We start from the raw sequence: 72,089 nt of genomic DNA, 5'->3' as shown, positions 1-72,089 counted from the left end.
ATCACAAGTAAAGGGAGTATTTGTGTGCATATGAGTGTACATGCATGCGTTAGTATCCAGATAACTTTATCACACTTAAGACATGAAATTCATTATAAAATAATCTTAATGCTAACATACAATTTTGACGTGCCTTGATTGTTCGATAATGTGTTCATTTAGAATTGAAAATCTGCTTCTTGCAATATTTTTATAAAACACATGATTTGTGTAGTTTCAAACAATTTTTAAAAAATTTATATGTGGTATTTGAATCTCAAAGTGGTTCATTGGCTAATACAATTGAACAATCTCTTCTTGTATTCTTTTTTTTTTCTCCTATTGTCAAAATTCTCTTTTTTTTTATTCAAAGTTGCTTTTATTCATGATGGTATGCAAATTCCACTTATTCATTTCTACCCTTCCAGCATAAGAAATATACAAAAAGAAAATATTGTAATCATATAAATAGTTGACTTTATATTTTGACGAATCACTTTCTTTCAGATCTCTCATGTCCAGAGCTCCCAAAACACATTTTTGGAATTATATCTGTCTGAAAACATGAAAATTCAAAAACTCTTTAAGCTAGACAGATGAAATTTGGTGTGGAAGAAAAAAACAAAATTGTCAAACATTTAAAACAAAATTGTATGTGTCTAAAATTGTGAATGAAATTCTTCCGCAAGAAATTTGTTTGCCTGTCTGTACGAATGTTTGCGAAAACATATAAATACAAAACCTGAAGAACCGTATGGATAAAATTTGATATGCATTGTAGATTCCTTTCAAATTTTGAACCAAATCTGCCAAAGGACTGAGCATCTTCGTCTCTACCTTTGCGTGCATGTAAACGCGATAGCTGAAAAAAGCATTACTTTGAAATGAAATTTGTTATACGATTTTTTTATCTAAAATCATAGTTTTGTATCAGTATTTTTTTAAATCAATCGACAAAAAAGGCATTCAAAATTCATATTCAGTTTCTTTCACTGTACTATGAAGCAAAAAGACACTCATAAACGGTATTCATATTTAAAAAAATCAGAAAACTCATGGCGTTCATAAACTTGCCCCCACTTCGCAATTTTGGAGGCAATGACACCTTTATTAGAGAGTATGAGGGTCCCTGTTGTACAAAAGGGCTGAAAGTGTGTAATAATATAATTAAGTATATACGAAAAAGTGCCTATTAAACTAGTTGACTGTTTATAACTTGGCGCCAATTTTCGTGAATTTGTCAACAACTATGACGGGTCCCGAATATTGGGAAATCTTGAAGATATCTTTATTAAGGCTCGAGTTCCAGCATTTACTTCAGAACATTCGATGCTCTGTTTCGGAAGCTATTAACAGCAAAAGTATACAGACAAGATGTAGTTGGGCCAGAAGAGAGAGAGAATAGTTGAACGAAGTCTGTCTTTGGTGTGTTGATCTCAAGCGAGTTTGTTGCGATTAGTAGAGATTGCTGCTTATTGGTTACCATTCACTTGCGGGTGTATTTTACTACTATGTATTATTGTATTCATGTTTCCTTGCAGAAAAAAAGTTTCATTTTCTCTTTCTGGACCTTTTGGCCTTTTAATCACACACTCATTTCATGAAATTATTGTATTTTTTTTATGTATTTCATCATACATGCAAACACAAAATATTCTATCAGTGCCTTATCATGTAGGTAAAAAATATTCTTTTTAGGTTATAGGTTCATTTCTTTTACTCTATCCATAAATAAATGCCCACTGGGATGCGAGTCGTCCCCTTAAATTTATTTAAATAAATAACTGAGTAGAAAAAAATAAATCATACTATTTCGAAATAAAGCCAGTTTTAAAAAACAATTTTGTTTATTTCATAATTTGAAGCACCAAAAAAACAAAAACAAAAAAAACTTACTCACACTGTGGACTAGCACTTTCTCACCTTGTTTTCTTTTCGCTACAGAATACTCCTGAAATGGGAATTTCTCTAATTTACCGGGTGCAGAATAAATTCGTGCAAACTTCAAAAAATCATAATAAAAAAAGTAATGCTCGAAAAAAATTGCGGTTTGCAGGAATATGTTCAGAGAGCCTTTGGATTTCATTATTCCCATTAAAAAACTGTATTTAAAAATGGCAGATAGATGGCGCTCACACGGTCATAACGAGACGGTTTATGCAAGTCAGGAAAACAGAGCACAGTATCATTATAGTACATTTTATTTGAAAGCAAAAGATGCTCAACAAAACCGCCATCACAAGGTATTAAGCAAGTGAGGCGCGTAACTACGCCTATTACAGCTGAGTGTAACATGTCGGCATCGATGCCACTAACAGCCAATTGAATGGCATCTTTCAGTTCCATCAAAGTAGTAGGAGAGCCCCGGTAGACACGAGACTTCAGGTATCCCCACAACCAAAAGTCCGCTGGAGAAAAATCTGGAGATCGTGAGGGCCACTCATTCTTACATCCTCTGCTTATCAATCTGTCCTCAGTGAATGTGTCTAGGAGAAGCGTCTTAACGGAACTAGCAACGTGGGGCGGGGCACCATCCTGCATTAAGGTGACGGAAAATAACGCACGTCTTTACTGCAAAATAGGCATAACGTGGTCTCGCAAAAGCCTAAGATAGCGTTCTGCAGTGACGGAACAGGTTTTCCAACCGGATACAGGACAACGCTCTTAAAAAAAGAAAGGGCCTAGAATGAGGGACGCAGTGAAACAGCACCAAACAGTCACATGAGGAGAATGTAATGGTTTGGTAGTGTACGCACGAGGATTTGATGCTGCCCAGATACGACGGTTTTGCGTATTGACGTCACCATGCAATGAAAAGTGGGCTTCATCTGTCCATTTGATGTTCAGTAACCATTGTGGATCATGTTCCATTTGTGCGAGCACCCATGTTGCAAAGGCTTGTCTTTTTTCGCAATCTGCTGGCAACAACTGGTCTCTATCTTGTAAGGATGCAGCTTCAAGATTTCGTGCAGAATGCGTCGGATCGACCTTTCCGGCATTCCTGTTATTTTACATCCTTCACGTGCACTGGAACCCTCCGTTGAAGTCTCGGCTGCCACATTTCTCATGACCCTTTGGACAACAGGGTCGCGGTCAGCGCTGACGGATGGTCTGCCACTTCTTGGACGATCCTCTAATCTTCCCGTTCCCTCAAAACGGCGAACTAAATTCAATATCCCATTCAATGAAATTGGGTTTTTCTTCGCCTTAATTCCTTTCACCGTCCGTAACTGTCGCAATGCTATAGTCGCGGATTCACCGTTCTTATAGAACAGTTTCACCACTAATGCTCGATCCGGTAGCGATAGCATGCTACTGGCGTCGAATGACAGATCCATTTCCAGCCTTGTGTTTTATAGCTATACTGATTTGCTTAAACAGTCTGGGTATAACGTGTGAGCGCCGTCTATCGGTCATTTTTAAATACATTTTTGTAATAGAAATAACAAAATACAAAAGCTCTCTGAACATATTCCCGCAAACCACAATTTTTTTCAAGCATTACTTTTTTTATTATGATATTTTGAAGTTTGCCCGAATTTATGCCGCATCCGGTAAATTATATACAGGGTGTCTCCAAAACCTTGATCGCGGCTTTTATTTCTTAAATATTGGTCATAGACATATACTATAAATTACAAAGTTGGGTAAAAAAAGGGGCAAAATTTTATAAAATCGATTAAAATTTTCAGGGAATTAAACTTTAAAACAATACAAAATTTAAATTTTTATACAGATCCCGTACAAAAAATTCCCAACGATTAAAATGTGCCCCATCCGCTAATAAGGTCATGTACAAGATTTCAGAATTTTATCATGAAAACTCACAAAGATATGTTAAAGTAAAGTTGATGAAGGGTCAATCACAAACTCACATCCAGGCATCGAAAAGTATTTTAAGTCAGCAATTATGTAGTTTTATATCTTTGAGATTTTTTGTGATAAATTGCAAAAATTTTGTACATAACCTGATTAGAGGATGAGGCACATTTTACTCACTGCGGAGTTTTTTATACGGGGTCCATATGAAAATTTTAATTTTGTATTTTTTGAAGTTTAATCTCTTGAAAACTTTAATCGATTTCATAATATTTACACCTTTATTTTACGGAACTTTGTAATTTATAGTATATGTCTATGATCAATATTTAAGGAATAAAAGCCGCTGCCAAAGTTTTTGAGACACCCTGTATAATATATTCCTAATTATGCTATAAATGTTAGGTTAAAACTTTAGGTCATTCTTTAATTAATTAGATTTTCAACTATCAGTTTAATAAAAGATTTTAAAACATGAAAATTATTACTGATGTTTGTATTTTTAGTCAGGAAAGTAATCTTGTAGTGCTGTATACTAAGTATAGGCAAATGTGCAGAAAAGCTATGTCTAATGCAAAGCTTTCCAAGTTACAAATTGCTTTTTGTGAAAGGAAATTAAATGAGCCAGCTGATTAAGAATTGCATAATCTGGTTTATGCTATCGCTACATACTACTGCTATTTTATAAATAATTCATATTATATAGCATTTTATTTATGCAGTTTTCAATTACTTTTCAAAAGATTTTTCTCCATTCTTTTTATTAGAATTATTCTAAACCTAAAAGGATGTTCACGATATAAATTGAAATAATTTAATTTAATAACCATATTATCTAATATTTTCCAGCGAATATCAAAATATTTAGATAAGTTTTAAAGAACACAACATGATGCAAGAAAATGTATTTAATTATTTATTACTTTTTTAAAATCTTAATTGCTTGTTATAATTAATATACCCCGTTATGAATATATATATGAAACGCTAAAATATGTTGCCAAAGAAATCGTTCTTATTACTTATTGCCATTCTGCAATAAGTAATAAGAAATACAAACAAATCATTATATGAACATTTTAGACTACTTTATTTTCAGACCATACAACTGCACGTATTTCATCAGAGGGATTCGGATCCGCAGTGATCGGCGTGGTTGAAATTTTCTTGTGCTCTTCAAAATATGGCTATAAAATGAAAAATGATGGATAATTTCTGTTGAATGTGATGATCAAGTGTAGCTGAAACCCTGGAGTAACAGGTTTTTGAATTTTATTCCAAAATTCTTTAGCATCTTAGAAGTTTTTGACTTTCTGAAGTGTAGTTGTGGCAGAAACGCCTACTTGTTTGGGTAGCCATTTTGTTGTTTGTTTACCATTTTAGAAACTGCTATCGATATCTGCGTTCATTGCATGAACTATTTGAAGGACTCGGATATTCTTCTTCTGTATCGAAAGATTTCTTTATTGTGCAGACTCTTATTTTGTGATTTTTACCCATTTTAAATTGAAATTTATGGAAAGTGTCCATAAATGTGTTGATTATTAGTTGACAACAAAAATTGTTTGGAAAATATCAGGTCTCTTTAGTGCATCTAATTAGAAGAAATTCTTGTTACACTTTTGATAGTTTTTTGGTGCAAAAAAAAAAATTATTGAGATTTTATTTGGACAATTTTTTTTTACTTTTTTTTTTTTTAACATTCTTTTCTAATAATTCAAATTTAAAATTGGGAAAGCTTTCCAAACATTTCGTTAAAAGCTTGCTTAAGCTTTACTCTCTGTTGCACTAGAAATTTAGACTTTGTGGGAAAAAAAAATGGAATCAGACATAAACAAGACGGATAGGGAACACTTTGCTGATGATAGCGATATTCAAACTGATGATGAGAATTTATTTTACTCGCCAAAAGGAGCGGGAATGATAATCCCCGATACACCAACTCCAATTAAAGGATTTAAAGGATTGACATATAAAGACTTTAAAAAATCATCGGATTCTGATTCAAATGAGATAATTGAACCGTCAAAGCAGACGGACAGCAAAATGCAAATGGCCACAAAACGGAAAAAGAAAAATGTAAAAATGAAAACAGGGGAAAATCTCCCTAAAGATAAAAGACCGTGCATTCCTCGTAAAGGTAAAGAGAAAGAAAGAAATGATGGTATTGCAAATGCTAAAAAGGCAAAGAATGTGGATGCAAGTGAAAACGAAATACCAGAGGAAAATAAGCAACCCTTTGGACCACTGGGAATATTGGAAACATTTGAAAATATTATCAGTAAATATAGGATTGAAGGTAACGCGGCTGAAGAATTGAGAGACTTATTTTTGAAAGTTTTGTCAAATTCTTCAGCAACCAAAATGAATTCAACAGATGATAATCATGGACCAACATTCGCAAATGTGGTGAAAAATCTTAACAGTGATAGTATAGCGGGAAAAAAATGTCATTAAAACCAGGTTTAACGTTTATTAAAAGGATCCAAGCCTCTAAAAAGCTGTTGGGGGAAGAAAGGAATCAAATTCAACAAAAAATAATTAACGCGAATGAAAACGATAATAAAACAACACCATTGCTAAGACCTAAAGCAAACCTGCCTACACTGGTGGTTAGACCAATTACAGAGTCAATAGACTCATCGATTAAAATGAGAAAGACATTAGAAGCGAATATCAGCCCAAAGGGGATGGAAATTAAAATTATGGGTTTGAAGCCAGCAATGGGAAATGGAGTTCTGATTCAAGTTGAAACACCGGAAATGGTAACAAAGTTAAAAGATGCTATTAACAGTCATACAAATTTGCAAAATGTATGCAAGGCTACTACTCCACAGATAAGAATGCCTCAAATCATTATATATGATGTGGAAAAGAGTGAGAGATCCAGGGAGGAGGAGGATTTGGATTTTCTCAATCAAATCAGGCTAAGCAATGACATAGTAGGGAATATGCGGGTTCTATTTAGGAAAAAAGGAAGAGGCAGCTTGTCTCACTGGGTTATAAGTTTGGACCCCAAAGCGTTCCGAATAATTAAAGATAAAGCAAGATTACAGTGTGGTTTCGGATCGTATAGATTTAGAGAATTTGTGGAACCCCTTAGATGTTTCAAATGTCTCAAATTTGGGCATGTTCGATCTAAATGTATGCAAAAAGAAGATAGCTGCTCCAAGTGCTTGGAAATGCATAACTATAAAAATTGCACAAAGCAAAATCCAGAATGCAGAAACTGTAAAGAATATCGCAAAAGAACAAAAATTATGATTCGAACGGATCATATTGCAACATCGGAGCATTGCCCTGTATTTATCAGGGAGAGAGATCAGTTGATTAAACAGACGAACTATGTATAATAAGCCTTTCAATGATTACTCTTGGCTTGTTATTCAACATAATATAGGTCGGGGTAAATATGCAACAAAGGAACTCCCAAATTTGTTTGGGGACAATATTCCAGATGTTTACTTGTTACAAGAACCATATACAATGAAAGGAAAAATAATAGGACTTCCCCTAGGATGGAGAATAATTTCTCACCCTTACGGGAAGGCGATTATAGCAGTAAGAAATCAAGATATTTCTGTTTTGACAAGATTTACTAGCGAAAACATAGTAGCAGCCAATTTATCAGTGGGAAATAGTGAAATTACTATGGTATCGGCATACTTCCCACCGACTCACAATAAAGTAGAAATCTGCAGAGAACTTGGAAATCTGTTTGAACAGTTGGGGACATCATCCATACTTATTGGAGGAGATTTCAATCTTCATAGTCGACTGTGGGGAAATGAAATTCCCGATCATAGACCACAAGATGAAGCCGGCTCGTTTATAGAATTCATTTTTAAGAAGAACCTTGTTATTTGGAATGATCCAAACTCATTGCCAACGTTTCAATCTTCACGTGGAAGAAGCTGGATTGATGTCACCTTATCAACTAAAGACCTGCATGACAAAGTAATGGGCTGGAAGGTAATCCAAAGTACTTTGAGTGACCATGGCTTTTTGGATTTTCAAATTAATATGGATGGCAAAGTTGTTTCAGCAGAAAGATTTAAATTAAGCAAGTGGAAAATTCGAAAAATTAGTTTTCAAGTGGCTGAAAAATATGCTGATATAAGAGAAACAATGCAACGGATAAAGACTAAGAAAGATTTAGAAGTATGGGTAGAAGAATTTACAGAATTCATTCAAGGAATTAGCCAAAGATCGAACAGTAAAGAGACAAATCATCTCAGGGTCCCCTGGTGGGACACTGAACTGGAGAAACAAAGAAAACTGACAAGAGCCTTGCGGCATAGATACCAACGATGTAAAAACACTGAAGAGAGAATGAAGAGAAGACAAATTTATAAAAAGAATGAATCAATATACAGAGGGATGTTAAGAAAGAAAAGTATTGAATGCTTTGAAAAGTTATGTAGCGAAATAACGAGAATGAACCCTTTTGAGCTACCTTATAAATTAGCGGCAGATAAAATGAAAAGGAAAACAGTTTTGCATGGTGTCAAAAAACAGGATGGTACAAAAACCAAAAATACAAAAGAAACTATAGAAACTATTGTGAGATGCCTTTTCAAAGAGGAACAATCCCAACAAGAAAGTAAAAAGCAGAAGAAAATGAGGAAAAGTATTGAGTTATATAAAACAAAAGAAAAAGATAAAATATTTACAATAAATGAAATAAGAACAACGATTAATAAAATGGCCAAAAAGAAAACACCTGGATTAGACAACATCCCAATGGAGATGCTTGCTGAAATTAACAGAAAGAATCCATTCATACTTTTAGAGTTATACAACAAGTGCCTAGAATTAGGTGCGTTCCCTAATCAGTGGAAGGTAGCAAAACTGATTTTAATTCCTAAAACTAATAGAGACTTAGAGGATCCTAAATCCTGTTGACCAATTTGTTTGCTAACAACAGCAAGTAAAATCTTGGATAAACTTATAACTCAAAGAGTACAGCACTTATTAACGGCACAAAATAGACTGCATCATGATCAACATGGTTTTAGATATAACCACTCTTGTGAAACAGCCCAAAATGCACTATGGAGTAAAATAAAAGGTGCGATGAATCAAAAACTAAAAACAACAGTTATATCTTTGGATGTAGCTGGAGCATTTGATTCCGTATGGAGGAAAAGCATTTTATATGCCCTTATAAAAATGAATTGCCCGAGCAATCTTTTTGAATTGATTAAAGATTACTTACATGAAAGGAAATGTATTTACCAAGATGGAGAGAATAATTGGGAATTTATAATGGATAGAGGAGTGCCACAGGGCTCGTGCAGCGGACCGTTATTCTGGAACTTGGTTATGAATTCTGCATTTAAAATCAATCTTCCAGTGAACTGCTTTATGCAGGCGTATGCCGATGATGTGCTACTAATAATCTCGGGAAGAACAAAAGATGAACTGGAAATTAAAGGAAAACAAATAATTCATAGGCTAGTAAAATGGGGCAAAATTCATAAACTTGAGTTTAATGAAAGGAAAACAATTCAAATGCCTATTACATTTGGAGAACGTTTAAAATTAACAGATCCGCCTAACATAAAAATGAGCAATAACAATATAAATGTGTCAAATCAAATTAAGTACTTGGGAGTTACATGGGACTGTAAATTAACATTTACGTCACATTTTAATAAGGTCAAGAAAAAAGTGGATGTATTAACATATAAACTAGTGACAGTTGCGGATAAATTTTATGGAAAAAGGAAATACCATCTAAGAAGAATCTACACTGGGGCCATTGAGCCATTTGTTCTTTTCGGGCACGGGGCATGGGGACATAGGCTAAATCTAAAGAAAATCAGAGAAACATTAAATTCAATCCAACGGCGCCCTCTCATCATTATGTCTGGGGCTTATAGAACCATTTCTACAGAAGCCCTTCAAGTGATAACGGGAATTTTGCCAATGGACCTCAGAGCAACGGAAATTTTCACTAAATTTTGAATAAGAACTTCTAGTAATAAAGTTAAAATAGGAAACAAATGCTTCAGCAAAAAAGATTATGAGATGTATTTTGACAAATTCGAACAACATCCTGCAGAATGGTTTATTCACGGTTTTCAAATTAAAATCCCAGATATGGATGAAATAGAAATTTTTACAGATGGTTCAAAAGATGAAAATAAAGTAGGAGCTGCAATAGTAGTATACTACTATGGGAAAGAGATCGATAAAAGTCTTGTGAAATTATCGAACCATGCCACAAGTTTCCAGGCAGAAGTGCAAGCTTTAAAGATGGCCATTGAATATTGTGAAAGGGTGGAGGACGGACAGAAGTGCTCAATTTTTTCAGATTCTCTCTCAGTCCTACAAGCCATACAATCTTCTCACAATTGTAATAAGGAAATATGGACGATAAAAGAAAAGATAAAAAGTGTAAAAACTAACAAGTGGATAGAGTTGAATTGGGTTAAGGCCCATATTGGGATATATGGTAATGAAAAGGCGGATCAATATGCAAAGTTGGCGGCACAGAAAGAGAGTGTTGATATGGTTGTCCCCAAATCAAATGGTGTCTTAAAATGGGAATTAAGAGAAGAAATAAAGCTGCAATGGTTTGACAGATGGTATATGTCCAAAAACGGAAGAGTAACTTTCGATTTTATTCCTAATCCAGAAATAAAAATAAGAAGATACCATCCACTGATAATTCAAATTATATCAGGACATGGGAGATTTCCTGCATATTTCCAAAGATTTGGAAGAATGCAGGACAATAAATGCATTTGTGGAGGAATCGGTACTGTTTACCACTATTTAAAGGAATGTATTGAAATCTCGGAGTTAAGAAAAAATCTGAAAATTATAAATAATGACTTAAGTACAGTACTGATGGTACCAGGTAATCTTAAAACTCTGATGGACATGATGTCAAAAATTGTCAGTTTTTTACCAACTATTTGAGAGTTTGTAGATAAGGAAGAAGGACAATAATTGACCACTTTGTGGCCAATTACCTCGAGGAGAATGTCAGTTTGACAAACCGGTCAATGCAAGGATGGACAATACTCAAGATAGCAGTCGGCCACAACAAATCCTGTCGATACTGCTACGTTCAGTGGTGGCGGGGTGGTCGGCTGTACGCAACAACAACAACGTATTTCATCATTTCCATAATTAAAAAGGCAACAAAATACTGTGGAAACGAAGCATTGAAAGTAATTTGAATTTCCTGTCTACAAGGAAATGCATTGTTGTAAAATATACTTAAAATATTTTTTACAATTTAATGATTTTTTTTAAAAAATTATAAGGGAAAAAATTTGTATCATTGAACAGATTTTTCTTCATTTCAAGATTATATAACATGATTTTGTGCTACAATTCTTTTATTTAACCCGAAATTAAATCCTCCTTTAATTTTGTTTGGTTTTGAATTAATTAAAATTTCAAAAAATATTTCTCTGAGATGAACATTTACACCATCCAAGTATATAAGTTTGGTATCGCTCGATCAAATAATCTGACCTTTAGAGCACCAACACCCACCCATGTATATTCATCTATATGTATAATAAAGCTCAATGTGTGTGTGTGTGTGGTGTGTGTGTGTGTGTGTGTGTGTGTGTGTGTGTGTGTGTGTATATGTATGTATGTGTGTGTGTTGGTGCTCCACAGGCCATACCATTCAACCTACAGCTACCAAATTTGGTACATGTATACCTTAGAGGTCGGGAATGTGCACCTGGGGTCCCTTTTTTTGAAATTTTAATTAAAATTTTAATTATTAATTAAAAACTAACTTTCCCGCCAAAATAATCTTCCATTTTCCCCACCGCCAAATGAGTAAGACCAGTTTTCTTTTCTCCCAACAGTAATGAGGCTAGGGTTAACATTTTTCGGCGGATTATTTCAAACGATTCTGTTTATTTTCTTAATTTTTTATGCATTTAAAATTAAACATTGTTAATTAATCCATGTTTCAGATTCATTCTGAAGTACTTTTGAATTAAAATAACACAGAATAAAGGAAATTAAAAATGTATAATCTGCATAGCGTTACCCCAACTGGCGTAGAAAAATTCACGCATTTGCGTTACCGGAGCTGGCGAAGAAAATTCACGCATGCGCATTATTCTGATTGTTGGCATAGCAACCATTATCAACGGACGATTTAAATTATTTTTAGGTTAGTTGCATGCTTTTGTAAGTAAATTGTATTTATGTTAGTTATATATTTTTTGTATATGCTTATAGTTTTAAGTACATCGTAGTTCTTTTTAACCTGTTTTCAATTATTTAAATTATTTTTAGGTTAGTTGCATGCTTTTGTAATTAAATTGTCTTTATGTTAGTTATATATATATATATATATTTTTGTATATGCTTATAGTTTTAAGTACATCGTTTTTTAAGTAGTTTTTTTAAACCTGTTTTAGACCGATTATTTTAAACGATTCATTTTATTTTCTTAGTGTTTGATGCATTTAAAATGAAACATTGTTAATGAATCGATATGTTCATGATGAATCTGAGAAAATTTTGTTGACAAATTCTTGAGATATTACATAAATTAAGAAAGATATTCTTTAGTGCCCATAAAGTTTAAACGCTCAGTGACTCTATCGGTAATCATATTATTAAAAAAAATGCTTTGTTTCAGTAAAAAATATTATTATATTAATTGCAGATTAATCATTTACACTTTAATTTAAAGCATAAATTCTACGAGGGGTAACAGAAAATGAGAGAGATACATATCACGTTATGACGGAAGGCCTTTATAATATTATGAGTGAATTATATGACTATCAAAATTTGAAGTTTTAAAATATTTTGCTGAAGAATCTATTAAAGTTGGAATTGCATAAAATATTTAATTATTAAAATTTTGACGAACATTAAGATTGGCGAACCGGCTGGTAGCCAAAGGCGGCTAGTCTACAATATTATTAGAGATTACATGCAATATTTAAAAACTCAATTCGATCACAAACTTCGAAACTGTAAAACTATCGAATTCTCAACCACACTTTGCACTTCTTCAAAAATCACAGTTTGTGTATAAAGTGCAATTCTAAAAGAACAAAGTAAGTGCGTTTTCACACAAAGATATTTACTGATGAGAATCTTAATCGAAAAGTAAAATAGAAAAGAATTAAACACATAAAGGTTTCATTTAAAGAAAAATAAATTTGATTTTATATGATAATCTAAAAATGAGTGTTCCTAGTTTAGTAAGAATTGAAGAAGGAAATAGGAACTAAATACCTAAAATATTTCTGAAAGCTCAAAAAAAAATTTTTCATGTATTTCCTGTTGCATGTTTCCAAATAAATTCCGGAATGTGCAATTTTTCGAGAACGAAACTATTCAACCAATCAGATATTTTCCTTCGCCATTTGCAAAATTCAGCCATCGTGTATTACTTAAAAAGACAGACTACATAAAAAATGATTGACAAAAAAAATGCACGTAACAAATGCTTTAATGCATACAATGGTCTTCTTAGAATTTCATGACATGATGAATTATCATTTGTTGGGAAAAAAATGGCGTCCTCCAGTAAACCGAAAATGTAGCTTCCGGTGGCAAATCTAGTTCTTCTGATGACGTATGTTCTATCCAATAGCCTCGGACACAAAAAGGTTCTGGAATAATATTATAGAAGTTTGTAGTTTGCGTTTCCTCCTTCCTTGGCCGAAAATGGATTATTCCATCAAGTATTTTGGAAGCTGGTGTAACAGGAAACGGAAGTGACGTTACTGCTTTCAGTTGCTAATGCTGAAAGAAGGGTGAAAAATTGCTTCTGAATTTGTGTTTGAAATAGAAATGTTCGAGAATATTGCGTGAGTGTTCTTTTATTCTATTGTTAGTCATTAAAATCAAGTTTTGAGCTTGAGAAAAAAAACCATAGACATGATGCAATTAATCAAACTTGAACTTAAAAAAGTGACATATAAGTGAAAAAAGGCCTATTTCAATCTTGATTTTTCTTTAAAATTTGAAATACGAAGTTATAGACATTCACACGATATTTTTATAATATATTTCGCTTTTATTCAGTATTCAGTAACAAGCATTAGACAAGGCTACTTATTATCATACAAAAAGCAATATTAAAATAGAAACCCATGTTGAAGTTTTTAATTTGTTATTTAATAATTTTTAGCTAGAAACGAGTTTTTGCAATACAAAAAAACATATTATTAAGATTCATAAAAATATTATTTTATACTTCCTGCGGCTGGGAAAAATAAGATATTTAATCTATCATCTAAATTTTCTCTTGTACTGGCTTTATGGCACTTATAAAGAGAAATTATTATAAAGAACAATTGTAAAACGGTTTTAAACAACCACTTTAGTTGCCAGTGTCACATTATGTTCAGGTTTTATACCCTTTAAATAAAACAGAGGTACCTTATATATTTTAGATTTTTTTTAATTAATTCTAGAATTCTATTCACCTTTGGCGACCAGCCTTTTCGGCCAGATTATTGACTTTTTAGGTTGTTAAACCATTAATATGGGATGATTTTTTTTAAAAAATTCACCTTATTATTTGATACGAACGAAAAACATAAATTTGATTGAATCATTCAACTGTAAATTAAAAAGTTTATTTATTGTGAAACAGAAATTAAAGGGAAAATCCTACTTTGTAGTTATGACCAACATTTCATATTGGCAAAAGCACATGGTTGAATGGTTTGATGGATGGGTTTGAATTTTACGATACATTAAAAACATTATAATGGAATGTGTATTAAATGAATGTCAAAAAGATTTATTAAAAAGTAAGAAAATGAAATCGATCTCATAAAAAAAAGTAATTTTTTGAGTTTTAAAATATGAACAAAAAACGTTTTTGTGAAATAAGAATTTTGAAAAATATAGTGATCAACTTCCGTACTTAGGTCATAGTAATTACTCATCCGTCGACAGTTAGGTATGCTTTTGTGCTCATTTAAACTTCTTGTTTGAAACGTATTTCTTATTGTTACGAACCTGTGATGCGGCTTCCCAGTATAGCTGGTTCCATAGGAGGTCCCAGAGCTTGGCAACAAACTTGGCGACCATTTGGCGACTTGGCGACGAATTTGGCGACTTTGACACCAAAATAGATTATACCCGAAACATCGAGAATTTTCCCGACCGACCAGTAGGAACGGAGATACGCCTCAAACGTTCCTGATTGGTTGAGACGCGTCTAGCCCCGCCTTCTGAGACCTATAAAAGGAAGCAGCCGCAGCTGCCGGGCAGTCGTGGACCTATGTATAAAGCACTTGATTACCCTCCACTTAAAAAGTTTATTAAAAAACTTGCTGAAAAATTCTTCAAAAATATTGACAATCATGATAACAAAGCAGTTCTTGATATTCCTAAATATGTTCCTAATCTCCGTTTTAAAAGACCTCGTAACATTTTGAATTAGCCCTCCCTAATCCTTTGTTTTTTCCATTTTAATTACTTCTAAATTTGTCATAACTTTATTTTTCATAAACTTATAAATTGCTGGCCAGCGTTTACCCAATCCATGTTGCACTTCTTATCACATCCTGTCAGACATTTGTTACCTTTGCTTCGTCATGCACCTCACTCCTCATCTCCTGCCTGTTCCTGTAACACAGTTCATCGGACCTTTCTGCGAAGATGATCACGTTAAATACTGAAAGCCAAGTCTCACAATAGTTTTTTCCATTTACCGGAGATTAAGCCCCAACCCTCGGGGCTAGGCGCTCCGTCAAACATATCATTACTGCCGGGCAGTCGTGGACCACCCCTGAAAACATGCCTATTCAAGATCTCTTGATTTCACTAAGAGAAATCAAGTCTATGCTGGCGGAATTTCCTGTCCTTCTCAATGCAGCGAAAAAGATCAAAGTGGCTAAGACAAAAGAAGAAAAGAAACTCATCTTAATTAATGCTCTGTTAGAATAATCACCCAGCTCTTCTCTCTTGCAGCGCTGTTACGCCTCCCTTAACCTCGCCGTCTCCTGATTGGTCCTGACAATTTTCTCCCAGTATCCTGCACCTCATTGGCTCCTGGCTACTAATCTGAACCACGAAAACCAGTGCTCTCTTCTCCTGGCTTCACTCCTGTGGTGTCATCTTAATAATCTCTCATCATCTACTAGTACCTTGAACTAATAAGAACATTTTTATTCACCCCAAAGTTTTATTTCTTGTTAGATTTACGTAAGAAAGAACTGGCCTTCCAGAGATTAGCGGAGCAGCGACGGAGTCAAGTGAGTGCTGAATTAAGTTGTGCGCTACGATCTGCATTAGAGTCTGTTGTGTGCTGTTGTCTGCACGTCTCGGCTGAAGATAATTGTGTGCTGTATATATTTGTCGTCTTTGTGCTTCCCTGTGTGTCTTCGTGTAAATAAACGTCGTTGTTTCCTTTTCTACTGCCACCTGGTGATTGAGTGTTCTCCGCACCATATAACTCCCACTATCCAAACGAACCCCGGGCAATTTCGTAACATTATTTTCTTTTAATCTTCTTTCAACTGATTGAATGGAATTGTAGGTGACTCAATGCTCTCTCTCCAAAGCATTTTTTTTAGAAAAATTCGCTCTGTTAATTAGCGAAACATTGAATAAATTAAGTGCAGCTATGTAAAATCAACGTTCAGTGTCATTGAATCTCCCTTTACTTTATCGCGCATGAACTTTACATAAAATATGTAATATAATCTAAGACAATAATGATTTTGATAAAAATAAATAGTATTTTTATATAGCTGCGTGTTTTTGAATTTCATTTTATATGTTTCATTGCAGAATGTAAAATATAACAATCCTATCTGTCAAAATGTAAAAATAAGATATTGATTTATTCCCAAAAATCAGTCTCTTGGGACGTTTACACCCAGAGCAAAAATAAAAAGTTATGTAAAAAGTCTCTACAGTCCTGTTAGAAAATGAAGGTAGACTTTTTTTATGAATATGCAAGAGGAAAAAACCCATTCCTTTTTTCACAAAAGTGAGAGTTATGAGGATGGATGAGATGCAAGTGATTTGTATTGTTACGAAATTTCTGGGTTCGTTTGGATAGTGGAAGTGACATGGTATGGAGAACGCTCAATCAGCAATAGAAAAAGGAAACAACGACGTTTATTTACACGAAGACACACAGGGCAGCACAAAGACGACAACTATATACAGCATAGAGAAGACAATTATCTTCAGCCTAGACGTGCACACAAGATTCTACTGCAAACAATAGCGCACAGCTTAGTTCAGCACTAGCGTGACTCCGTCACTGCTCTGCTAATCTCTGGAAGACTCGTTCTTCACCGTCGATTCCAACTACCCCCCAGCAGCTGCAGACTGCCTCCTTTTATAGATCTCAGGAAGCGGTGCTAGAAGCCTCTCAACCAATCAGGAACTTCCGAGGCGTATCTCGGTTCCTAATGGACGGATCGGGAAAATTCTCGATGTTTCGGGTTTAATCTATTTTGGAGCCAAAGTCGCCAAGTCGCCAAATGGTCGCAAAGTTTCTCGCCAAGCTCTGGGACCTCCGACACGACACTCGGACTCCGTCCAATACAGATGACTGTAAAACAGTCTTTCTGATGATGGAACCAACTATGCTGGGAAGCAGCAACACAGATTCGTAACAGTATTTTCCAACGAGATCGCATGCTTACGATACACATAAGCGATGGAATTCACGTTTCAACATCTCGCTTCTAAGAGACTTAGAATCTATCGAAAAAAATTAAAAAACAAAAGTTTCTCTCTGTCATTAAGTAATTATTTTCTTGATTCTAATCATGTTTTTATTTAAAAATCAAACATGTTTGCTAGATATTAAAATTTTACCTCACCATCATATCCACTTCGATGGCCATGTCAACAAGAACTCTCAAATTTGGGGAACCGAAAATCCTTATATTGTTGAACCTTCATCCCTATATTCCCTAAAACCAATGATATGGTTTCCTCTGAATGAATAACTGGCCCATTTTTTTTATAGCAACCGATATATTCTACTTGATATCTTGGAATTCTAGAAGTATTTATGCGTCAGAACGCTTTCTGGTTCAATCAAAATGGTGTTCATCCACATCGAACGCTTGTAATATTTGATTTCTTGAGCGAACATTTCATTGATCGTATAACTGCCTTGGATTAAAACATGAATACTGGAAGTAGCGGGGCATGGCCTACCTTATTCACCAGACTTAACGCCATAAATTTTTTCTTTAGAGCGCCAGAAAGAACTGGTTTATCACCAAATTTCTCAAACATTTGAGTAAATGAAACAATACATCTGCATTGCTTGTAAGACAATTCCAACTAACAGGCTTGCACAGATGCAAATGGGGATTGCATTAAACACATCGTTGTTCCATTTTTTGAGATAGTAATTACAGCATTTTTTTTTTTGCCAGTTTTTATGTTTTCCTATTTTGCGGCAAACTCTGTCTGTAACAATGTTAACTAAATTTGCAATTTGATGGGATAAAATTGCCTCATTTCCCAAGCGAGAGGCCTCAAACGATCCATTTTTGTCTCTTCAAGCTTTTTTTTAATTAATTTTTAGAATCCATCATTCATTTTAGGGATACCCGGTAAATGTATTAAACATAAAGAATATATATTAACAATATAAACGCAAGTAAATATATAAACACAAGGAATAAATAGGAATAAGGAGTAAATAATATAAGTAATGCACCTTGGAATAAGGAATCTGTCTAGACTCAAGATAGCAAGAATTATTATTTCGGAATAAACCTGAAAATCTCCGATCCATCCTATGGATAAACTGAAGCATCCTAAACTAGCATCTTAATGCAGCATACTTGTTGACATAATCGTTGAGTCGCGGATAGACCGGAGAAATTCTCTGTGCTCACCATACCAGATTTGTTTCGCTGTCACAGATTAATTTTCCCATTAAGATTATAGAGAGAAGCTGGTACATGGCCCAATGATGGTACACTTTTCTCATTTAATAGAAGATCTCTTTGGATGAATAACATATTCTTTTACAAACAATATGAGTAAACAATGGCCTTAAATTGTTCAGAAAATATTGTTCGGTTTAATATGAAATGCATCCTTTCGTTTTTGATGCCTTAATAGATGCAGATTAATAAGGTGGTAACCCCTTCGCAAACAATAGCGAGCCTGCCTCTCTTATCAAATGATTGAATTTTAATATTAAATCTGCAATGGAGGGAAAGTCTTAAGTTTTTAAAAAGTAAAAATCATTTTAAAACGCTTTAATATCTCAAATTCCCTTATATTATTATCGAAATTAAAATAATGATAAATGTCCCAAATAGAATGTGTCATCCAATTAGGAAGAAAATTTAATCTGTAAGTAGGGTTTAATAAAAGAAGGACTGTGGCTCAAGATGTATTTACAGAATATTATTCAAATTTAAGAAAGAATTTCTAAAATGACTTCTCATATGGCATGATCATTATATCGACATAAGAAATTTGCATTCGATAAGCCTACTTTAATTTTTTTAAATATTTCAAGTAGATTTCAACTTCTAATTAATAACGTGTCAATGTTTTAAAGTTGATTCCTTTTAATATTATTTTTAAAAATTTATCTTAAACTTCAAGGTGGTTCAAATTAAACTTGGAGAGGGATTAGTTTTGACAACTTGGACAATTTGGAGAGGGATTAGTTTTGACAACTTGGACAATTTCGAGAGGGATTAGTTTTGACAACTTGGATAACTTGGAGAGGGATTAGTTTTGTTTTAGTTTAGTTTAGTTTTATTAACGTCCCGTTTTTAAAGCAATACTAGGACTATTTTGGGACGGACCTCGTCATTTTGAATCGCGATCAGATAATGAGGACGACACCTGAGCTGGCAACCACCCTCGCCAAGCTTCCCAATCACACCAAAGGGAGGATGTTTGGCTCCAAATTATTTAAACGTGCATCATACCCGCTAACATGACGGCTCTTAGTGGGAATAAGGTCTCAAACCTGAAACTCGCCGATTCTGAGATCTTACCACCAGGCCACCGCGGCCTATCTTGGAGAGGGAAACAATGGCCATAACATCTTCGTATTTATAAGGTATACAAATCAAATCATAGAAAATTTATTGGAGCAAAAGCATTAGTTCAAACAAAGGTCGCTAGTTGAAAAGAAGGCAATGCGAGTTAATTTAGCTCTTTAATGACTGAGGGGACTCATGTATAATCAGTTTTTATTTTCTCGTATATGTAGTTTAAAGAAAATATAGTAATCGTAAAAAAAATCATACAGAGATTTTGTCAAATCTCCACATTTTAGACTTCTTTGAGTTCGAAAAAAAAAACATTTCTGGAAAATGTTCGTCCATCGGTCTAGGACTATCAAAGCTATATAGTTGAAATTTCGTATACGTTCTTTACATCAAATTTGCAGCTTTCTGTCAAATTTTGAATCATTTTTTTAATTCAGAGGAAGTTCGTCTGTCCTGCTGTAAATTAAAACGATAACTACAAAACTAAGAGAACTAGTTAGATAAAATTCGGTACACAGTTCGTTTTAAGATCTATAGTGTAGATATCAGTGAGATTTTGAGCTAAATCCAACTAGCGGTTGACAGTCTTTCGATCTGAACTTTCAGAAAAAACTACATCTCAAAAACATATTATCTTAAATATATCAAATTTATGATGGTATTTTGTTATGACAATTGCAGTTTAGTGCCACACTTTTGTTTCATTTGATTTTAAAAACATGGTTGAAACAGAAATTCGATTTTCAGATACTATTAACCGCATGCCAGAGATTAATCACCAAAAAACTCGCCAAGCATGACACGATAGATTCAGTAAAAAATGCGAAATTCAAGTCAGAGGTTGATATTTTGTGACTATTGTACGCCATTGTCATGAGGTGTTCCCTGGCATAACATATCAGAGAGTATGCGATAAATATTTTGGGAGACGCTAGTTTTTCTTGATACTGTATTAATTTAAACCGTTCAGGCTTATTGAGACCTTAAAGTACATTCTTATGAAGCTCGTTCTTCAACCGTCCTACAGCAACATAAGTCTATTTCTCTTCGGAAACTTATCCTATACAAGTATATGAAATGAAGCAATACTGAGATGGATGCCTAAATGATTGAAAATTATCATGTAGTTGCATACATAAAATATATATTTGTTTTGCATTTTGATAGTTTTTTCACTGTTTTATAGTTTTATGCATTATCCACAGAACTATTTTGTAAAAATTATTTAACTTTTGGGATTTTTCAAATTACCAGTAAAATATCAAATGCTATAACAGAAATAGTGCTTGTAATGTGTTGTTAAGACTTCGAAATTCCAAATTATTTCTTTATTAATGACTTTGATGATGATTTATAATGAAAGGTTTGCTCCTCCAATGATTACTTCATCCTAAATGAAGTATTTTTTGAAAGTTCGAGCAAATTTTTGAAACTTTTAAGGATTCAATAAACAAAAGATTGAAGTAAGAAAAATTTAACATAGCGGTAACGAACAGAATATGAGATGCTGATTAACTAACATTATTCTTGCATTTTTAATATTACTGTTGATCCTACAAAAACATTAGTGACAGTTCAGCCAAAAAACATAGCACAGAAAGATTTCACAGGTGGTTCTTAATGTGCCCTCCTTGCTTTAGGTTCAACACATGAAATCGTATAATAGTTTGATCTATAACGGCATCGTCCTGATAAGGACTGATGTTTATATCTACAAAAGATCCGCCTGATTTTCTATATTTTCTCAATGAATTGTATCTTTGAGGAAGGCTCAAAGTCTAAAATAACATGAGGTTATGGCAGGATAACGTGGAAGTCATTTTGTAGAAATTTCACGAATTATAATGCGATCCTCTGTAAAATGATGTTGTAGTAATTGTCGAACTTCACTTTTGATGTTAGAATGAGCATCATCTTTTTAAATGTTGTTGTTTAGAGGTATCTACGCTGCTGAAGTTCTGAAAATTCACGCCTTGCAACATATCCTGATAATGTACTGCAGTTATGGAAGAAGTATTTGGTGCTTAACAAACGATTTCTTCAAAAACAATTGAAAAGAACACAATGAAGACAATAACAACTGGAAGATGCAGGGGCATTGATTCTTTTTCTCAGTGGACAAGATACGACAGATTTAAAAGGGAGTTCATGTTCCATAGGAAGTTCCATGCCCATTTCTGATCCACCTTCTTCGGTGTCTAGAACAAGAAAGCTAACTTTCACGAAGATAATTATCATCAGGTTGTAAACAAAGAATCTTATAAGGATTAATTTTGAGTGCTGTCTGCATATGCCTTCATACCATTGAGGAAGGCTCTCTTGCTGTATTCGTAATGATCTGCTAAATAACAAAGGTTGTGACATCTTCCATCATCTGTGATATTCGGTTTTTTTCACTACCTTCGGCTATTTGAACTGCAAAGCTATCATTTTCCTCGAAACATCTGACTAATTTTCGCACAGCATGTGGTATTGTGGGAGTTGTAAGCTAACATTTGTGCCCTTAGTACAAACAAAACGCTTTGACAGCATTATTGTGCTTTGATAGGAAATTTTAAGCAGTAGAACACGCTCTACCAATGAGAAAAACCATCATGGCGGCCTGAGAACTTTCAGAATCTGTTACTTAGAACAGCCCTTTGCATGTTATGATAACACTTGAGCCCACCTCTCATGCAAATTTTGTTCTCCGGTATGGCTCACACAGGCGAATATTCAAACTCTCGCCTAGCTATCACGATTTGCTCACAAAGAAATATAATAATGTTACAAACTTTGTAAATATTTGTTTTCATCTTGAAATATCTCAGACAGATCTGAAATGCTCAGATTCTGGGACGAAAATCGCACAATTTCGGCGTATTTTAAATAAAAACGGCATTTCCAGTGATTTGGCGACTTGGCAATCTTTTGACGAGCTTCTTGGCGAAAAATAGATAGTTCTGAAAAATTCCATCACTTAAGCTCTAGGACCATTACTAAGCGAGATAGCCTAGAACCCTCCAGAACCTTGGCGAAAGTCCTAGATTTTCAAGCCAAAGTCAGTCATAAATACCACCACCTCATTGACCATGATCATTAGAGAGTAGTGAAGACTTGAGTGTTGGTCTAGTGCACAGAAGCTGTTATCTGTCTGAGGGATTAGAGACCTCTTTATTTGGAAACTAAAATCCTGTCGTATTAACTGAATTGGAGCTGCGTAATTGTGACTCGTAACTGCTGTAATTTCCAAGAAATTTCTATGAATAAACGTCTTGTGATTTTCCAGAGATTGTTTTATCAACTCTCAATTTACTCTAACCCTGAAGCGCGGTACAATAATAATAAAATTAATTATTGAAACCTCTTATTCTGTTATTTATTATATTGCATTTTATAAGTTTTGTCATATTCCTTTAAACAGACCATCTCATTTTCACCTAGCGGCTTTTTTTACACTAGTTTTTGCAACAATAAATTCCCACAGTCTAATATGTATGCTCTCCAAATATGAAAACTAACATACACTGCTTCACTTAACAGGGCTACCCAACAAAAGGGATAGCTTCATTTGGATCACCCTGTATATAGTAAAGATAACATGCGCACACAAACCTAATATAATTACAATGCGAGGGCTGTCATTAAAATTAGGAAAAAGCATCGTAAATTATACTTAAAATTATGTTTAAAAACTTATATTAATTAGAGAAAAGAATTTATATGAAATAAAAATGATGTAATTAAAAATTTCATTTTTTGAATTTCAAAGTGATATAAAATAATATTTGGGCAATCTTGTACTTTGAATCTTATTTGGACATTTTGCTTAAAAGAGGATTTGGATGTTTTGCTTAGTTTTAAATTAACAACTAATTAAAATTTTGAAAGACTCTCTTAGTAAGCATCTTGCATTCAAAAATGCCCGGCACTTTTTTGCAAGGTCTAAGACCAACAGTCTACTGTGTTGAGAATTTTGATAGACTTTTGTACAATGCATGATTCCTAATGCAGATTAGAGAGAATTCACCAGCTTTAAAAGCAGCGGCAGTGGTTTGGCCAAAACTCTCTCGCATACTCTAATAAATTTGTTATGCCAAAAAATGCCTTTCAAGACATTTGCGTACAATAGTTAAGAAATATTAATTTTTGGAGTGAATGTTGCATTTTTACTGAATCTATCGCATCATTCTTAGCAAGTTTTTTTTTTTTTGGCGATTAATCCCTGGAATGCCTTTAATTGTATCCGAAAATCTAATTTGTGCTTTAGATAAGTTTCTCTTAATCGATTGAAATAAAGACTTGACACGAAACTGAAATTGCAGTCACAAAATTCCATATCTAATTTGACATACTTAAGTTACTGCGTTTTTGAGTTATCGCGTTAATATGTTTCTGAAAGTACCGACCGATAGAAGTCAACCCATTGTTGGTTTTATCTCAAACTTTGAACCCCCAGGGGGGGGGAGCACCTCGAAATGAAGATGAGTTGCTTCCATTATGGGGGTGGATCTCGCTACCCTGGAGGATACACAAAAAGGTGGGGGATCTGTCTCCTCTCATCTATGACAGGACGTACTTCCTTCGGGAAGGGTTGTACCGTAGTCGATGATGACCTTTAGGACTCAACCACAGTTCCCGTCAATGTTGCTGTTGCGGTGGTCCGGTGATTCAGTTTTCGTTATCAGTGTGCCTTCAGGCGGGTCGGAGAGTCAGTGATATGACTTATTTCAAACTTTGACAAGTATCTATACTACAATTATTAAATCTATGTGCTGAATCTTATCTACTAGCTCTCTTCGTTTTGTAGTTGTCGTGTTAACTTATATTTGAACAGTCAGATAGACGGACTTCCTTCGAACAGATTATCAAATTTTGATAGAAATCTGCAAATTGGGTATAAAGACCGTATACCAAATTTCAATCATCTTTCTTAAAGCGTTTCTGAGTTATTGTCATAAACAGACAGATGGACATTTCTCAAAAGTGTGTTTTACGAACTCTACACTACATATAAGCGGAAATAAAAATGTTAATTCTAAATCATAACTCTCTTGAAAGAACTGGGAAGCGGCCGTCTTTCGACATGATCGGAAATCTCAAAACTCAGCAGTAATTGCGCTCTCAGTGTGAAAATGTTTTCAAATGAAGTCGCTATATTCATCCCACCCCATCACCCATAAAAGGGGAAAATTAAAAAGAAAACTTTTTTGCGTCCCTTTCTTTCGCAAGCACTGATTGGCGTGAAACGGAAACGATCTCTTTGAAAGGCATCTTAAGGGCATTTTAGACTCAAATGGAAGAAGGTCTTGCATCAAAGGCAGAAAATAAAATAAGCTCCTTCTACAGAAAGAGGCTTAATTTAATTCTTCACATTTGAAATAAGCTTGTAACTTTGAAGAACGGAAAAAGTTTTACATTCCTTTGTTCAATGTATTAGTTAGGAATATTATCTTAAGATATTTTTATCAACTATTCTCTGATCCATTTAACTTTGCTTGATGATGCTATGTTAACTTCTCAAGTACTTAGCTATTCAATTAACTTACTCATAAGGCCTTTCTTTCCAAAAAAAGGGCACTGTCGATGGTAACGTAGGGATTAAATATCGGCCATGGATTGGAGGGTTTCAGATTCGAGACCCGATTCCACTGAAGAATCTTCGTGTAAGCTGGTCTAGTGCACGCAAAATTCATCGGGGGCAAATGACCTCCAGCTGTTCTGGTGCGGAATTTTGGAGAGGAGTGTCATCTCAAGCGTCGTCCTCGTCATCTGACTGCGGTTCCAAATTACGAGGCTCGTCCCAAAAGAGCCCTAGGCTGCTTTTAAACAGAACACTAATATATCTGAACTCCAAAAGGAAAAAACTTAAACATTCATTAGATATTGAAAACGTAAGCGTAACTTGCGTTCTACATTATTATTTCATTTGGTTCTAAGCATTTGGCTGTTGCCATTCCAATTTTTACATTCTCTTTCTAATAACAGTAAATATAAAGCTATCTTGCTTTTATTTGTCACAAATTACGATCACAGCTAGCCTCTAATATTTTAAAATCATATTTCGATTAGAAATGCTAACTTACCGTAAAGTAAATTTAGTCTGCTTGTGTATAAACTTGATAAAACAAAAAACTTTTTGCAAATTTTACTCTAACTTCATTTGAAACGTAATCAGCTTTAGAGATATTTCCCTAAACTTTTTGGGTCCACTCCAGAAATTCAAAAACCTTAAACTGTTATAGATCTGTAAACACTCGAAGATGGCTTGAATTTTAAAAACTACTAGATTTAAAAAACAATTTTTATCAAACTTTAATTTCTATATTTTCTGCTTCTGAATTGAGTTTGTAACAGCAAGATAGCTATCAATTCGAATTTCCCGATTTACTTATCATATATTGCTAAATTTTTCGGTTATTACAGAAATAGCATATCATTTCATTCTTGGTTTTCGATTAAATTTAAAATACAATAGATTTTTGACAAAAAATATATGCTATATATGATTTATATTTGACAGAATATTTGCTACATGGAGATTATGACAATAGATAAATATTTATGCACTTACTGTTATGTTCTTGAAGATTATACTATGAATCACAAAATTAATTATAAAAACTGAAGACTTTTTTTCAAATAATGGTTTTAAAAAATGAAACAATAGTCGCGAAAAAAGTTAATAAGTATAAATTTTAAAAAAATATATGTTTTGTATAAATTTTGTATAAAATTATGGAATAAATAAAATAGGCTATTCTAAAAGTATATAGACTTCTCGAGTATTTTGTTGTTAAATTCGAATTTTGTATTCATTCCTTTAAATCATCTTGATAATTATATCAGGTATGCTTCCTTCAAATAGTTGGAGGTTGTAGAATGTATTCAGGACTAACTTTGCTCCACTTATTGCTTTAGTTCTTGAATAGTCGAAAACTGTGTATACTTGCACTAGAGTATACACCTCTAGTGCAAGTACTATTCAAAAGTTTTCAATTGGTTTCAGTGGGTTTCAGGTATGTGATGGGTGGCCAATATATAGCAGTCATTTGATTCTGTTTAAATCGCTTGTTGAGCAGTACGTGTGAATTGAGACATTTTCTTATTGAAATTTCCAATTTTGTCCTCCTAAGATGTTGCCAATGTTTCCAACTCCAATTGTTACCAGATCCAAGTGGATGTCTTTTGAGGATATTTGGATAATACGCAGAGTACTGACGAAGCACTTAAGAACACTTAAGAAACGTAATATTCCGTTAGAACAGAAAGTGCTCCAAGCCAAGAAATAACTCCCTTTTGCTTTTCAACTAAATAACTCACCAGGTTCTTATTTATTTTATATACAATGGATATAAAAACAATCCTTTCATTTTACATATATTATTTTGAACAACTTATTTTAAACTTTATAATTTTTTACAAAAATAATCTGTCGTACAAGCATGTTTCTGCTTTGTAAAAAATTTGTTTCAATTACATATGCCATTTATTTTTTCAAGATTATTGCATCATTTTTTAAATCGTATTCATATAATTTTGCAACGCACTGCATGTATTTGTTTCTACAGATTGATTTAATCGCCGATTAGATAAGTTCTTTTGTGACATTACTTTATATTTATTCCTCTTGACGCTATGCTTAGCGCCATGATTTTTGCAGCTGCTACTCTGTTTCCACCTATAAATCGTCTTTCGCGGTGCAGCGATTTCTATTAAATCATCATGATTTTATAGAAGTCGATATTGCTTTACAGAAACTGATATTTGCTATTAAAATTTGGAAATCATCATGATCTCCAAATTTAAATAACAAATATCGTGCGATTGGTCATCTCTTCTCTGCCAATTGGAGTAAAGCTCAAATCAGTAAATATTTTGTCAAAGGATTATATCGATATTACAGAAGAAACATAATTTCTTTGTAAAACATTTATTATAGACTAGTTGCCTCAGGCGATCAGCTGCTTCACCAGGAATATTGATTACATATGATTTCAGATAAATCGTTTTTTTTAACTCTTAACTGGGGAGGTCAAATTTTTTTACTTAACTGGCGAAGTGCTGCCTACGATACCGCATTTCCTTTACACTCAAATTAAATTTTCTAATGAATGTATTAATATGAAAAACTGCCAATATATTTTGAGGATATTTTTCTTGATATATAGATATGTTTTAAAAAATTTTCAAAATATATTATCATTGAAAAAAGTAAATGAGTTGGAAGATACGTTTTCTCATCAAATGACATGTTACAATAAATAATATTCTTGAGAAAACATATTATTTTTTACTTTTTAAATCACATTCATTTTTACAGTATATGAAGGTACTGTAAAAGACAATATAATGTTAAATTCAACAATTATATAAAAAATTGACCATGGGTAAAATAGACCCTTTTTTATCGGCTTGTGTGACTTAGCACGTTTGTGTCATAGCACGGTTTTCTAGGGCATTTTAAACACATAGGTTAAGAACTAGTATAAAAATCAACCTATAAGTTCTGTATATATATCTCTTGGTATATTCATATATTTTATGAATTTTTCAAAATACATTATCACTAGAAAAATTGATTATGTTTGAACATACTTATCAGAATCAGTTGAATGCGAACATTCATCGAATAACTCTTCTGTACAATTATCCTTATCACTAAAATCACTTTCTGCTTCATTTAAAAGTGTCTGGAACACTGCTTCATAATAGGATCAGTAAACTGGATGATATTTCGTGGTCCAAGTTTTAGCGCCATCTGCTAAGCCTTATTTATCACTGAGATACTAACAGGGAGGTGCGGTCTTTTTGCATAACTGGGATACTAACAGGAGGAATCATAAAACTAAAAATTTAATATCTTTACGTTTTTATGCGAAAAACATTTTAACACCTTCATGCGACACTTTTATAAATATAAAAAATATAACCATAATCTCTTCTAAACTCAACGAACATCTAATTCCTAAGATCGCTGTCGCTGACACAGGATACAATAAAAATGTCCCCAAGTTATTAATTTTAAATTGGCTCAATGTAACTTGTTCCTAATGACATTTTTATCTACGATATAAAAAGCATCTTTAAAACAGTTTCATACCAAACAAAAATTAAAAGCAAATGGAGAGAGAAAAGTCTTATATTGCTTTTTCTTATAAATTTGGTGCTTCTGTTCTCTTACTAAAGAGATTTAGAGCTGTTGTTGAGAGGCAGAAAAGTTTAAACCATCATAATCTTCTTCCAAATTGATAATTTAGAAACCTCACTTCTCTAAAAAATAGAAGTTATTTGCTGCGTCCTTTCCGCAATTTAATTCTGTTTGCTAAGCTGGTGAAAATATCCTCTTAAATTGCTCAACGGCAGATGAAAAACAAATGATAATAGAGGAAGACTCTTAAGTAGCGGCTTCCTTTTCAGCTTCTAGACAGCTATTTTTGTTCTCTCTAATGTTCCGAGATTGTTGACTTTGCTGCTGTACTTTCCCTTTTTAAAAGTTGGAAAAGATGGAAAGAAAATAAGAAAGGAATATTAGTGTACAAATATGCTTTACGCGCAGTAAAATATGACGATTCATTTTCTATCAATAGAAATTATATTATGGGTAATAATAACAAGTTCCATTTATGCAAAAAGACACATAACTCAAAAAAATATTTCTTCCCTTATTTGGATGATTACATCCCTCCGTTTATTGGATGAAAATTTCAAAACTGTATCTTTTATTTTTCAGTATTTATTTAAATTATTATTTACGGTGACAAATAAAATATATTAAAAAATGATAAATTTAAAAGACATTTTTAGCAAATTGGGTTTTTATTGAATAATTTCAAATAATCAGTTTATTTTATATAAGGATAAAATATATCGAACAAATATTTTTTCTAAAAAAGACACAAAAAGAAAAATTTTATATTCAATATATTATTAGATGTCTGATCGTTCGGTATATTTCAGCAGACTTACAAATAAAAGTTGAATAGAATGTTATTCATATTTTAAAAGTTAGAGAAATTAAAAAAATATATTAATTAAAAAATCCTAAAATTTCAACTAACGAGGCAAATCAAGATATTTTTCTTCCTTTTCAATGGGATTTTATTTTACGTTATAAAAGAAAAGATATTTATAAAAGGGAAGAAGACTACAATACACAAAACATTTTTCAATTTACTTTAAACATGAAAAAAAGGCTCAAAATATATGGGAAATTATTGTACATTAAAAAGAGAATAATATTTAAAAATATATATAAATATTATAATTTATTTATTCTGTAAACGAATAAATAGATAAAAACATTTTTGACTTTCATATTTCTCAAATTTCTTAGCCGGAATTCATAATCATAAACAAGAAAAGAATTTTCACTTGCAACACATTAAATATTAAACAAAATCGCGCATCCCCCGCTGAGTTCTTCGAAGTTTTGCCTTCAGTAGTCTCACAAATCATTCTTAGTCAAGTAGTTTAATCACAAAATCAATTTTCAAAAAAAAAATTGATTCGATTCAATTCGATTTTCAAAATCCTTTCAATTTGAATTTTGGAATTCAATAAAGCAATTACTAAAACAGCAGACGTTCAGATATCGCGAATATTTGAGTGAAGTCTTTCTCCTAGTGATTTCCCTTTGGACACATTCTGCTGTGACGCCTTTTTCTACCGATTTACTCGCAGATGCTTCTGTGTATTTTAACTGTTGTTCTAGTATGTCCTTATGCTTTGGCTATGTTTTGTTGACTTCTCTTCGAGAAAGTGTCGGCAATTTATTATTGAACCGTTATTTGTTAAAGAAAAATGACGTTGCTTGTTATTGGATTGTTTCATCAACATCCACAACATTTGATAATTTTTTTGGAATAAAAATTTCAGTAATAATACGAATAAGTATGAAATATATGATATTGTTACGAAATTTCCGGGTTCGTTTGGATAGTCGGAGTTATATGGTGTGTAGAACGCTCCATCACCAGGCGGCAGTAGAAAATAAAACAACGACGTTTATTTACACGAAGACACACAGGACAGAACAAAGACGACAACTATATACAGCACAGAAGACAATTATCTTCAGCCGAAACGTGCAGCATACAACAGACTCTGCTGCAGACAGTAGCGCACAGCTTAGTTCAGCACTAGCTTCACTCCGTCGCTGCTCCGCTTATCTCTGGAAGACCAGTTCTTCACTGTCAATTCCGACTACTCTTAACCTTGATCCCGACTACTCTCTCCGATCTGGTTCACGACGACCCCGGCAGCTGCAGCTCCTTTTATAGGTCTCAGGAGGCGGGGCTAGAAGCCTCTCAACCAATCAGGAACATTCGAGGCGTAACTCGGTTCCCACTGGACGGAGCGGGAAAATTCTCGATGTTTTGGGTATAATCTATTTCAGGTATAATCCAAATTCGTCGCCAAGCTCTGGGACCTCTTATGGAACTCACTATGCTGGGAAGCCGCATCAAAGATTCGTAACAACATTTATAACAATTTGTGTATTGACAGTATGTATGAGTGTATTGTATTTATATTTACAAATTCCTTTACTCCATAATAATGCTTGGAATTTATGGCATCATTAATGAAGTGCTTAGAAATGAAACTGTATTTTTGTTTCTTATTATTTTTTGTTTGTTTTTTCAAAACTTTTCTCGCCTTATATAAGTTCACTTCCAACAACGATGTTTTCAAATTTTTAATCGCATTTTTTTATAATGATGGATACTCAACTCAAGTGTGTAGGCTGGGCTGATGTTTGATTTTCAAGGCTAGAATTCATAAAAATCGACTCTAAATTTAATTTTAATATCCGTTTCTGCATAATTCGGTGGTTTAATTTAAAAAAAAATAATCTTACATTTCTGTTTTTAGTACCAGATAAGTTCATAAAGACCCTTATTTATAGATGGAAGGATAACTGAGGTTCTATTCAAAGGTAGTCCTGCCATTAAGGCTGTTAAAATGCTCCACTGCTTTATTTATTTATTATTTTAAGCAATTTGGCGAATTTTCTAAAATAAACGTTCGTTTAACAACAAAAAAGAAATAACAATAATGGAAAAACAAAGGAAAAGGCAGAAAATGAGTCAAGAAGTGGGAAATATGCAAGTTGGAACTTCACAGACTTCAACCCTAGAAGGAAGACATCAAAATTCAATCATGTAATAGCTGAAGGCGAAAACGAAAAATACCTCCCATTGAGATTATAAGGGTTATCAGATTATAACTTCATAACAGGCTTGACATAAAACTTAACTAAATGATACCTTTTTTTTCTCTCCGATGCAAAGTTTGCCTTATTTCTTTTAATTAATTTTTCCTCCTTAATATTTGGTCGTTTTTACGTTGCTCTATTTCAAGCTCAACTGCATTGATATACACGGTGTTTATAAATGAAATTCCCAGCGTTATAGGAGTATCAAAAAGAAAACAAAATAGAGTATAACCTTGTTTTTCATCAGCAATTACAAATAAAAATTGAAAATTTAAATTTAACACAATTAAATATGTTCCTTATAAGCGCCTCCAAAAGTACGAATGATATCAAGGCGATACAATGACTCTTCCCATACTCTTTCAGCATTTCTGCTGTGATGCTTTGAAAGTCTGCAGATATGCTTGTCTCATCAACATCAGTTAGCATAGAGGGGGCATCAAAATATCAAGAATCGTCATACACACATGTCTCCATTTTTTTCAAAGCTTCGCACCACGCATCTGGAAAAGATAGTAGGAAGAGTTACTGTACTCCTTCAATATCCTGGAACGGCTCACAGTGAAACATTTTTAACTGTGCTTAATTTAAACTTTCAACTGTTATTTTTTACGTCTGAAGAAATACAAGACTGTATGTCATTTTTTTTACGTTTAACAAATTTGCTATGTCCGGATATTGATCTGTAATCACTCTGTAGATACCTTTTCATCGATTATATGGTATTTATTGAAAAAAAGATACAATTATAATTTCCTAAAATACTATTAAAAATTTTATATTTGGAGATAAAGCTCTTTTTTACAGAAAATTCTTTTCATTTTACACTGCTGCGAAATAGTTTTTTGCAGAGCCACTCCTTTCTGATCTGGCAAGCTGCAATGGTTCTAGAGTAGTAAAATTTTTGCTCCATTTTATCATTCGCGATCTAACTACGAGGTGTCTTTCTTTCGCTTGAATTCGAAGAGGTCTCCATGCAAAGCTGGCAATCAGCGACCCCGGAGATAAAAAGTCTTCGAATGAAGCCGCGGCACTCATCTCGACAGAACTCATCACCCATAAAAGAAAGATCGAAAAAGAAGCATTCACTATTTTTTTTTCCTTTCGCTGGTACTGATTGGCGGGAAACGGAAACGATCTTTTCAGAAGCATCTTAAGGGCATTCTAAAGACAGCTTGCAGAAAGTTCTTGCGCGAAAGGAGAAGATAAAATGACTCCGTTTAAAAAAAAAGATGCTAGGTGTAAAGAACGGTCGAGAGATTGTCGTCCTTTGTTGCCTTTATTATACGCTGATATCGATTGAAACTCTACGTAATCGCCAAACTCAGATCTTTCTTCAGGAAAATTTATGATGCACCGTTTGTGAGTGCTAGTTCTTTAAATACTGAGTGTGTTTCATACGAAATGACAAAATGAAATAAAGTGTTATTATCATTTAAAATTTACTCATACCTTCTTTTTGTATAGTCGTTTTTGAGAGGTTGATTAATCTTTGAAAGTTCCTTAGCCAGTACAATTTTCGGACCCTTTTCTCTCCTTTCAAATACTCTAAAACCAGATATTCTTTATTCACTTTGACAGTATTTTTATATTAGCCTTTTACATTGTAAATAGATTGCAACAACAGATTTTATTTCATTTGGCCTTCAAAAGAGATATCAGTATCTCAATTTTAAGAAAAAATTTAATTTTAAAAACAATTTTTAAAAACTGGCAAAAGATATTTTCAAAATCATTTTGGGGAATTCTATAGACGGAAAGGCAAAGTTTATAATGGTTGCTGATTATTCTTTCCACACAAGATAATATGGCACCACCTTTTCGGGGTTTTTTATGTGTTTGCATTCCTGGAATTCTATATATGGAAATACAGAGTTTACAGTGGCTGTCGATTGGTAACGAGGCATAATCTTCTCTTTTTCTTTCAACATATGTTAAGATAATATGAAGCTACTTTCTTGGTTCTTTTTATGCGCTTGCATTCTTAGAATATATCCTGAAAAGTAGAGAGGAAAGAGGCTGCAAGATAGATGCGAAGTCGGCAAGCTGGAGGATTCCTTTCCACCCCAAAGAGTTTTAGCGAGTAAAAGCTCAATCTAGCAAGATTTTTTTTTATTGCTGTTGTTTATTTTTGCTTGTTTTTTTTTCTCCCCAATGAAAGGGAGAAAATCGAATATGTAATGTAGGCATTAAATTTTCGATCAAATTCAATCCTGACCTGCAATTTTTGCTACAGGAGCACATGCCACATTTCATTTATCTCAGTAGTTATGCCATCGCGTTTACATACTCATGAATACACAGACCGACAGATTGAGAACCCATTAATGGAATCCGTACAAAATTGTTATAAAATTTTACTACATTGATAAAAAAAAACTACATATCAAGTTATCCATTTAATTCATCATGATTTTGTATTGATCATGTTCAAATGCCAATGACAAACAGGCGCACAATCTTTCGCCTTCTAGATTTTCGTCCCAATTTTAATGGAAATTTACGATATTACAAGTGCAAAGACTACATACTAAATTTTATATCTCTAATTCAAAGCACCCCGTTCAAACATAATTCCAAAAAAAAAAATTTCGATTTCTAGGTCGTTTGAAACGTACAGATGAGTCAAAATACCGAGTTTCAATTCTTTGACGAATGCAATACTTTTTCTATATATACTTGGTACATGAAAAAGTAATAAAACGGTGTGCAATACAATTAGACAACATATGAAACATTCCTGGTTTTAAACTAATTCAATATTTTATTTTCCGTCACTAAGCTGGTAAAATACAACCATCGAACTGATCATGAAAGAGTTTTTCAAGCTCAGGGTCTTTTGAAATGTGCGGAATCATCAAAATCTCAAGTTTGAATTTTTTGACGAATACAAAACTTCGTATACTTTATGTACGAGAAAGTAAAAAATACAATGCATTCAGACAACATATGAAACATTCCTGGTTTTAAACTAATTCAATATTTTATTTTCTATATTTTAACTGATAAAATATAACAATCTACTGATCTTGAAAGTTCCCAATGGACTTATTTCACTTTTCTTCAAAACTCCAACAAGTCTTAAAAATTTCGGCAATTATAAATTTGTGGAAGAGAACATTCTGTTCCAGATTATAGTTCCAATTTAGTCTCGGACCAGTGAGCCGAAAAAGCTTGCCTTTGCATCATCTTGGCCCGGACGAACGATCGATGCCAGACATCATCGAGAGACATTTCGGCTTATTATTATTCGCCGCGATTCGAATTAGCGCGCGGGGGCTTGTTCGAACGCACTGCGATGGAAACAATCTGTCAGGTTGTTCAGAAGCACCTAAACTACCCAAACAAAGGTATTTATTCGAGTGGGAGACAATGTTTCAGAAACGTCGGATGTTTGGAAAAGGGGTATTCGGTGTGGCGATTCGCGTGGATTGGTTTGGCGATGATTATTGGATGGATTATTTTATCCGCATCGTAACCCAACTTGAACAAATTATTATTTTAAACCTAGCATTAAGTAAGAATAAGTATTTTCACCCTCATACTATTCCAAATACTCCTGAAATATTTAATAATATTTTCTATTTTAATTATATTTATACTACAAAGAATTTTATTTTCTCTTTCCACTCACTCTTTGACCCTACTGAGTCTGACTAGAAATTAAAACGATATTTATTTTTAAAAATCAACAATACAAATGATAAGAAGTTGATAAATGTTTAAAAAACGATCAAATACTAGAAGTTTAGTAAGAGTCACCAGCGGGAGTATTCTTCCCAAAACTTTCTCGCATACTCTCTCATAAACTTGTCATACCAGAGAGCACCTTTCATGACATTAGCGTACAACCATTACGAAATATTAACAATTGGCGTGAATTTAACACTTTTACTGAATCAATAATGTCATCCTTGGCAAGGTTTTTTGGCGATTCATCCCTAGCATGCGTGTGAGGGCGCTGCGGATGATTAGAACCAGAAAACGAACTGAAGGGAAGAGGGTGGAGAAGAAGGACGGCGAGAGAGACGCGGCCGAGAGAGGAGAGAGATGGATGTTGGAAAGTTCTATGATGTTCTCATGCTAAATTTTGTTATAGTGTTCTTATATGTTATGTTTCGTTCTACGTCAATTAAATGCTATCAAAAAATTTAAATATGGTGTCATGCCAATTATTTTCGTTTACATTTATTTACTAAAAGGGCAGTCTTTGCCTTATTAATTTTTCTGATGAGAAATAGGAATTAAAAAAGTTCGGCAGCGCCGACATCTTGGTGGCAGCGAACGGGATCTGGATTAATGAAGGTGTCTATTATCTTTTCTTTTAATCCAGAAGGAAATCGAGGTAACCCACCGAATCCAGGTATGTGATGAGGGAAGTTACGGGAGTAGCTAAAGGAACTCAGGTAAGCTAAATGTTTACTTATTCGGTGCGCATGTAAAGATATAGTTTTGTTCCGTCAGGAATATAAGTTGTTGTATCACGTCAGTGATATCCAGATTTCTAACTTCTGCATGTTGTGTCGTCACCTTCTAACATGTTGGTAATATATCTTTACAGCACAAATAAGTATTAATTTATTATAGTTTATACTTTGTTCCGCCAGGAACTTGCCATTTTATTTGTTACGTCAGTGATAATACCGCGTCAGTGGTTACGATGATTAAATATATTTTACGTCAGTAAAATAAAGAGAGCAAAAAAAAAGAAAGTGGATTATTGTACCTTTTAGAGAAATAAAACTAAAACATGCTGTGTTAAAAATTTATTTCTATCAAGAAATGAGCTGAACAACTGTACACACTATCGTTTCGTTTTGAAAGGGTGAATGCTGTCATAAATAATTGTATATCATTTTATAATAAATTCTTTATTTTTATAAGAATAAAACTGTTGTTCTTTTGACATATTTTTTTAAATATGTAATAAAGTAATTGTTCCATAAACATTGCAACGAATTAATTCTTTCAAAATACAATAATAAGCTCTACGAGTTTTTGTTTCACTTGTTTTGATATTTATGTTCTTTTTTCAGATATTCTGGACATTAAAGAATTTATTTTGATTGTTGTCTTAAATAAGTGATATGTTTAATTGAATTTTGTGCTTGATAATTCTGTATTCTAGTAAATAAGTGATATGTTTAATTGAATTTTGTGCTTGATAATTCTGTATTTTAGTTGAAAAATAATTACCAGTAACACTTTCGTTTCGATTCCGAACGAAAGATATTTTAAAAATAATACTTTTCTGATTGATGTACGTATTTCCGGTGTTCCGGATAAATCATTCTTGTTTTATGAATCCTGTTGACGGCAGTTAAAAAAAAAGAAAACAAGAAATAAGTAAATGGGAAGAGTAGATTTATGGTTTTTTTTTATCATCTAATTTATGCCATTTGTGTGGTTTTTTTTTATTAAAAGGATATTTCTTAGAATTAATACTATTTGCTGTTATTCGGGAAAGCATTCTAATACTCTCTTCATTTTATGATTGTTTATGTACTAAATTCTTTCAGTTATTGTTTCGTAACATTTGACTATAGCTCAAATAAATAATTCTGGTTTAATATTTTAATATGAATGATCTTTATTAATGGAAGATTTATTACTTTTGCATTTTCTTTTTTTATTGATATAAGTATAAAGGGAGTGTTGTATTAGAGATTATATTTTATTGTTGTGAAATAGAACAACAACAAAAGTTGTTAAAAGTTAATTTGTGTTACATTATAAAAAGTTTGTCGCAAGTGCATAAACCATTTTATGTTTAATATTTTAAGAAATGTTTTCAAATAAAACAGAGATTGTTTGGAACATGTACTTGCATTTTAGATTGTTAAAATAAGTTTTATGAATTTAAAAATTATCAAGATAATATTGTTAGCAATTATTATTATTTTACTTTATTTTCATTTGAGTATTTTTTTTTTCAATATTGTAAAGAGTATCTCCGCAGTAACAGAATTCTTGTTGCGCGTTTTTACAACAACAAAAAAAAAGAATTTGTATAATTCAAAAGAAACAGGTTAAATTTCTTATTTTCGGGTCAGAATTATAATTTAATAATGGCGTTTTTGGCAAAGGGTATCAAGTGTGATCTTATAGTATTGGCAACTGAAATGGGGGAGGAACCGAAATCTGATATGACAGTATATGGGCTAAAAACATTAATCACTGGCAGTCAGGTATATGAAGAAGAATTTGTGAAAACTTTACTAGAAACAATAATCTCTACAAGAAAGGAACAAGAGAGTAAGTCGAAGTTGCAGATGGAGATGGAAGCAAGGAAGCGAGAGATGGAATTTGAATTGGAAAAGAAAAAAATAGAAGCAGGAATGGCTGCATCTAATGCTAGTTCAGCTAGTGGTGGACAATTTCATATCAATCCGCAGATTGAAATTTCCAAGTCCATGCCAAAATTCGACGAAAAAGAATGTGACACTGTCTTATATATGTCATTGTTTGAGAGACAAGTAAAGAGGTTGAAAATTGATGAGGAAAACTGGGTGTCATGTTTAATACCTCTCATGCCTGCAGAGATAGTGGAGCTGATCGCAAGAATTCCAGAAGAAGAATTTTTTAATTTTGAACATGTGAAGGAAATCTTGATGAAGAAGTTTAAATTGAATGCTGAAGGTTTTCGGCAGAAATTTGTTCAGCACCAAAGAAATCCAGAGAAGAGTTGGAAAGATTTCATTTATGAAGTTACAAATTACTTTCAAGGCTGGATAAGTGCTTTGAATGTCACAGATTTGGAGGGACTGAAAGATTTGATCATTACGGATCAAGTAAAGAAGAGAGTTCCACAAGAGGTTCGTGACCATTTTGTTGATGTGTGGGGGACATTAGTCAAACCCCAAGATTTAGCAGACAAGCTAGATGAGTACGAGTGTATTCGAAAAACTTATCGGAGACCATCAAATCCAAATCCCAAGGGACATCAACAAGTAAATGTTAGAAATAACGCCTTTAGCCGTGATAACAGAGACTATAATAATAGTCCTAAACAGATGAAGCAAGATAAAGGTTTCACACGGAATAGATACGAACCGAAAAACCGTCCAAAGTTTACTTGCTATTTCTGTGGAGTGGATGGTCACGTAAAGAAGTTCTGTCCCAAACTTTTAAAGACGAACTCAGATCAAGATAGTAGAAGAAAGGCAAATGTTCACAGAACTGTCGTGGACCCAGAACCGGTAACTAAGGAAACGGCAATAGTGGCTAAAGTGATGTCTCACAGACGACCTTCTCTTGATAAAGGTCTTTGTAATCTAGAAAAGATACGTATAAGTGTGAATGGAAAGCCTGCAACAGTTTTAATTGATTCTGGTACTGAAATAACCGTAGTCAGAAGAGATATATTGACTGATTTTCCTGTTGAAGATAAGGCTTCAATTTATATAAAAGTCATTTTTGGTCCAGCGGAGAAATTTTCTCTTGTCAATATTCCAATGGGTGTCATCGTTGGCGAAGACGGGAACATGATTCACCAAGAAGTGCTGTGTGCAGTTGCTCCTACTCTGGTGGATGATGTACTGTTGCCCCCAGAAATAAGGGACAAGCTGCAGGGTGTTCAAGAAAATTATTTCGTTGATATTTCCGAAAAGGACACAGAACCGAAGACAATTAAAGATAGAGAAATCGTCGATGAAACAAGTGATGATAACCCAGTCTTGGGAAGTGAAGAAATAAGGGCATTATCTGTGGAAAATTCAGAAAAGAATGCTAAAGAACAATCAAGGTCGGACGAATTTCTTAAAGATCAAGTGGATTGTCCAGATTTGGAATATGCTAGAAAATGTGCAAATGAAAAGTCCGGAGGATATTATTTCCATAATAAATTTTTGTTTCACAAAGAAAAAGTTTTAGGGGAGTCCGTTGCTCAGCTAGTTTTGCCTAAGAAGCGTAGACTTGAAGTTCTAAATTTAGCTCACTGTTCGGTATTTGGAGGTCACATGGGCGCAAGAAAAACTGCTGAAAGAATAAGGTATTCTTTTTACTGGCATGGAATATCCAAAGATGTCAGAGCTTTTTGTCAACAATGCAAAGATTGTCAGTTGACAAGGCGAATAAATCAAAAGGACAGAGTACCAATTACTCCTGTGGCAAGACCAGAATTGCCGTTCCAAGTGATAAACATCGACATCATTGGACCTATAGATCCGCCTAGTGCAAAAGGTCACAGATATATATTATGTCTAGTTGATCAGCACACGAGATGGGCTGAGGCAGTACCACTGACCAGGCTAACTGCCAAAGCTACATGTGAAGCACTGTTAACCATCTTCATGCGGACAGGTGTGCCTAATATAATAGAATCAGACAATGGGACTAATTTCAATGCTAGTTTGACACAAGAGTTTGAAAAAAGAATGGGATCCAGCCCAAGATTTTCGACACCATTGCATCCAGAGTCGAATGGCCTGGTAGAAAGATTTAATCAGACGTTAAAGCACATGCTACATCATGTCATTTTGGAAGAGCCACGTACATGGCATACAAAAATACCATTCATTTTGTGGGCCTATCGAGAAGTCCCCAACAGCACGACCGGCGTAGCACCTTTTCAGTTGTTATATGGACGAAAACCAGAAGGACCCTTATCTATTCTGAGGAACACTTGGGTGGCAGATGAAGAGGGTTTGCAGTTGGATACTACTCCAGTACCTCTTTACATGGAAAAGCTTAAGAAGCAGCTAGAAGACGCAGCTGAGAATTGATTTCAACAGTACAGCAAGAAAGAATGGCTCGTTATTACAATTTGAGATCTATGAAGAAAGTCTTTAATCCAGGAGACAAGGTAATTGTTCTATTACCTGATTCTAGAAACAAGCTTTTAGCTAGATGGCAAGGTCCATGTACCATCGAATCACGAAAGAATGAACATTCATTTTTAGTGAAGATGCCTGATGGTAGTCTGAGGCATGTGCATCAAAATAAAATGAGAGAATTTATTGCTAGCTCCGGAAGTGTGAACGTCATATTTGAAGGGGAAGAAGAATTTGGTGACATCGAAAATACTCCATTGAAAGAAGACTCCTTTTGGCAGGAAGTAAAATCCGTAGCCTCACCTGACTTATCAACTACGCAGCAAACAGAATTGGAGAAATTATTAAAAGAATTTGAACCCTTATTCAAAAGACCAGTGCAACCAGTTGCAATCGGGGAGCACGTGATTGAACTTTTGCCCAATATTACTAGACGGAAACCGCATTCCTACAGTGTTCCAATGTCTTATAGAGCAGAGGTGGACAGACAAGTGAAAGAACTGTTGGACTTACACTTGATTGAACCTTCGAATGCAGACATTACATATCCTATAGTATGTGTGGCAAAGAAGGACGCATCCATTCGAATGTGTATTGACTATAGAGCCCTTAATGCTGTAACAAAAGTTCCTAATTACCCCATGAAAGATACACAAGGATTAGTTTTTACTGCGGGGATGGCTCAATGGTTATCGTGTCTAGATTTGCTAAAGGGATATTACCAAATTAAAATGAATGATGAGAAGAAAATTTTAACAGCTTTTTCCACTCATAACGGAGTATATCAGTGGAAGGTTATGCCTTTTGGTCTATCGGGAGCATCGGGTACATTCCAAAAAATAATGAATAGTGTTCTTCGAAACCATTCTAGTTATGCTCAAGCTTACATTGACGATATAATAGTGTACTCCAAAACATGGAGCGAACATTTAATTCATCTGAGAAAGGTATTGCAGGAATTAGAAAAGACAGGGTTTTCTGTAAAATTTAAAAAATGCACTTTCGCGGCCCGAGAACTACAATTTTTAGGCCATAAGATAGGAGGAGGTAAGCATGCACCAGACGAGGAAAAAATTGCGGCAATAAAACGACTAGAAAGGCCAAAGACGAAAAAGGAAGTAAGATCTGTGTTAGGACTAATGGGGTTTTATCGATCATATATTCCTAATTATGCGGAAATTGCAACCCCTCTAACTGAACTAACCAAAGGGAAAAAATCAGGAGATGTAAATTGGGGAAAACGCGAAGAAGAATCGTTTTTTAGATTGAAGAAAGCTTTATGTGAGGCGACAGCGTTAAATGCCCCTGGTTTTGGTAAACCTTTCGAAATTCACTCAGACGCTTCTGACTATGCAGTTGGTTGTTGTCTAACCCAAAAAGATGGAAAGGGAAATTATAAACCCATCGCATTTGTAAGCCAAAAATTTAACAAAACTCAAAAAAATTGGTCAACTATTGAAAAGGAAGCTTATGCTATTTTGTTTGGATTTAAAAAATTTGATAAATGGTTGCATGGAACTACGGTAGAAATCGTAACTGATCATAATCCATTAAAATACTTAATTGAAAAAACTCCAAAAAGCCCTAAATTAACTAGGTGGGCATTGGCTTTGCAACGATGGAGTTACAAAATTACTCATCGTCCTGGAATCTTAAACAAAGACGCTGATGCTTTATCTCGTCTACAAACTAAACATTAGTTCTTTTTCTTGTTAAAATTAGTTCTCAATATCCATTGTGTTAATGTATGTTTTGTTCAGTTTTTATTTCAACATATGTACGCTATATTCTTATTGTATTTAATTGTTTTCAATATATGTATTCATTTTTATTTAATATATGTATGCTATGTTCATATTTCGTTTAATTATTTTTCATATATATATATATTCGGAGCTTTCATTGTTATTTCAATATGTGGATGAGATGTTCTTATTTCGTTTAGTTATTTTTCCTTATATGTTATTAACTTTGTCCAAAGGAATCAGAGAAAAACTTTTGCCGTTTGAAGACCAGTTTTTCTCTTAGGAGCGGCGTGTGAGGGCGCTGCAGATGATTAGAACCAGAAAACGAACTGAAGGGAAGAGGGTGGAGAAGAAGGACGGCGGGAGAGACGCGGCCGAGAGAGGAGAGAGATGGATGTTGGAAAGTTCTATGATGTTAACATACTAAATTTTGTAATAGTGTTCTTATATGTTATGTTTCGTCCTACGTCAATTAAATGTTATCAAAAAATTTAAATATGGTGTCATGCCAATTATTTTCGTTTACATTTATTTACTAAAAAGGGCAGTCTTTGCCTTATTAATTTTTCTGATGAGAAATAAGAATTAAAAAAGCTCGGCAGCGCCGACAATGCGATTAATAATTTTCAAAATTGAATGTGTTCTTTAGATACGTTTTTGAATCCATTGAAACAGAGATTTGACACAAAACTGCATTTGTAGTTACAAAATCCCATGCCTCATTTGATATATTTTAAGTCAATGAGTTTTTGAATGATCGCGTTCACATGCTTCTGAAAGTACAAACCAACAAACAGTGCAATTTTAATTAGTTTTGGATCAGACTAAGACAGGTTAGGCTAGGTTAGGTTAGCTATATTAACGTTCCGTTTTAAGCAACACTAGGGCTATTTTGGGACAGAGCTCGTCATTTTGAACCGCGGTCAGATGACGAGGACGACACCTGGGCTGGCACCCCCTCCCCACACCAGTGGGAGGACGTTTGGCCTTGACGGATTTAATGTGCAACAGACCCCCTTACACGACGGTTCTTCGGTGGAATCGAGTCTCGAACATAAAACCCTACGGCTCACGAGCTGAGATCTTACCACCAGGCCACCGCGGCCCCAGACTTTGACAGGCATCTGCTCTATAGAGCGAAATATGTGCACTTGTCTGTCTGTAGTAATCACGTTAACTAACAGCCGGATTATTTGACAGACGAACTTCCTCTTAGGAGATTTTACTCAACGTTTTATAGAAATCTGCACATTTGGCGAAAGACTTCTTACAAAATGTCAACCCACTAACTCAAAGTGTTTGTGAGCTATCTTTGTCACTGAAAGACAGACGGACGGATATTTTCCAAAAATGTGTTTTTCAAACTTAGGACGGTCTGAAAGGCGTAGATTCTTCAGAATCTTAGGTTCGAATTTGTTGACGATTACTATACTTTATACTACTTATACGAGTAAGTAAAAGTGAGAAGGTATGATTTAATGGAAGAATAAAATCCAACGGGTTTTAAAAAGGAAAAAATGTGATCGTGAGGAATTTTACTAACAAATTCACAAAAGTTCTTTGAAAGTATTGCAACCTTTGAGGATTTAAAAACGGACAGTCAGAAAGAAGGTGGAAAATAGATAGTTATGAGTTACAATGGGAGTAATAAAAAGTGTGTTCGCCCATTAGCAAATTCCAATACGTTAGTTCGATCCGTAGACATGTTAGAACAAAGTCATATTTTCGATTTTTAAAAAAAAAGACCCATTTTCTATTAGATGCTTGAAGTTTTCTTTTCGTTCAAAACTCTAGTACTCTTGCTAGTTTAAATAAAAGATATTCCCGAAATACTTTTTAAGTTCGTATGCGTGGATAGGCATTTTGCAAAACATTTGTTGCTTATCTACTTTTTTATTTCCACTTCTGCCCATATGAGATTAAATCCAACATAGTGTAACGGATTGCGATGATCGAGGATAGAACCTAGGATCTTGTGATTCGCAGCCGAGTAACATGACCACAACACAAAAATAATTGCGCTTGCAACGTAGCTGTTAACTGGCTTATAAGCTTTCATCACAATAGTAACAACGATGAAACCTTTGGAAAGAAGTCTAAGATAAAAGTCTAAAGCGTTACAACCAATACATTTTCCATTTGCAAATTGTATCGAAATGTCTTTGGTTTTGGTGGAGTAGGAGCAATTTAAATTTTAAAAAATTCGTAGAGGATTGATTGATGCGCTTGAAAGGGAAATTATCGATTCAATGGAGTGATTTGTTTAAAATTTGAAAAAGATACATGTCCCCAGGCTTCATAAATATTATTGCAGTACAGACCAAACATGTACTGCATAAAATTTACATACGAGAATGTTTTTTATATAATGTCATTTTACGTATATAGTATATTTTATTTCTTATACTTACTTATTATTATATACCTCGTACTATTCGTATAGAAATAAAACTATATTAGCAAGTCGAATGCCGTGATGATAACCGAAAACCGGCACACCAAAATTTCCAAAAATGCATCATTTGAACAAACATCAATACTTATAAATGTTTGTTATTGCAATTATTACTAAAATGTTATGAATAATAATAGAAGAATTATCGAAGAATTTTAATCATACATACTAACTGGCCAGAAATAAATGATGGCAGTTGGATCTAGTTGAATTCCAAAATTCGAAAACAAAAACTAAGAAATCGAGTGAACCCAGAAATTATTAATTTAAATAACTATAAAAATAAATAGCCACTTTTAGCTACCCATTGGTTCTTCGGAATGATTGGTTACGTAAGATTTCAATTGAATCGTTTGCAGTAGGATCCAAATGGTCTCTCGTGATAGTATTTCTAAGTTTCCGAATTTGATACTCATGCAATTCTTATTATTTTAGAAACCTTATACAATTATATTCATTGTACTATACAATGAATATACACCTCTAATCTTACCTTAACCCTTTTACCTTAAGTTTCAAGTTTATTTTAAGAATATAGGGATTAAATGTTGACTCATTGAGTAACATACTTGCAGAATTGGCGCATGCAGTAAAAAATATAACGACAAAAATTAAAATCATGAAACTCTGAAATTTCGGAAGTGTAGCAGAATTTATTTCGTGATTTATATAATATATCAGAGAATTATTCGATAAAAATTCTCTGATTCAATAAAAAAAATCAAAACATTTCAATAAAAAGCGTCAAGCTTAAAAAACAACATCTAAAAAATATTTTAAAATGCTTTTTTTTTTCTTTTTTTTTTTTGCAAAAATTGTAATTGCTTATTTCTGAAGTTAAACATTAGCTGTAATTGCAACAGTATTCAAAACATTTATTAAAAGTATGCTTTAAGCAGAAACATGTTCAATATGGAAAAATTAGGCGAATCTCCAAAGCTTAATCGTCAAAAAGGGGTGAAGAAATCAGGATAAAATATTAGAATCACGGAAACATTTTGGGTTTCATTTATAAAAATGGAAAAATGTTGGTGTAAAATATACTTAAAAACGTATTTGAAAATTAATAAAAGTCAAGCTAAAGAATTTTCTATTTTCTAAATTGATATTAACAAAAACATAATTTTTTTTATGTTTTAAAATAATTGCAAGAATATTTTGGAAAATAATGAAAAAAAAATGAAAAAAAATTCTCTTAATTTTTAATGCATCAAAATTTTTAAATAAATCCCTCCGATGTGAGCATTCCCATATGTGCTTAATTTACTCACCCTAAGTCAAGCAGTCTGGCCTATAGAACACTAACATACTTTCTCCTTTTTTTATTAGTAAAAAAAAAACAATCATAGTCAATAGTTAATTTTAGTTATATTAACGTCCCCTTTCAAAGCAACACTAGGGCTATTTTGGGACGGACCTCGCAATTTTGAACCGCGGTCAGATAACGAGGACGACACCTCAGCTGGCATCCTCCTCTCCACACCACGTCACACCAGTGGGAAGACGTTTGGCCCTGAAGTATTTAACATGCAACAGACCCCTTACAAGACGGTTCTTCGCTAGAATCGGGTCTCGAACCTGAAACACTACGGCTCATGAGCCGAGACCTTACCACTAGGCCACCGCGGCCCTAGTTCATTTTTAAATTGTTAGCAATTAGCAAAATCAATATGTTGGAGAAAGACTAAATAGCATTAAAAACTATATTTTATGTTATTTGAACAAATAAATGCCCTCCTAAAAAAGTTTAAAAGTTTTATACAGACAATCGTTCTTATTAGTAATATTTAGTAAAATGTTGTTACAGAAGTATCGAAATCTATCCGTGGATTATACAGCAAAGAATCCAACAAGTTCAATAACGAAAAAATACTCTTTATTCAATACTCGGATATACAATAGCAAAGCACAGCTGAAAAGCACTCAAGCACTTGCAATAAACAACAGTACACAAGCAATAAATCTTATTAAACAACCACAACAACATAAAGCCTTAAAAAAATCGTCAGAGATCAGCTTCTCCAAAAGAATACATCGCTTAATTTAATCTTTCTCAACTCGATTACTGACTACGCACTTCTGTGAACTTCTGCTTTTATATCACCTGTGATAGGTCATTAAATATTTTAGAACAATTAGAAAAACTAAAGTCCTAAGAAAGTCATCACCAAAATTCTTGAATATTCTGGATCCTTCATTTTTGTCATCGGCGTTCAATCAACAACCATAAAAAATTCTGTAAAACGCTCTTCTTTATCATTAGATATACTGCGCAGGGAAGTAATATTACTAATTCGTGACAGTTTCGTTATTTCAAAACTATTTTATTATATACTAGCCGCCTTTGGCGACCAGCCGGTTCGCCAATCTTAATGTTCGTTAAAATTTTAATAATTAAATATTTTATGCAATTTCTACTTTAATAGCTTCTTCATCAAAATATTTTAAAACTTCAAATTTTGATTATCATATAATTCATTCATAATATTATAAAGGCCTTCAGTCATAACGTAATATGTATCTCTCTCATTTTCTGTTAGCACCCGTAGAATTTATGCTTTAAATTAAAGTGGAAAGAATTTATCTTCAATTAATATAATAATATTTTTTACTAAAACAAAGCATTTTTTTATAATCTGATTACTGAAAATAGAGTCACTCAGCGTTTAAACTTTATGGGCACTAAAGAATATCTTTTTTAATTTATGTAATATCTCAAGAGTTGGTCAACAAAATTTTCTTAGATTCATTATGAGCAGATCGATTCATTACCAATGTTTAAATTTAAATGCATCAAACACTAAGAAAATAAAACGAATCGTTTAAAATAAACGGTTGAAAACAGGTTTTAAAAAAACTACTTAAAAAACGATATACTTAAAACTATAAGCATATACAAAAAATATATAACTAACATAAATACAATTTACTTACAAAAGCATGCAACTAACCCAAAAATAATTTAAATCATCCATTGATAACGTTGTCATGGCAACAATCAGAACAGAATGCGCATGCGTGAATTTTCTTCGCCGGTTACGTAACGCAAATACGTGATTTTTTCTACGCCAGTTGGGGTAACGCTATGCGGATTAGAAATTTTTAATTTCCTTTATTCTGTTTTATTTTAATTCAAAAGTACTTCAGAATGAATCTGAAAGATTGATTCATTAACAATGTTTAATTTTAAATGCATCAAACATTAAGAAAATAAACAGAACCGATTGAAATAATCCGCCGAAAAATTTTAACCTTAGCCTCATTACTGTTGGGAGAAAAAAAAACTGAAGCCTTTCTCGTTTGGCGCTGGGGATAATGGAAGATTTTTTTGGCGGAAAAGTTGGCGGTGGGGAAAATGGAAGATTTTTTTGACGGGAAAGTTAGTTTTTAATTAATAATTAAAATTCTAATTAAAAATTAATAAAAGGGTCCCCAGGTGCACATTCCCAACCTCCAAGGTATACATGTACCAAATTTGGTAGCTGTATGTCAAACGGTTTGGCCTGTAGAGCGCCAACACACACACACACATTGAGCTTTATTATAAGTATATAGATAACTAATACAGCCATGGAAATGTATAAAAAATTGGATTCCTTTATTTTCAAAAATACATTTATTGTTTCAAAGTAAATAAAATATAATTCTTTGTGTTTATTTTATCGCTTTTTCCGGATCGGTAATATAAATCTATCGCTAACGCTAACCAAATGTGGCTCAAAGGCTAACTCTTCAACACTACACTGGGCCACAATAAAGAGGGCATCCTGTACGTGAAATTCTTTTCATTCAATATTTGAGACTTGAATTGCGTTTCATTAACCTTTAATGTATTATCTAACCTTTAAAAAGAACTATTACTTTGCAAACAAATTGTATTAGTTGAAGTTTTATATAAGACGTTTTAAAAACAACTGGATTTAAGGAAAGCACCAAGAACTGAAAAAGGTCAGAAGGCAGAAGGTATTTGTCTTTATCCTTTTTTTCAGCATTTTGATTCGTTTGTTTGCAGTTCTTTTTTCCAAATAAAACCCAAAAGCAAACATTCTTCCAGTGTATCCTTGCGCAGTATCAACTAAGCCAGCTCTCTGAAGGATGAACACCGGCTTGAATCAAAGCATTTTTCGGACGAAGTATCCATTCCGCGTCGCCGGACGGAGTAGAAAAGATCTCTCCCATCGATGTCCATTCTTGAGGAAACAAATGTCAGGAAATTCATCCTCTTGTCCGTGACTTCCTCGAACAATACTTACCGGAAGGAAACTTCGTTACAAATATACTCATGGTATTTTCGCTATTTTTAACACACGAATGTGCCTTTGTTTATCATTTGTATATGTAGCTGATTTGATTCAAATTGTCTTAAAAAATTAAAGAATCATACGCCTTACCTTAAAGGTTTTTAAAAAATCGGCATCGTTTTTTTTTTTTTTAATATTTTAAAATATTTTTTTTCGGAAAGTAAAGCTGAAGAATTTTTAAATTTAATTTCCTTAAATCAATGGAAAAATTGAACAAAATTTAATTAAATTCTGTCTCTTCATTTCAAAATGTATAAAAACTAGAAGAATTCCAGGAATTTTAATCAAGGACTTTAAAAATTATTCTTGTTTAGATATCCTCTTTTTTTTTTTTTTTTTTTTTTGTCAAAATATTATTTTCAAGTATTCTATCTTGATCTTTTTCTCATATTTTGCTCAGGAAATCGATGCAAAAAATACAATATTGAAAAAAAAAATCTTTTTTCTTGTTTGTTCGAAAATGTTCCTAAAATAAAAGCTTTGACTGATGATTGTTCTTTTTAATTCCATCTGCTGATTCTTGGTTCAAAACATTTGAAACAAAGGGAAAAAAGAACATTCACGAATCGAAGACAAACATCGCCTTGTTACAGTGTGAATAGCAGTAAAATACCATACAGAAAACAATTCAAGTATTCAAAATCTGAAAGTGCGTTATCGACATTGATGAAAAATATCATTTTCTATATGGTATTTTTAAGCGTATACAGAATATTATTCCGTCCTATCTGAAACCATGTGATTATCAATACATGTTATCAATAATAAGGCAAGTATAGCATGTAATCAAAGAAGTAAATACGATAGGTAATCAAAAGCACCAAGACCATCCATTAAACAATTCCTTTACTGTAAGGCTTTCTAGATACAGAACAATCAACTCTGGAAGATTTCCTTTGACCTATCTATTCAACAGTAGTTGCTCATCGCAATTAGCACCATTTTAAAGGTAAAATTTTTACTATAGAGGGTACACAGGAAAGTCCCTATAGCAATGCAAGTGCGGTAACGGTTATAGTAAAGCGACTATGCTCGTGTTAATGCAAATGACAACAGTGCCTCTAGTGGCGAAATGTGCAAGATAGCCATTTCAAATCGAAAACAAAAAGAGATAAAGCAAAATTTTCAGTTAGAAAGTTTTAAAGAGTTTCGCCACTAGAGATGCTGCTGTCGTTTGCATTGGGTCAAGCATAGTCGCTCTATTATACCATTACCGCACTTGCCTAGCTGTAGCTCTAACCATTCTCAATTATTTCCAAGTTAAAGGGATTTTTCCATATATCTTGTATATAGTACATAAACAGCCTTTCTAAGACCGGGATATCCTGGTTAGTAGGGTGTTGGATTCCCTCTTCCCTTGGGTTGCGAGTTCGAACCCCGCCGGCCGAAGACTCCCCGCGTGTGTGGTGGCTGACGCGTGTATATATCTGTCGTGGTCACAAAGTCCTCCATGTTGGGAGTAATACCACTGGGGGTACTAGATCAGAGGTGATCGTTTTCTGATTTAGGTCTAAATTACGATCTGTGGATAAAGTGAATGAAATGCATAAATGAAGTCCGCCCCGTAAATATGGTTGTGACGTGTGTGTAGCTAAGTCGTTCTCTTGGCCCTAGATGGCGCTACTTAAAAGACAAGTGACGTACCTTTGGCTTAAACCATAATTGACTTCTTAAAGTCAGTGGGCTTGTCTAGTCAAGAGCCATTAGAAATAACAACAAATAGTCTTTCTAAGAAAAGTTGCATTGAGTAAGAAAACATTGTAATCGTCAGAAAATACGATTGTTCCAGTTCAGTGCCAAAAAAACGCATTTTTGAAATTATGTCTGACTGTATGAGACTAGAGACTTTTAATAGCTAGATGAAAATGGACATATGGACTTAATATCAAATTTGTAAATTTCTGTTATTAAATATTGAAAGAAATTCAGTGAAAGGTATTCTGTTCGATTGACCCAGTAAAAGTGAATACGATAACAACAGAAAATAAAAGGCTAGATAGACGTGATTCATAGATTTAGCATCTAAAATCATTTTATTATCATGTGAGAATATGATGTTGATTTAGTTTGGGGTTTATGAAATCTCAAAATACGTGGGAAGAAAATTGGCAGTTTATCGCTTTTCAGATATCAATTTTTCTCTTTTAAAATTATTAGAAAATAATGAAGAAGGTTGTTACATTTGGCGACTTATTGCCAATAAAAAGTTATAATTTCGCAAGAATGTTTGCCATGTACCCGATTCTCTTGTCTGATCAATAAAAGGAGGTTAGAAATTATCGCCTGAAGAAGTACAAAGAAGAAAATGGGAATAGGGGAAAAAATTGAAAATTTAAAAAATTCCGGCCTTGAGAAAAAAAGAATTTTAAACTCGATTGATTTTGAGATGGTCAAAAAACATCGCTTTTCTAAATGTTTGTGATTGCGAAATATGAATCATGTGAGAACAGGATGTTTTTCCTATGGATTGATACCGCGTGACTTAAAAAATAATATTCTCGCATGATAACATGAAATTTGAGATAGCAGATTTCAATTTTTTCATTATTATTATCATTTTGTATGAAATCAGGTTTTTGTACTTTCACATGCATATAAATGCGATAATTTGAAAGTGCAAAAATGTTGGATCTTTTTTTTTCAAATAGAATTTTGGTATACGGTTTTGTGAGTAGTCGTCTATTTTATTTCAAATTTTAGTTCAAACAATCAGAAAAAAAAGGTGTCCAAAATACGAATATGATTTTAACAGCATGTTAGGGAAATCGCTTATCGTTGGATAGATTCAGTAAAAATAATAGATCCATGAAAACTATTCGTAATTATTGTTCGTCCATGGCATGGAAGGCATTCGCTGTCTAATTCAAAGTCCACAGTTTTATCTGGTGGGAGGAGGGTGAGGCTTTTAACTAGAGAGTATGCAAGAAAGCATTAAGGAGACCACATCCGTTGGTTTTAGATAAGCCTGATGAAAAGTTACTAATCAAGTTCCAAAAAGATAAGTGCAGATATATTTAAGTATATTAATGACCCTTTCATCACATGTATATTCGGTTACAAATTTCTGTTGTTGATTAGGTTTCGAGGTATGGTGACGACACCAGTAATACACACTTCTAAATAAACTGCAATGTGCCTAGGAAATATCATTACGTTTTTAAAGTTCCTGTCCCCGACAACATCCTAGAAACCCAGAAATAAAAATAAGAGGGCACCATCCACTGGTAATCCAAATCATATCAGGATATGGGAGATTTACCGCATATTTCCAAAGATTTGGAAGAATGTAAGAGAAAAAATGCATCTGTTGAAGAATCGGTAGAGTTTACCATTATTTAAAGGAATGCATAGAAATTTCGGAATTAAAAAAAAATATGAAAATTGAAATTGTTGACTTAAGTACAGCATTTATGGTACCAGATAATCTTAAAACTCGGACATGCTGTTAAAAATTGCCAGTTTTTACCAACTATTTGAAAGTATGAAAGTATTTGGCTTTCTATAGTTGCGGAACGAGAATTTGGAAGAATATTGAGCATTTCGAGGAGCTATTCTTCAAGTGAGGCCTGATTCTTGTTTAATAGGAAGATAGGTGAACGGGAAGATGAGGAGGAAGGTCAGTGATTGACCACTTTGTCACTAGAGGGCAATTGTCTCGAGGAAGATGCCAGTTTGGTGATCCGTCAGCGTTATGTACAGACTATGCTAAAGATAGCAGTCAGGCACAACAAATCCTGTCGGTACTGCTACATTCAATGATGGCAATGTGGTCGTCTGTACACAGGAAGAACATCCGAGATGCTACGAGTATGTCCGAGAAGTACCGTCTTCGGAAATCGATCCAACGTCTGTTATGTCTGAGGCATAAACTGATGCTACCGAAACTTTCCGCCCTTCTAATGCATCTAACTCGGATCGTATCGGAAAGTTTACTTGGCAAAAAAAAAAAAAACATTCATTCTCTATGAATCGAGGGATCGGTTTTGAAAGAAAAGGAAAAACTAAATGGTTTCTTTATACGCATTTTACGGAGAGAAAATTCCTTCTTTCTGATAACCTCGAACCAGGATAACAGAAAGAGTCGAAGACTTATTATTTAGTTGTAAATAAAACTCACTTCATCTTTGTATCCTAGAGGATTAAAAAAAGAAATATAATTTTTTTCCTAACCTATTTCCCTGTAATTTTATTCGAATTTATAATTGTTTGTATAGGTAATGTATGCTTTCACCGGCAAATCTTGAACTCACTGTTTGATAATAATCCAAAGAATTACAAATGTATAAATGAAAATAAAACTAAATCATCTGAAAGAAAATTAAATTTTTTGACGATAATCGAGAGAACTGCAAATGTATGAATAAAAATGAAATAAAATCGTCTGAAAGAAAATTAAATTTTATTTGAGTTACTCTTTTGCTATTAATATTTCTGTACGAGCCTTGTATGTAAGATCCACTATTCATATCACAAAAAAGACAAATCGAATGCATGCTTAATCATCTTCTGATGAAATATATAATATTTTATTTTTGAATAAAGCAAATTTAAAATGTTAATAATATTGCGCATTCATTTTTAAAGCAATATTTTAGAGTAAAAATAGCCGAATCATTTTTCTGATTCATTTCTAATAACTATTTAATAATTTTTCGAAACCATAATTAACAATCGGTGACAAAACATCTTTAATAAAAAGGATTATAAATAAATACACAGAAAAGAGTGCAGAAAATTTTGATAATAAATTCAAATTGGCTTGATTTTAATTTCAAAAAATTATGTTCAAACTATATTTTCAAAATTTGTGGGGAATTTAAAAATGTATTGTAACCCAAAATAATTATTTGCTCTTTAAGATGACTTTTTAATTATTTTATTGCAATAAATATTTTATGAGTTATTGGCGAAAAATTAAAAAGCCAAAATTTATCGTAGTTTTTTATTATTTATCTAATTATCTACAGAATTAATTCATTTTGAAATTTAAAAATAGGTGAGTTGTTATTTTAGGTTCCATTTTAGATCATATGCAAATTTCAAGCCGGTAATGTCCATTGTTTAAGAGAAATTTTTATGACAAACAGCGGTATTTTCTGCTTTACATTATTAAAAAGCCTTTTGTGCACATTTTAAATGGAAAAGATTTCTAAGAAACTGTAATCTTGAGTTTTAACTTTTCAAAACAGTCAGAAAATAGTGTTAGTGGGAGTAGTACTTTTGGGAATTATAATTCATAGAAATTATTTACAACTTGCAAATTTTCCGAATATAACAAATGTGTTGAGACTTACTCAGCAGCATGCAGTGTAACGGATTTCTGACGCTATTTTCTATTTTGTAAACGAAGATGTATAGAACAAAACATAAATACGTTTATATGCGTATTTTACGTATAAAGTAAAAAACTGAGGAAATAAAAAAAACTTATTTCATCGAATTTTATCTTCTAGTTCAATATCGAAAATGTTCTATAAAAATCCTTAATCCTGGTTCTAGAAATTTTTTTCTGTTGTTATTTTACATCAGGAAATAAGGTACATATTTATTTTGAAACAAAACATGAGAAACAGAACATTAAAGCATTTTCTACTGTAGTAGACAACTATGAAAAACCCAAACTTTGTTGAGAAATATCTTTTTAGAGTACATCATCCCGGAAAACATTTTCAAAAGAGAGTAAAAAATGATTCGTCATACAATATATAAGATTTAGAAATGGAAATCAATTTAACGTATTTTCCAATGGTAGACGTATTCTAGTCTAGACATCCGCTGTTACAAAAAGCAAAACTAATGCAGAAGCATACAGTTGAAAACAAAATCGGGACTTTAATATCAACCAAGTATGAAAGCGTTATAATATAATATACATGAATACTGACATTATTGGTTTTTAGTTATTTTCTAAATAGGAAAATAAATTCTGATTGAGCTTTCCATTCTTATATATCAACATTTTACATAAAAATCAGTATATTTAAAAATTAAATATTTCATTTTCTTAAATTTGAACTTTTTTACCAACTTTTAACATAGCATATTCAGTTTATGTTCAAATATATTATTTGCTTAAGATATAAATTAAAAGAAAAATGAAAGAATCATCATATATGGAGATGATTTGGCAACCCAATAGTATGTAAACATAGGATTTCGAATCGTATTGCCAAGAAGCCGTACTTTTATATGGCTGTTTAGCTTCTCATTTTCTATTTTCAAAGATAACTTATGTGAATCCCATCATCTGTGTCTCTTTTTCGAAAGTCATTAAATCTTACAATATCTTGCTTCAAATGGCGAAAATAACAATCTGCAAATTCAAGATGAATGCATTCTGGTATCATATTGTCATGAATCTGCAGTACCATGTTCCAAGTGTAGGAAAGGAAAAATGCAAGTCTTATAGACCTATCTTTATTAGGAATGGATATCTTTAGATTCCTTTAGAAAATTCCATTTGATATCCCGTCTTGTTGAAGAACCTCATAATCTACTAACCTAAAAAATTTTTAAAAATTCTTTTATGATCTTTTTATTTTTTAGATTTTGCAGCTCATCAAGATTAGAATATGTTTTTGTTGTTGTTGTTGTTGTTAAAAATTTAAAAATATAAATATTTTATTACCAAAAAAATTAATCAAATTTGTGAGAAAACAATAGCAGAAACAAATAGTAAGTCTGAGCTAAAATATTATGACAGCAGAAGGAGTCGCCCAAAATTTTTCCCTTATACTCTTTGATAAAATGTTATCCGAGAGAACTGTTTACATTTCATTTGGCGTACAATAGTTACGAAACATTTACTTTTGGTATGAATTTAGCATTTTTACTTGATATGTGATATGATCCTTGGCGAAGTTTTGCCGATTAGTCCTCGAGACGTTGTTAAAAGTATCCGAAAATCGAATCTCTGTTCTAGGTGCGTTTTTCACAATCGATCGAAACAAAAATGTGACACTGAACTACACTTGTAGCTACAAAATCACTTTCCAAATTTTAAGAGGGTCGCGGTGGCCTGGTGATACGGTCTTGACTCGTGAGCCGTTAGGTTTCAGGTTCGAAACCCGATTCCACCGAAGAACCGTCGTGTAAAGGGGTATGGTGCACGCTAAATCCGTCAGGCCAAACGTCCTCCCGCTGGTGTGGTGTGGTGTGGAGAGGGGGGTGTCAGATGAGGTGTCGTCCTCATCATCTGACCGCGGTTCAAAATGACGAGGTCCTTCCCTAAATAGCCTTAGTATTGCTTTACAACGGGACGTTAATATAACAAAACTGAACCAAGTTTTAAATATTTAGTCATTGCTTTTTTGAAATTATTTTTCTGACAGTACAGACTGGGAGATGATCAACTCTTCGTTAAATTGGTTCAACATTTGATAGGGATGCGGGCAATATAAATGTTAAATATGTGGACCGAATTTTATATATCTAAGCATCTTCGTTTTGCATTTACCGTGTTTGTTTATGTTCTAAAATCCGAACAGACAGACTTCCTCTGAAAGAAATTTGCTCAAAATATGCCATATATATACGAATTTGGTACATAGGCCATATACCAAATTTCATCCATTTTTCTCACAGCGTTTTTCAGTTATCGTTGTTACAAAAAAGACAGACATTTTTTTAAATGTGTCTTTCGAATTCAGAAAGACCTAAAACACGAAGTATAGCTAATATCTCGACTTCCAATTTTTTGATGATCACAAAAGTTTCTCTTTGATTTATGTGCGAGAAAATAAAAATCTCTCAAAAATAGCATTCATCTCATTCAAACATAAAAATAATAGCGTTTACAGGAAAAAAACTGAAAATGGAGCAAAAAATTTTCAAGCGAAAAGAATACTGAATTCGCCAAGAAGGGAAAATATTGCTACAAAATTGTGTTAATAATGAAAATGTTCGGAAAATTCAAGGAAAACATTTTGTTGAAATATATCACTAAAAGACTTATATGATGGCGTTGAAACTGGATATTTTGAACGAAGATATTCATAAAAAGAGTAAAATTCCAAAATTGTGATTAAATTTTAATGCATTAGAAATCTAATAAACATTATGAAATTTTTTTTCTAAATAAGCACTTACTATTCATGAAATAATTATTCTCCAAATTTAGTAACTCCAATGGCTTGTAAGAAAGTAAAAATATTTGCACAATGTATTTTATAGATAGACTAACGGCGTTTATTGTTGTTTTGTTACTTTATCTAATGAATAATAGCATATCCAGAAAAATCAAAATCTGAAAAAAAAAATTTAAAATCTCATCTACGAACTTAAGAATATTTTAACCAATAAATATCTTTTAGAAAAAGCAGTTTCTCAAAACTGATTATTTTGCTCAAGGCAACAAAAGAGTTTATTTCTTTAGCATCATGTGCGATATTTTTTATCTTACTTGCTTAAATTTCGTACTGTCATCTGATTTACCTTAAACTTAACCCCCGTGGGGGGGGGCACCTCGAATTGAGGATGAGATGCTTCCGGCATGGTGGCTGGATCTCGCCTCCCTGGAGGGTACACTAATAGGTGGGGGATCTGATTCCTCCCATCGATGACGGGACTTACTTCCTTCGGGGAGGGTTGTACCGTGGCCGGTGACGGCCCTTAGGACTCAACCACAGTTCCCGCCAATGTTGCTGTTGCGGCGGTCCGGTCATTCAGTTTTATGGTTTAAATCCGTGTGCCTTCGGGCGGGTTGGAGATTTAGATGGTTGAATTACCTTAAACTTAAATTTGAATTTTAATATTTGCCAGTTCCGCGAACTACTTCCTTCGATTTATTCTTTTATTTTGGTATGGAAATCAGACATTACAAAAAAGCTCCACAATCAAAAATGTAAAGGGAAATGGAGATTTACACCAAATGATATTTTTCGCCATTGAGTGTAAAAAAAAAATCTAACGTTATTCAAAGTTGAAAAACCGAACCAATTTCGAGATTATTCATCAAAACACTAATTTAGATTACTAATTTAGATATTTCAAATTCCAATTCAAGCGAAAATGTTTTTATTGGATCGTGTATCACTGCATTATTCCGAAGATATTTTTTTCCCTCTCTTCGTTTCTCATATAAATAATGCAACTGGAAATTTTTCTTGAAGGAAGAAAAAATTAACAAAGTTTTTTAGATGTCATAATTATAAACCTCTATCTACGCACCAAAGTAGTGTTTTGAATAATAGTTTTAATTTCAAAAATACTATAATATATATACCATTGTTTGGAATTATAACACTTCCATCCCTAGTATTTTCAATGTAAAAATATTTTTTTTATAAAATACTATAATACTCAAGATCATTTTACTGTCTGAAACGATTTTTAATTAAAATGAAAATATTAATATAACCAAATGAATTTTAAAAGACGCCGATAGAGAATGTTCTTTAAAAGTTATTAATATTTGTTGTAGAAGCACTTCAATTTTTTGCTTTCAAAAAATAGTATAAGAAATACTTTAATAAATACTTTGAGATAGTTAATTGTATAAGTAATTTTTCATTCATGAAAAATATGAGAAAAATAAATACATGTTTCCGGAAATAAATTATTAAACTTCAGCTCTTAAATTTTTCTTTTAGTGTCCATCGAAAATTTTGCTTATGTGTTCTGGCAATAACTATTCGTATGTTTTCTTATTTTTCAAAATAAAAAAATGCGTTTGCGAGTTGATATAAAATTAGTTTTGAAAAATTAATTAAAATTAAAGGAAATATACTATACAGAAATAAAATTTAAATGATTAAAAAGATAGTTTTTCATACTTTAATTTGGTATTAAGAAACTTTCTCATTTCTCAAAGTTCTACACTGATTCCAATTACTGTATTCCTTATTTATTGTTCGTAAATAAAGAAGTAAAGAAGCAAGAAGAAGAAAGTAAAGAAGAAGAAGAAGTAAATAAAGAAGTAAGTAAAGAAAATAGAAGATTGTGACGAAAATAGTTTTTTTTTTTAATATGTGAGTAGATAATTGAAGCATTCTTTGTTTTTGCGTTGTTTTGTGGCTTGTGTAATTCCTTTCCCATTGATAGATTTAAATCAAATTTAATGTTCGTTCCTTAGCAGTAAGATTAACTGCAGTCTTTAAAAATTTCTACGCTCCTCTAAAAGAACTAAAAAGTGGTAAAAAAAAAAATTACATTTTAACGCTAAATTTTGGAACACTATTGTATCTCAAAGCTATTTTTACAAAAACTTAAGCTTCAGAAAGTTAGGTCTCTCGGGGAAAGAATTTATTTAAATGTTAAACCTATTTTACTATTTAAGCATATCTATTTTTTTTAGAAAATTAAAGCAAAGCAGCTTTTTTTAGACATTTCTTTTATTTCATGGTTGAGGTAGGTATAAATCTTTTAATACACGAGCTAAGTTAGTTATTTTTAATTAGTGTTTTTTTTTAAATGTTGCCATTTATCTTTTACAATTTGGTCTAACATTTTAGTACATTTAAATCCTTCATGCGCTTAATTAGTATATCACATATCTTTTAATGATTATTTTTAAGTTTAAGATCGCAGATAATAAACTTAATATCAATAAACAAGCAAAAAAGTTTTAAAAATGATTGCGCGCTTTTGCGTTCTATTGAGTGTACTTTTTATCTTCATTCATTAAAACCTACTTCAATATTTTCTGAATTTTGCAGTTATTCGAATTCTGATTTTTAGCAACAGTTGTTATTAAGACATATATGTGAGTTATTACATCAAGTATTAAATTAATACAGCATTAAATGTCTAAAACAAAAAAAAATCTATCTTTATATTAATTTCTTAAAATTCCAATATCAAGCTAGAGATTTCATATTTCTTCCACAGACAAATATATCTCGTAGAGTCATAGAATGGGTGCAACAGCAATCTTTACATACAGCCCATTTAAATCCCTTACACGCACCTTTAACTTCTGAACAACAGTATCTATTGTCATAAAAGCGAAGTACAGGTGTAGTAATATGGCTGTGAGACAAGCAGTGAAATCATTTACAGTACCATCTGATGCAGACGTAGAGCATTTCGTAGCATTCCTACCTCGAAAATGATACAAGATTAGAGGATGTAATGCAAAAGCAAAGTTGTAAAATGATTTCATTTTAGTGCGAAAAGACACGTTGTGCACATTAATACTACGAACAGACCGCTTAAAACTGCATTTATATGTTCGAATTCTCTGAAATGTTGGTGTCAAAAGTCATGGATACTGTGCTTATGCCCTAACTGATATACTACAAATTATACAAAGTAAAATTCAGAAAATGATTCAAATTTGTATTTTAGATAAAAGAAAATAATTTTAAAGGGAGAATAACAGTTTCTTGTGAAATAGCTGTTTTTCTCATTTCAACGCGTTTGATGACGTCACAGGTTCGAATATCGTGTCCAAACAAATTTGTATTTTGAGTATTTTGCACTTAACATTAAAGTGCACCAAACAGCTTTTTGTACTACATCGAAAACGCTCACCAGCTTTGTAACTGGAACTTTCCTTGCCTTTCCCTTATACTGTTTCCGAGACAGAAAAGTTAGTTCCAGAATTTTATGGTAAGTTGTGCTGTAAATGATTTCATAGCCGTTTTACTATACTTAGATGCTACTTTCATGGCCATAGAGGCTGTCGTTCAGATGTTAAAGAGAACGCAAGGGATTTAATTGGACACTCTGTTTAAATATACCCAAACAATGAAAGTGCCCTAAGTATTAGAGCGGCAAATATTTAATAGTTTTTAGCATTTAATGTTTCCTGACTTGCTCATACAGAACAAATAAAACGAAACGACGCTGATGGTGCACTGGCTCGTCTACTTAAATACACTTTAGATTTATTTTTAAATCAATAAAACACTTTATCAAAAAATACAACAGAAATATTAAAAAACAATGGCAGTAAGTTTCATCATTTCCTAGTAATGGAATATTTATAAGCTTTCTTATTTCGAAATCGTCCGCATTTTTCCAAATATTAAATTTTGAAAAATTTATAAAAAATATAACAAATAATTGAGCAGAAATGAAATTCGTGTGATTGGAAATTTAAAATTTAGAATTGTAAACTGGTATAAAAAGTATTCCTTGTGGAATATCTTTCTTTGAAGTTAAACCGGAAAAAATCCAAAAATCCAACAATTTCTAAATTCTTGAATTTTAATTTAGTTATTCATAGTATTATCCTGTTTTAAAAAATAATTGTGCAATAATAATTGGTTAAATTCTACTGAAATTTTTGAATTTTTGAAATTTTGAATTCTACTGAATTGAGAAGATGTAGAACATACATACATGACTACAATAATTAATTTATAATTTAGATGATGATAGAGACGATTTATGCTTGCCCTTATTCCTATGAAAATTAGGCAATTCATATAATCAACTGTTATAACAATAAAACTGATTACTTATTATGAAAAAGGTTTGTATTTCAGTCTAGAAATCAGCTGGAAAGGTTTACAATAAATTTAAGAAAAGCTGACAGATTTATTTATTTTTTCACTTCAATGTCATTTATAATATTTCAATTTCAGAAACAGGATGGCTTAATCTCCCTTGTATTTCAAAGCCACACAATAGACTGTCGTGGAAAGGATTTCGCAATGTTGAGATATCATCAGTAAATGAAGACACATGAATGACACCCCTACTCTTAAATTCTATACCATACCATCAAAAATGCACTTTACTCTAACAGATTTTATATGCATTAGGCTCTCATTCAAGATAAAACATTTTCTAAAACATTTATTGAACTTGCAATCCACTTATCCTAAATTTGAGACCCTACAATGAGACCATTCCATCCTCAAAGGCATGAAAATACAGACGATATTTTTTGAGCGCAAATTCTAATAAAAACCTGACAATTTCTAGAAAAAAAATATCAGAATTCAAACTGTCATAAGTTACAATACAATGCAATAAACTTAAATATGTTTCAGTATTCACTTGACACCTGCCAGCTATCAACTGTCTTCGAGTGACATCTTTTCACTTGGTTGCCATGAACTTAAAAACACAATAGAAAGTGCACGGATTCTCTAGGAAATGTCATAGTAAATTGAGAAGCAGCAGTCATGCTAAAAGTTTATTAAAAAATACACTTATACTTGTAGCCAGTATTTCTATATTGTTTCTAAACAGAAACTTGGTGAGCAAAACAACTGAGTGCCAGTTCTTTTCCCTTTATCTCTATTACTACCCCTTTATCTCTACTACTTCACAATTATATTTTATTTTTATTATTAAAAATAATAACGATGAAAGATTTTTAATTTAAGGAGTTCTTATTATTCAAAATAAAGAGTTATGCTCCAAATATTACGAATATGAATAAATTTGTTTTTGTTCGATTTTTTATCTGTATATGATTAGGAAAAGTATGCTTTCTTATAGTTTGTCGAATCAATGGAAAGAACACATCACATCAATGGGAAGAACACATTATATATTGGGCAAAAAAAAAATTTTAAGAATTTTCTTTTCTGTAACTTTTATGGATAATCGTCATGTATTACTTACTATTCCAACTATTTTAACTAGTGTTCTAACAATTTTAAATAAAATATAATATCAGAAAACGAAAACTGTGTGTGTGTGTGTGTGTGTGTGTGTGTGTGTGTGTGTGTGTGTGTGTGTGTGTGTGTGTGTGTGTGTGTGTGTGTGTGTGTGTGTCTTGGCTCTCTACAGGCCAGACTAAATGTGGCAGTGATATACTTTGAAGGGTGAAAATGCGCACCTAGGAGCTATTTTTTTTTAATTTTAATTAAAAAATAAACAAGATTTTGATGCATTTCATCGATACATTTTTAAAATTTAATAGCTAATTTTAATTAAATAACTAAATAAAATACTTCAGCCAAGATTTAATTAACTTTTTAACATATTTTTAAGTATATTTCACAACAGATTTTTTATTGTTGTGAATAAAATCTAAATCGTTTTCATTTTTTCCTCATATATTTGATCACATTTTTTTCTTTTATTGAAAAACTAAAAAAAAGTTTCTGATTATTATCTGTGCTGTTCACAGAATGAATTTTTTTAAAAAAGCGAAATTGCAATTCAAAAATTATATAAATCTCTGATATTTGCGTTTTTAAAAGCGCTATAACGTCATAAAACCAATCTCCATTAGAATGTTAGAGTATATGTAAAACAATGTAAATAACACGGATTTAGCATCTGATAATCTTACAGAATCACGGATTTGAAATTACGTTCACTGAAATTATAAATTATCAATATCTCCAGCAGATGCAGAAATTATAAATTATCAAACCAGCTAGATGCAAAGGCGGCTAGAATTTAAAATAACGAAACATTAATTAGAATTTCAATTATAGTTCATTTTAGTTAGAATTGCATTCAATTAATTAGAAATTTAAATAAAAATTAAGAGAAATTTTGAGTTTTTTCAGAGATAAGTAAATATTACAGTATAAAAATATTTTTTACGGCATCTCAAAAATAAAAAATACTTCCTTTCATGGATGCCAAATTGTTTTTATATATTTTTCTATTTCCAAATAATTATAATAAGATATTTTAAACATATTTTACCTCAAAATATTTCATTGTTGAAGTGAAACTTAAAATCTTCTCATCATTACTACTGATATTTTATCAAGAGTATTTTTCCTAATATTGCAATCAAGATATGAAGATTTCGATTAGTTCCACCCCCACCCCCCATTGACTTAGTTTCAGTGTAAAGCATGGTTTTAATACTTTTTTTATACTTTTGTGCTTAAAAAAGTTGCACATTAAATGTTTATTTTTCAATTAAAATAATGAAAGAATTCTCTAATTTTTATCTATAACGCAGTATATCTGTATTCTTCGATCTATGCGCGATATATCAGTTTATCTATATCGCAGGAAGAAGCAGAAGCAGTATTTTATAATGGAAGAACTTAAAAAAATTTCCAAAATTGCTTAATTATATCAAACTTTAATTTTAAGCACAAAAATTTATTAAAAGTATGCTTTTTACTGAAACTTATTCAACGGGTAAAACTAAGCCACATTTTCATATCGTGATCACAATGTTAAAAAACGCAGAATACAATGAAAAGAATGGTGCTAGATTTTTGAAATAATATATGTTTATCAAAATTTGAAAAAAAAAAAAATTTGTGGGAAAAATTGGAATTTTTATTAACCATTATTCCCGGTGAGCCAATGGGTGGCCATAGACGGTTAGCTAACCATCCTTTTCCATTTTGTGTTCATAAAATCATGCTAAATCGATGTATAGCATACATTTTGCCAAGAACTGAACAGCTGAAACTCATCGCGATCGGTAACGCCAGAAGAAATGAAAAATATCCAACAGGATTTCCAGTGCCATTTTCAAACAAATTATCTTTTTATCAGCTATTTAATTTAATATTAAGATTCTTAAGTGAAAATTTCCACACAAAAAAGAGTGTCGTTCCAATAAAGAATAACGTTAAGGTATTTTTTTTCCTTTCCTGAAAAATTTAACAATTATCAGGGAAACATGTTTAATCTTCCGAAAGAACTTTTTCTTAGATGTTTTGGTGAAAATATTCTTAAAAAAATGAGTCGATATAAAGAAAATAGAAAAAGATTGATACCGAAAGTGTTTGATATTAAATTGTTTGCACTCCATTCATTGACGGCCAATCGAGAACTAGCCGGTGTTACCTACTTAAACCTTTCTCGCGTACTCTTTAATAAAGGTGTTTCCCAAACCTCCATCAAAAAAATTTGGTAAGGTAGAGAGCGCCTTCCATTGTATTGGCGTGAAATAGTCACGAAATATTAACCTTAATGTATTGAGTCTTTTTGCTGAATTTATCGAGTGATTCTTAGCACATTTTTCAACGATTCATCCCTGGCGTGCGCTTAATAATATCCGAAAATCGAATTATTTGAGTTGTAGATGCGTTTTTCCCAATGAATTAAGAACAAAATTTTATTTTGAATTAAAATTATAGTCACAAGATGACATATCAAATTTGATATATTTAAATGTTTGCGGTTTTTTTTTTTTTTTTTGTTACAGCTTTTACATATTTTTGTAAATTCTGACCAACAAATGTTCAACCCCTTGTTGGATTTAAATTAAACATATTCTAAAATAGGTGTACCGAATTTTATCCGTCCATCTCTTATCGCTTTGAAATTATCAGGTCAAATTATATTGGGACAAATGTACAAGAGTAATACAGAAATGTTGATAGAGATCTTCAAATTTGACGTAAAGATCAGATACCAACTTCCCTCCTTTACTTCAAAAGGTTTTTTTAATCATCTTTGTCACAGAGAGTCAGATGGATAAAACAGACATAATACCAAAAATGTGTTTTTTACTCAGAGAGATGTACTTCGTGAAGATTCGTCACAATCTTGAGTTCGAATTATTTGACGATTACAATAACTTCTCTACGCTTCGTATGCAAGAAAGCAAAAAAGTGAATGTGCTGTTAAAAAATTGAACACATCATTTATCATAGCCATTTTTCAGTTCGACTTTAAATACTTTTCAAAATTATTTTTATTAGAATTCTATTCAAGAACTTTACCCTATCTATCGATGAAAATGACAATTACGCTTCAACTCCCGATACGGAAACGATATCTTGTCATTTGGCAAATAAAAGCATCCTAAGGAATCTCGTCTCTCCAAATGATCGAAATATTGGAGTGGTTCTCACGCAATAACGAATTCCAAGGTTCGATCGTTTTCAGACACTGGGATTCTCACGATTCCAGGAAGAGGGTCGTTACCGTAATTGTCGGAAGGGACGTCCCTGCAAGAATGGGAATCATCATTTATGCTCCTTGATGTCAGGTCGGAGGGAATCATGAGGTTTTCCGTCTTGATTTGAGAGAAGGAAAACACGAGTTATTTGAAAGAGGAAGATATAAGTGTGAAAAATTGAAAATGACAGAAAATTCTAAGTTCACAAAGAATCAATAAGCAGTTTAAGGAAAGGAAAATCAAAGGTTTCAAGCATATGGAAGATGGATTCCTTCGTGAATCAGATATGAATGAAATTTGGTCTTGAAATATTTTTTTTCTCTTAGAGTGGTGCTATTGTGAAACATAACTTCGTAATTTAAATGTGAAAATCCTAATCAAATAAAACGAAGCAAATTATATTTTATTTTATTGATAATTTATTCCTAACCAGGGCCAGTTGAGCCATCATGCGGACTCCGGCGATCACCTGGAGGCATCACAGAAATGAAACGGTTCTTCACCAAACAGAAATGTCATCAGTTCGTCTGATTTCTGTCATTCATAGTGAATATTAAATATCAATACGCCTTTAAATGTAAATTTTTCATGAATTATTGATGCTTAAACAGCTAATTGGTGACTATTATTGAAAAATGCAATTATTCTGCAATTAAAATGCAATCTCTATACCAAAAATCATTTTCATCGCTTGACTACGAATTATGGCTTGCTTAGCAACGAAGGTGAATATGTAAGCTGTATTTATTGTTATGGGAAGATAATTTTTTTTTCTTTCCTTAGGAGAAAAAATAATATGCACCAACAAACTAAATTACATATTTCTGCCTATTATTTTAAATCTAACTAGGGATCACATCTCTAAAATATTACTTCGATAACAGTAAAGAATTACTATAATGGATATAGAGAATGTTTTTAAAGTAATAAAAAATTAATGCTCATTAATTTCATTTTAATAGAATTGCAAAGTATTTGTAATGTTTCGTAACATAAGAAATTAAATTATAATTCAGAATATAAACCAACATCAGTGACATCTCAAAACTTTATTCTCTAATAAAGATGTTATCCTTGAGAACACTTTGCATAGCATTGTTGAACTATAGTTAGGAATTATTAAAATTCAGCGTGTATTTAGAATTTTTATTGAATCTATCGTGTCATCCTTGGCGAATTGTTTGGCAATTAACCTCTGGTATGTGATTAATAATAACTGAAAATCGAATTTGTGTTTCAGGCTCGATTTTTCCAACCGGACTGAAATAACAATTTGAGACAGAAATACATTTTTGGTCACACAATCACATACTAAATTTGATAAATTTAAGTCATTATAACTTTGATTTATTGCTTTTACGTGTTTCTAGAAGTACAGATAGACAGATGACCGATTCCTTGTTGGATTTGGCTCTAAATTTGACAGGTGTCTAGGCTATATATGTTAATTTTTCATACCGAATTTTATCCATCTAGCTCTCTTCGTTTTGTAGTTATCGTATTAAATAATATTCGAACAGCCAAACATATAAACTTTCTCATACTTGATTTTGCTCAAATTTTGATGTAAATCTACAAAAGTTAGTAAAATGACCGTATGCCAGATTTCATCCGTCTAGCTCAAAGCGTTTCTAGTTATCTTTGTCACAGAAAACCAAGCATAATGCAAAAAATGTGCTTTTCGAACTCAGGAGGTATGAAACGTAAAGTTTTGTCAAAACTCTCGAGTCCGAGTTTTTTGACGATTAATATAGGTTTTCTATATTACGTATACAAGAAAGTATAAACTGTAATAATTTAGAGCAACTATATTCTACCCAACCAGACTTTCATCGAATTAGAACAATAAATAAATATACAATCAAAAATAATCCTTTTGAACTATAAAAAAAATATCTAAACTAGAAATCTATAACCACTTGAGACCCGAATAGTTAAGCTGCTTCTAGTTCATTGATTTTAAATTAACGAAACGCAGCCGGATTCGTTACGACTTTCATCTAAGGTCCAAAAACAGTTCTTTAAAATGCTTCACTTCCACCATGAAAATTAAAAGTAAATGAAGAGAGATAAAGCTCCTTCAACCTTTACTTCTAAATATGGTATTACAGCTCTTCGACTTAAGAGAATTCGGCGCTTTTGTTGTAAATGAAAAAACCTACGTAATCTTCTTTCGGAAGGATGATTTTGAAAGCTTCCCTCCTTCTAAGGATATTGTTTGCTGTTGTCCTTTCAGTAATTTAATTCCTTAGCTAAGCTGGAGAAAATATCCTCTTAAAATACTCAGCGGCTAATGAAAAACAAATAACAGAGGAAGACTCTTAAGTAAGCGGCCTCATCTCCACCTTTGTCTGGCTATTTTTGCCTCCTGGAATGCTGGGAAATTGTTTGGTCTTTGCTTAAAATGGCTGTAGAAATGAAAGGGGAAAAAATAGAATATTACGAAATAAATAACAGGCATTTCATGCTAAAAATAACTTGTTTTATTTATCTAGGAAATTGTATTTATGATATATTTTAGTTTACTTTGCCCTGGAGTGTTAATGAACCTTAATCTATTTTCAAAAGAAGATTCTAAGACATGTGCAGAGTGCTTGTAAAAAATATCCCAATTTTACATGGCTCTTAAAAGAAAAGAAAACAAAATTCAGCCTTTTTATTCATTAGACATATATAGGGATTCATTGCACATTATATGTTCATCATATTAGGATGTTTATTGCACGTCATAAGATTTGGAGACATATACAGGGTTCTTATAAATGAATGTCTCACCTTCGCATGGCTATTAAAATAAAAAAAAAATAAAAATACAACGTTGTTGTTCATTGGACATTATATGTTTATCATATTGGGATGTTCATTGGATATCATAAGATTTAAAGACATATACAGGGTGCTTATAAATGTATTGGTACGAAATTTCCGGGTTCGTTTGGATAGTGGGGGTTATATGGTGTGAAGCACGCTCAATCACCAGGCAGCAGTAGAAAATAAAAACAACGACGTTTATTTACACGAAGACACACAGGACAGCACAAAGACGACAACTATATACAGCACAGAAGACGATTATCTTCAGCCGAGACGTGCAGCATACAACAGCAGCATACAAAACAGCGTGAACAGCAGCATACAACAGACTCTACTGCAGACAGTAGCACACAGCTTAGTTCAGCACTAATTTCACTCCGTCGCTGCTCCGCTTATCTCTGGAAGGCCAGTTCTTTAGCGTCGATTCCAACTACTCTCAGATCTGGTTCACGACCATTCTCTCTGGAAGACTCGTTCTTCCCCGTCGATCCCGACGACTCTCGACTACTACTCAATTCACCACTGGTTCACAATTACTCTTCGACTCCGCTGGTCCACGACTCAATTCACCGTCGACTCCCCAGCAGCTGCATCTCCTTTTATAGGTCTCAGAAAGCGGAGCTAGAAGCCTCTCAACCAATCAGGAACGTTCGAGGCGTAATTCGGTTCCTACTGGACGGATCGGGAAAATTCTAGATGTTTCGGGTATAATCTATTTTGGCGCCAAAGTCGCCAAATGGTTGTCAAGTTTGTCGCCAAGCTCTGGGACCTCCTATGGAACCGACTATGCTGGGAAGCCGCCTCACAGATTCGTAACAGTATGTTTCAACTTCGGATGGCTATTAAAAAAATGCGTTCAAAATACTTTTAATAAACCTGCAAATTTGGGATAATCATTTATAATCGTCTTATATATTAAGGCTGGTGAACTTGAAACAGGGCAGATATCTTATTCCATAATTCCATAATCTGGCGGGAATCTATGACAGAATACAAATATGTGTGACTGGTAAAATTTGATTTTTTTTCTGGGGCTAAATGTGACATCATTCGTGCTTTCTACAGCTAGAGACTGGTGTTGACGAACTTAAGACAGGCATATCTACAGGCTTTCAAAGAGACCATCAAAAATGCTGAAAACATATAGGATGAGCTATCGGATCGCCTTGATATCTTGGTAGATAAGGAGGTACTTGTAATCAACGTTTATAACAGTGTTGAATTTAAAGTATTATTTGTAATGATCGGCAAACAGCAAGGTTGTACTTTGTTTTATTTTCTTTTAATAACTCTGCAAAGTTGGGATATTTATTTGTCATCACTCTCTGTTTTTAAACTTACAACCTAATAATCACAATTCGCACATTTTTAGATAATATTTGCTTTAAAATCTTTTCCTTTGGATCATTTCAAGAAATAGCAAATCTTATAACTTTAAAGGAGCAATTCTTGCACATATAAAAATTTATTTCGCGTATCTCGGAAACGGCTCTAACGTTTTCGATCAAATTTTATATTTAGATAAGGTTTTGGTATATAGGTGTCTTTCTTTAAAAACTCGATTCGACACATAAAAAAAATTATTACTAACTATTAGAATAAATATATTTAAATTTTGGCTTCGAAGTGTGTGTAGTGCAGTATATTGGCCAGAACAGTATGAATGAAGCGTGTGTTGCGGTTCGTCGATTCGAAACGCGCGTTTTGCTTCATTTTTTACTTATGTATTTAAATTTAATATTTTTGCCTTTCAAGTTTATAAAGGTGTCTTTCTAAAAAAATGCAATTTCGCACACACAAAAATTATAACTAAATGTTAGGGCCTTTTTCTCTCTGCTGACAATGTCATATAGCGACATCTCGGACCCCACCTCACCAGGCAAAACTGACTTCAAGTTCAAAAATATATGTAATAATAGATAAACTGTAAAATGATGACTGTAATATAGCAGATGGTTCCGAATAACATGTTGGACAAAGTGCATTCAGGATTTTTTTTTATTTAAATGACCAGTTCGTATGTGCGTAAGATTAAACAGTATTCATATGTAATTAGTATATGATTCGTATCTGAATATTTTCTCCAAATAAACACGATTTTACAAAAAGAAACTGCCGATCGGAGCTTGTTTTTCCAAATATTCAATATAACATAAATTTTGATATACAGGCCTGTTATTAAGAATTCATGTTGCTTTTATAGAACTCTCCAAATGTTTCTATAACTTTGTATCATTTCAAGGTACATTTTGTTTAAAATTAGAAATTATTTTCTCTATTCCTCTGCTATTCTATCTAAAGCATTCTATCCAATTTCTAATTCCCTTTCCAACACCTTCCTTCTCACAACACCTATAAATCGCAGAACTTTTATAGGTGTAAATAGGTAGGATAGAGTTTTCGGATAAAAGGTCAAGATTCCTGTTTATCCGGAATGCATTCGCTTCGCTTTGTGAGAATGTGCAGAGTGTTGCATTCACACCACTTTGAATCCGGCGAATCTTTCGATCGATGTCCGGCTATCATCACAATTGCATCCGGGTTTATTGTTATTCGCCATGATTCGAATTAGCGGCCGGACATTGTTTCAATTGTACCTCGTTCGAACAATCTGACAAGCGTTCCCATGAAACGTTAAACTGCCCAAACAGTGGTGTTTATTTAATAGGGGGAAGGCGCAATGCTTCACAAATGTCTGGATATCACGAATTCCTGAGAATCAGTTAAGCTGTTATCGCAGTCTGAGGTATAAATGTGGCGATACTTCTTGGATATTTGTGTCACAAGGAATAACAAAGAGTGCCTTCATTTTTACATTTTCACATACGAAATATATGAGAAAGTATTGCAATCGTTCAAAAACCTCAAACTCGACATTTTCACAAATCTCCAAGTTTCAGACCTCCCTATGTTCGAAAAATACATTTTTGAGTTATAGTTGTCTTGTTTCTGACAAATATAACTCAAAAATACTTTGAGCTAGGAAAAAAAATTCGTTTAGGGCTTTAAGCCAAATGTTTAGATTTTTATCAAATTTTGAACAAAATCCGTTCAAAAGAAGTCGGTCTGTCCGGAAATTCGAATATGAGTGAAAAATATAACTAAAAAAAGAAGACATCTTAATACGTAAAATTCGGTAAGAAAATTTAACATCTGTGGTGTAAATTTTAAATATGAGGTATGAAATTTTGAGGCTACTTGACCATATATCGATCTGTATTTCAAAACCACTTAGATGCGATAACTCAAAAACGCAAGGATTTAAAATATATCAATATTGATATGTGATATGTAATCAATATTTAGTTCTGTGTC

The sequence above is a fragment of the Argiope bruennichi genome, chromosome 11, assembly GCF_947563725.1.
Source record: "Argiope bruennichi chromosome 11, qqArgBrue1.1, whole genome shotgun sequence".
Lineage (NCBI taxonomy): Eukaryota > Metazoa > Arthropoda > Arachnida > Araneae > Araneidae > Argiope > Argiope bruennichi.
This window is presented reverse-complemented; position numbering follows the sequence as displayed.